The 72,089-nt window shown below is 38.3% G+C and overlaps 2 protein-coding genes across 3 annotated transcripts in view; one reads left to right on the top strand and one right to left on the bottom strand.

Moving 5' to 3' along the window:
* The window catches only part of DDX4 (DEAD-box helicase 4), a gene marked incomplete at its 5' end in the record, with an annotated part of 16,884 nt that extends 3,077 nt beyond the window's left edge, over window positions 1-13,807 (bottom strand). Inside the window, 12 exons of the mRNA XM_081316394.1 lie at window positions 627-772; window positions 2,375-2,541; window positions 3,375-3,504; window positions 4,172-4,326; window positions 4,907-5,059; window positions 6,496-6,677; window positions 6,871-6,915; window positions 7,697-7,777; window positions 8,042-8,134; window positions 10,465-10,551; window positions 12,793-12,856; window positions 13,712-13,807. Coding sequence (XP_081172520.1) covers window positions 627-772; window positions 2,375-2,541; window positions 3,375-3,504; window positions 4,172-4,326; window positions 4,907-5,059; window positions 6,496-6,677; window positions 6,871-6,915; window positions 7,697-7,777; window positions 8,042-8,134; window positions 10,465-10,551; window positions 12,793-12,856; window positions 13,712-13,807 — 1,399 coding nt within the window. The remainder of the gene's footprint in view (window positions 1-626; window positions 773-2,374; window positions 2,542-3,374; window positions 3,505-4,171; window positions 4,327-4,906; window positions 5,060-6,495; window positions 6,678-6,870; window positions 6,916-7,696; window positions 7,778-8,041; window positions 8,135-10,464; window positions 10,552-12,792; window positions 12,857-13,711) is intronic.
* Window positions 13,808-18,653: 4,846 nt separating this feature from the next.
* SLC38A9 (solute carrier family 38 member 9) lies at window positions 18,654-69,462 on the top strand. 2 transcript variants are annotated; one of them, XM_081321297.1, is made up of 15 exons: window positions 18,654-18,741; window positions 23,783-23,924; window positions 28,586-28,718; window positions 29,821-29,942; window positions 30,077-30,140; window positions 30,258-30,351; window positions 31,305-31,475; window positions 34,908-34,967; window positions 39,928-40,122; window positions 41,444-41,551; window positions 49,166-49,272; window positions 55,172-55,285; window positions 56,572-56,720; window positions 65,812-65,901; window positions 68,951-69,462. In XM_081321297.1, the coding sequence occupies exons 2-15, from the start codon at window positions 23,821-23,823 to the stop codon at window positions 69,114-69,116; spliced, it is 1,677 nt and encodes a 558-aa protein (XP_081177423.1). In that variant the 5' UTR covers window positions 18,654-18,741; window positions 23,783-23,820; the 3' UTR covers window positions 69,117-69,462. The 2 variants fall into 2 exon arrangements, with proteins under 2 accessions (XP_081177423.1, XP_081177424.1); XM_081321298.1 differs by having other exon boundaries at window positions 18,656-18,741; window positions 31,305-31,367.
* Window positions 69,463-72,089: the final 2,627 nt, after the last annotated feature.

The raw sequence follows: 72,089 nt of genomic DNA, 5'->3' as shown, positions 1-72,089 counted from the left end.
AAGAACTGTTAATGACTTTTTTGAAACAACCTTTGAAACAACACTGCAACTTTCTTTAATTCAGAAAATTTATTTCTTAAAAACTGATGCCCATCCCTAGAACTATACAATGAGCTCGTCAGGAGAAGAAGAACTCTGTGGAGAATCCCTAATGCACATACTTATATTAAAGGTAAAGGTAAAGGTTCCCCTGCACATGCGTGCTAGTCGTTTCCGACTCTAGGGGCCGGTGCTCATCTCCGTTTCAAAGCCGAAGAGCCAGCGCTTGTCCGAGGACGTCTCCGTGGTCATGTGGCCGGCATGACTAGACGCCAAAGGCGCACGGAACGCTGTTACCTTCCCACCGTAGTGGTCCCTATTTTTCTACTTGCATTTTTACGTGCTTTCGAACTGCTAGGTTGGCAGAAGCTGGGACGAGTAACAGGCGCTCACTCTGTTACGCGGCACTCGGGATTCGACCCGCCAAACTGCCGACCTTCTGATCGACAAGCTCAGCGTCCTAACCCACTGAGCCACTTATATTACTGAACAATAATTACGCTACACTACACATCTGGCAGCCTTACATCAATTTAACACTTAGTAACATTAAAGAAAGTACATTTCAATTACAAGGCCTCAATTACCTATTTCATTAAGAATTTCAACAAGTTTGTCTTTCTTGTCATACTGTTTCACTTGAAGTATGGTCTGCTGAACATCACTGCATGCTCCTCCCACTTGTCCAACAACAACAAATAAATAATCTGTCTTCAAAAATTCTCCAGCGAGCCTTTAAGTAAATTAAGTAAAATTAAGTTTTATTTTATTTTTTTATTTCATATGGCATGCATGTATCAGGGAGATCTATACTTTACAGAGTAGTCCTGACAGGCTAATTGTTGTTCGTTTGGTTTTGTGCCTGCACACTTATCCACAATGTGCCATGGGGTGATTCAGCATGTATTGTCTGGCTAGTGGCACTTGGGTTAATGACATCATTAGGCCTCTTCCGCCGATCTCACCTCATGTCCGGACAGGTCCAGCACCAGCTCCTGTTTTCCTTGCGCAGCTAGCCATTCCCACTGAAGTGGTACCCATTTATCTGCTTGCAATAATGCTTTCAAACTGCTGGGTGGGCCGGGCAAGAGCTATAGGCGAGTGATGGGAGCTCACCCCATCCTGTGATGCTACGAGAGAAACTGCCAGAATGTCGACTTTCTGGTTAGCAGATCCAGTGTCCTTCAGGCACTGTGCTACCGTGCCTCAATACAATTAAGTTATTTTGAAGTAGTGCATCCAGAGGAAGAAGGATCAACAGTTTGGGAAATAAAGTAGTAATGTTTTATGCAGGTAGTTGTAAAGTTAATCATCACAATTGGTAAGTTAGTAACAAGGCTGTTAAGTGAATCTGGCTTCCCTACTGACTTTGTCAGATCATAAAAGGTCATAAACATGACCCTGGGACACTACAACCCATTTATTCGAACAAGCTGGCCTGGCCTGATGGGGAGTCAGGGTTTTAATGTTTGTATATTTTGATTGTTTTAATTTGGGCAATAATTTAATCCTTTTTTTAACTTTTGTACTTTTGTATTTTTATTCATATGCCCTGTTCACCGCCCTGAGTCCTTCGGGAGAAGGGCGGTATAAAAATTTAATAAACTTAAACTTAAACTTAAAATATATGCCAGGTGCCAAGCATCCAAATTTTGATCATATGACCATGGGGATGCTGCAACAGTTGTAAGTATGCAAAATAGCAATAGCACTATAGCAATAGCGGGCTTATATACCATTCCATAGTACTTTTACAGCATTCTCTAGCAGTTTACTAAACATTTACAATGTATATCAGCATATTGGCCCCTCAACAATCTAGCCCCCAACCATTCATTTTACCAACCTTGAAAAAATGAAAGGCTGAGTCAACCTCTGGCTTTGGCCAGAGTTAACTTGTAATACTGCATTCTAATTAGTGCACTACCATGGCTCCTAAAATGGTCATAAGTCACTTTTTTCAGTGTCATTGTAACTTCGAAAAGTCACTAAATGAATGGTTGCTGAGGACTACTTGTAGTTAGTAAAATGATACTAAAAACCAATGTACCAGTAGCCACTTCTATAAATATATGCTATTTAAATTGCAAACAGTTATTGTCCAAATATGACTTGTAAAAACAGGCATTGTTCCAAACAATTACTTAACTCAGAAGGTACTCTTTCTATGATGAGTCAGTTCCTCCAAGATTAAATGAAGTAGACACAAGACCTTAGCAATTGAGATTCAAAATTTTAGCAAGGTAACATTTGTACTTAAGATTTCACTCTGAATGAATTACCTGAAATTTACATCTTGTAAACTGTATTTTTAAAATGAATTGCTAATACATACCTTTGGATTTCATCAGGAAAAGTGGCACTAAACATTAATGTTTGGCGTTTGTCTTTTGAGGGCATGCCTGGAGATGAAATTAATTTCCTTATCTCAGGGCCAAATCCCATATCCAGCATACGATCAGCTTCATCTAACACCAAATATTTTAACTTGCTGAGCCCAATCTTTTAGAAAAAATCAAATATGCAAGAAAAATTTGAAAAAAGCACACAAAATTCTATTTTTACAGGATAGCTGCACAAACTCAAATTAGCCCTCAAATTTATATGGTACACTTTACATATGTCCCCATATTCTGCTTTAAAGAACAATATAGTCTAATTTTACACAAATGATTAATTATACCTAGATGCTGCTAAATTAATATCTACAACTACCATAGCAAAGCAATACTGAAGAGATATTGGTCCACCATCTAACAACAGAAATGAAGCAACCAATGCAACATATTTTAGTTACAGTAGCAGTAGAGAAAACTTTGTTGACGTTTTTGAAAGTATTTAGTAATTAAAGTTTCATGTTATCAATAATTCAGATGCTGTTCTCTCCTTCCTTCATGTACCTATTACACTATGGTCCTTCATTCCCTTTAATTTTATATGTCCAACATTGCAGATTGATATCAAACCTCTTAAGTAAATTGAACTTGGATGATAGGATTGGCAAACGCAATAAAGATTCTGGCGAATCATTGTCTCTACAGATAATTCCATATGAATAGTTGTTACCTACTGTAGCTTGAAAAAAATCAAAGCACTATAATAGCCAGAATCTGTTTTCACCCTTTTAGCCTTAACAGCAGCATTTTATCACTGGCCTGATCAAATATGAAGTACCTTTTTTTGTGAATCAATTTAGAATGTGTTAACTCATCCCCATAAGCTTCTTTAAACACCTTGTTTTAAACTATATCAAATCCTTGCAATAAAAGAGTGTTAAGTTTGAATAGTCATAAAGTTTAATGTTCATTCTATTCATGGTGATCCAGAGATCTTACCTTTTGTCTGCCTATGATATCCAAAAGTCTTCCTGGGGTAGCACACAATATATTACACCCTTGCTTTATCTGATGAATTGTATGGCTCATTTGTATACCTCCATAAATCACAACAGGCCTTATGCAAGTTCTAGTTATGAAGAAAATATACAATTAAAATATACAGTTAAAAACAGTGAACACATCCCACTGTATTACTATTAATAACAAAGCCTTAAATATGTGATATGGTATAATAACAGATCTAATACTACATTACTTTTGGTTTGTTTGAAATATTTAAGCCACAGCTTTTGATGGTCCGCATTTAAAATTAAGTAGCTTACTTAATCCACCATTATCAACATTATTTTAAGATATAATATAGGAATACAATTATGTATGAATTATATAATTAATATTTTTATTATACACTTGTGTACCTTTCTCTAGCCCAATCTGCAGTATTAAAGCTTATGAACACTTATCATTTGTAAACAATAATTCCTAAGTAGCTACAATTATGGCTTCAGCTTTTTGTATTACATATAATAACTAGCAGGCTAAGAAAAGAAATGTAAATTATCAAATGCTATTTGCATATGAATCAGCAAAAACTCTGGTTACTCCAAAAAAGGTGGAAAATTATTTAACCAAAACATATCCCACTATATCAATCTGAGAATGTTTACAACCATTGTTAACAGGTTATAAATGAACTTTAGATACATACTAAGTAGACATGTATATACACTTCCATAATTTATTCTTTAGTGGGAGCACTCTGCCATTGTGATTTAATTTGCCCAAATACTTACCCATATGAAAATTTTCTTGATTCCAGAAAGATCTGATTTATCAGTTCTCTAGTTGGTGCTATTACTAAACATTGGGGTTCTTGTTCCCCTTTGAATTGACTGGCAGTCACTCCATCTCGCATCATATGAGCTAAAATTGGTATAAGAAAAGCTGCCTAAAGGGCAAATATATTACAATTTAGAAATGCTGCACTTCCAGTACATGAAAAAGTTAAATAAAAGTGCATCTTTCTGATCCAACCTTAGATGTTTATAAAAAAATTAAAAAGTACACTAAAATATAAAGGTCCAACATCTACTTCAAACATTGAGAATCTCCTAATTTTTTAATGTCAAACAATTATGATTGTTATAAATTCATAACCATGAAAAGGGATTCACAAACAGTACTCTGAAGAAAAATGTGCAAGAAGAAACATGGCTCAGTCATTTGAGACAGTACTAAAAGAACTTAAACATTAGGAATTTTGTATTAGAATACTAAAGAAGTATATCAAATCTGTCAAGAATATTATTTTTTAATTTAAAATGCTTCCATTTAATGTATTCAATCATAAGAAATTCAAATTGCTAATATATTTCAATTTAATAGTTTTTACTAATGAAAATATTTCACAAATGAAAACTGTAGCTGAGTTGAGAGTGAAATAATCTGAAAACTTTAAATGTTGAAATTAAAAAAAATGATAATAAATCCACCCCAAACCTCAACAGAATCTGGTATTGTGTCCTTACTGTTTTTCCAGATCCTGTTTGTGCACACGCCATTAAGTCACGTCCTGCCAGCACAATAGGAATACTATATTTTTGCACAGGAGTAAGTTTAAAATATCCAGCTCTAGCTATGTTTTTTATTAAGGTTTCACACAGACTAGCTTCTTCAAAAGTCTAAAAAAAGGATTGAACAGAAAACTACATTAACAAAATTTAATATTTTAAAACAATTACTAGCATATCACAACTTCAACATATTTTATGAATTACATCAACCCATGCCCCCAGGAATAGCCTCATAAAGCAAGCAAAAAATAAGCCTAAAATTCTTAACAAAATCAGAACAAACAACAATCCATTTTATCTGTTAATTTTAATGACAAGAGAAGCCTGGCCACTAATTATATCCTTATATTTTCATTTTTAATCAGAAGTCATTGATTGTAGGTGTTTTCTATTTTGCACTATACATTCTGTACTGCCTCCAAGGAAGAACTGTTGGCCACTGGAATATAGAATAGGAGCTGTGGTGGCACAATGGTTAGAATGCAGTATTTCAGGCTAACTCACTACTCACTGTCAGAAGTTTGATTCTGACGAGCTAAAGGTTGATTTAGCCTTCCATCCTTCCCAGGTTGGTAAAATGAAGACCCAGATTGTTGGGGACAATGTGCTGACTCTGTAAACTGCTTAGAGAAGACTGTAAAGCACTATGAAGCTGTATATAAGTCTATTTATATTTATAAGTATATTTATATAAATATAAATATATAAGTATCTAAGTCTAACGTATATGTCAAGGTATACTGTATATAAGTAGTACGGTAAGTCGAAAAGAAGGACTAGGGTTGACATGATAGCAATATTCCAGTATTTGAAAGACTGCCACAAAGAGGAAGGGGTCGACTTATTTACCAAAGAACCTATAGGCAGGACAAGAAACAATGGGTGAAAACTAATCAAGGAGAGAAGCAACCTGGAAGTAAGGAGAAACTTCCTAATAAGTGAGGACAAGTAACCAGTGGAACATCTTGCTGTCAGAAATTGTAAGTGCTTCATCACTGGAGGTTTTTAAGAAGAGACTGGACAGTCACTTGTCTGAAGTGGTCAAGAGTTTCCTGCTTGAGCAGGGGTTGGACTAGAAAACCTCCAAGGTCTCTCCCAGTTCTATTCCAATTGACTGAAGTGCTATTGCTGTTGCTATGCTGCACAATGAGATCATTTGGCATGGAGAAAGGGGGGGGAAGCACTGTGAAAATCAGTAAGGAAGATGATTAGGCTGCTGAGGAAAAGGAGGGATAACATTGGGAAGATTTGGGGTGGGCAGATGGGACCTACACCACTAGAACACTGAAAGTGGAGTCAATGGGATAAAAAAGATGGAGAATGCAAAAATTTGGTTCTGGTTTTAAAACAATTTTTTTCTTATCTCTTGCACAACCTTAAACTTTAATGCTCCCAAGTTACTGACATATAGTAAGTTATGTACCTTGTTCTGTTCCACAATTGAAACGTGAAACTCAGATGAGCAATGTCTCTATCACTTAAAATAACAGCTATCATTTTCTTCAGCTCTTTATTTTTCACAAGAATTTTAAACATTCACTAACCAATATTGCTGGTGGAGGATCAAGCCCTGAAACTTCCACAAGAATATTATCGTATTTATCAAAATTTATTCCTGTCTGGTAATGTGCAAAGATACTATTCTCATCATCCGGTGGAGGTGGTGGTACGTATGTCACCTTTGGACCTGCAAATACAAGAAAGATATTCTGATTCTCAAAAAGTTCTACATGTGAAGCCAAATACTTATTATCTGCTTTCATTGTTTCTGATATAACTTATCTGCATTATCATCTCTCCTGCATCACCATCTGATTTCCATTTCTCTTTATTGTTAAAATAAGAAAATGATTTGGAGGGGAAAATAGTCTGATCATAGAAGGAACTTTAAAACTTGTTCACATTCAAGACACACTTACCTCTTTCAGAAGCTACATTTTCTTCACTGCTTCCTTTGTAATCCCCTGTTAAAAGAATTGTTAAGTTATATACAGCAGAAATGAATTTTGTAGTTATATAAGAGCTACATGGATCATTCTCAAAAGAATTTTAAATGAAACCAAAAAAGGGGTGTTCAGGAATAATACACACATAAATACACACGCATGCATGCATACATACATACAGAGACACACTCAGAAATAGCATGAAAGTTGTAATGTTAATTCTATATTTCAGAAAATCAAGGAACAAATTAAATTCACAAATGTTCTTTATACAAGGAGTATCCTTATCATCCAAATTGTTGCTTTCCAGATAACAATGGTCATACCTGCTGAAAATGACAGAAAATAACAGAAGTACTATACATCCAGAGGGCAACAAGTAGTACATAAACTAAACAAATTATTTTTACCTCTGGCTTCAAAGCCTCTTCTACTTTCAAAATCACCTGAAAAAATGCATGGTTTAATAATATTGTGATTATGGATAACTGTGATAAACAAATTACAATCATCATTAATTTACAACATTCATCTACATTGTTCAGAGGTTTTTGTACTTTAATTTTTTTGGCAGAGCTTTTGAAAATGTATGATCAAGAATAAAGAAAAGTATAGTTGTGGAACATCTGCATGATACCAGTTTTCTCTTTCCAAATTCACAAAAAGTTGAACTTATCTATGATCTCCTCTTTTCCCCTATTTTGCATTTTTAAATATATCAACTGCCAATAATCTTATTCACAGAATTCAGATGAAGTCATAAAAAATGAACATAATAAAATTTCACATGAAGTTTTACCTGATGAAGTACCAAAGCCTCTTCTTTTAAAACCTAAGCTGACAGAATTTTGTATTCCATCTTGGTTCACATTTACATCATCTGTTATAATATAATCAAATATTTATTCACTCTTACATGTTAGATTTTCTATGAAAAAGATGTTTCACTATATTTAAACTAACATAACATGTTACAATTTTCAAGCAATCAAGCCTTGAAAATCCATTCCAATATTTTCTACTTTTTTAGCAGACATATTTGTATTCATTTGTAAATGTTTCTTAGGCACAATACTAATACCTTTCATTTCTAGAAATTTCTGTGTTAGCCAATGTTTGAATTATTCCAAACTATAATACTTACTTGTAAATTGCCCAAATCCTACTCTATCATTTCTGAATGATCCTCTCCCAGGTCTACGAAGAACACCAACGTCCTCATTCATTCTTTGAAAACCTAATTTGGGAAAAAACAAAAATGAACAGTGATAACTAAATCAGGTTTAATTTGTAAACTGGAATTTGTAAACTGCTTTGTGGGCTAGTTAATGATTAAAACCATTATTCAAAACTATGTAACTGGGTTACTCAGCAATACAGCAGTCATATGCTAATCTGCTAAATGAACTCCTATCCAATATAGTGGAAAAGGACCACCTGGAGAAGTTTCAAACATTTAATAAAGAACTACTTTTCTCCCCAACACGAAAAATAGGTATTAGAAGTCAAAACATGTGTGCTTCTTAAAAAGAAAAAGACAAAATTATAATAAAGTGCAGTGCTAGCCCAAGAAAATGGCATCCACTTCCAGGCATATGGTCTACGTGGATGCCAAGGTATGGAACAGCCTGCTCTCTTTCCCCAACATGAGCTCTGGAGCTCTAGGAAATCTATAGAAGGTAAATGAGCAATCAGTGACAGGGGTAGGAAAAGTATGCCCTAGGTCTGCAAGGAGCTCAAGAGGCAGGAAGTGGAACAGGGGGTATATTAGGGGCTGGGGAAGGTCCAGGGTAGATTGGCCTGGGCCTACACTAGGCCTTATGCTGCCTCCCTCACCTGAAGCACCCAATTCTCCACTTAACAACTACATAGGGGAGAGCAGGGATAATAGTCATTAAGTGAGGCAATCAAGTGACCACATCACTTAACAACCATCACAACTTGCGACCATAGTGAGCAGGCTTCATTATGGTTGAAATCGAAGACTACCTCTAATAAAGGGGAAAATATTTTTGTTAGTTAACGTTTTAAAAAAACAATGAAGAAAATTTCCTTAGGTTGCTAACGTAGTTTTATTTAACCCGACTATGCCTGCCTATAATTAACAGATTAATCATGAATTCAATTTTAATTACTGTTTTAGCTGTCATAAAGCCAACATTAGATGCAGATTATCTAGTAACATTCAAATTTAATTGTTTTACTCCACAGTACTGGGTTAGGGTTAGCTGTGTTCGAAATTATTACTTGATACAAATTTGCAATCTTACCTTTTTCGAAACTTGAAGATTTTCTTTCTTCAAATCTATTTCCTAATATATTACAGAAGATTAATATAGCTGACAATGATATTCATTCTTTTATTCAAACGTTATAAAAATTAAATAACCATGGGAAATAATATTTCCAAAGTAGTACCTATACTGATTATCCTTTTTCCTGAGTTCTCAACTTCTGTTAAATTATATTATTTAATTAGCTAACAATTATTTTCTGAGTAGAAAAATTATTTATTCGGACATATTTTCTAGAGTTGAAAACCAGAACGTTTTCTATAATCTACATTCTTTTCCACATACACGAAAACCACGTAAATTGAAACAGGGAACAAAGCCAGTTCTTTTAGATGGAACACAAAGAATTAATTACATTAACAAATTCTGAGCATAAAACATTCCATGCAGAAACATCTGGTTTTATGAGTTTAATGATTAAAATGAAATATGTGTTCACAAGCAGAATACTTTATATAGAGACCCCGATATGGTTCTTCCATGCAAGAGGGGGACAGAAGCAAAGAAAGGAAAGGCTGACGGGGTTCTCTGGTAATGGCCTGCAGGGGCATTGGCAACAGTGGGGAGGCAGGAGAGGGAGGACGAGTGAGCCAATGGGATACACTGTGCTATTAGTGCAGCTAAGGGGAAACAAGGAAGGGAAGATGCTGAGGAAAGAGATGGGTCAGCACATAGAAAAAGCAGAGGAGTGGCACACACCAGCCTAGCGCTGCTCACCCCATAAGATCTTCCAAGATCCCTGCAGATTTGTTTAGGTCGAACTGTGGACAATCTGAAACAGTTCACCAAACTCAATGGAATGGAATGTTTCACAATTGAAACAATATTTTCAGTTTCATATAACATGTAAGTACAAATGCAAAAATAAGTTCCATTTATGATTTACACTAAATATCCTATTTTATCAGAAGTAAATACTAAAACTTTAAGAAATCAGCCCCCTTTCCTCTTCTGTAAAGTATTTTTATGTACAGATTTTTAAAAAATATTTATAAAATGTATATGGCCACCTATCTTACAAAAAGTAACTCTGGGTGTTGAAGTACCAAGGGAAGGAAAGGGAAGGAAAGGGAAAGGAAGGGAAAGAAAAGGAAAGTAAAAGTAAAAAGTAAAAAAGAAAGGAAACACAGTCATATTAAAGTTGGTTTTGTTTTTTTTAAAAAAAGCACAAAAATGTAGATCAGCAAGGGAGAGGCCTTATTGAAAAAATTATTAAAACATATTAAACATTAAACACTATCAATAATCTTTTCCTTAAATGACAAATTTTTACATAATAGTATACCTCTGGTTCCAAAACTTCTTCCACTTCCAAATCTACCTGTTTGTTTCTCTTCACCATTACGATTTTCTCTGACATCTAATAAAAGGAATGAAAAGTAAATAATAAAAAAATCTTGTTAACTAGTTTAAATGCATTTCTAGTCAGTTTCTTCACACATGGAAATAATTTACAAGTTAGGTTCATTAGTATAATTGCTCAGCTTCAGTTTCATCTTCCAGTGTCCTATGGTTATTCAGCTGGTTTCTACTTATTTGCTAGTAAATTAAGGTTCAATGGTTGAAGTTTCAATGTTGGTAAGAGGATACAGGTATAGTTAGTTCCTGCACTGATTACATTGACTTTTCCTATCTGATACAGCTGTCAATAGACATCATAAGACCCACTTGGGACTCTAAAATTAAGATAGATTCTGCAATTACTTTCTGTATATATATCATTGCTTTTAAAGTATATTTACACAAACAAGCATCTTCTCTACTTATTTATTGCCAAGTGTCTATATGCTGAATAAGCTGATTATATCTATCTGGTGCCTAGGTTACAAAATGCAGTGGAGGGATTTACACTTGTACCAACATGAACTGAACATTAAGTTTTGGATAGTATGTGAGCAGAGTATAGAAAGCTCAATTCAAAAATACTCAAAACCATAATTTAGATACATTGTTGATTTTCACTATTAATTAAACTTTGGTTAATTACTAGCAAGCATCCTAAGTTCATGTATTCCTTCCTTCATATAATCAATCATTTTATTACTTGTTTCATGGCTTGCTTGCAAAGCTGAATTTGATGTACTTCAATGTTTTAATGCACCCTGGACTCACCCATTGTGCAATACTAGAACATGGTGTGCATGATTTTGATTAGTATATTCTGTAATCCTGTACAATTGTGATTTATGCAACCATACATGAAGGCAGTTTCTAAACTGGCAAGATACCTAAATTGGAAAGCCTTGTTTAGGAAAATACTGAGACAAACAAATGCAGACAAGATGCAGGTAGTAACTTAAATATTTTTGTTTTACTGTAAATGCATAGAATTACAATCTGCAGATCGCACCTCCATCCTAAAACTTTAAGACTACACTTTATCTTAATTTCCAGTATGGAAAGAAGTAGCACATAAGTTTTAGATTTGCCAGATTCTTTGGCTTATATTCAAACCCTTTCTCCACTTTCCTAATCTCTATCATGACCAGAGTAACCAAAGGTCCAACACAACCAAAGCAACTGCATTTACAGGAAAAAAATGAGGAAATTCTGTTTCTTAAACTGTAGCCCCTAAGAATTCCTTCAAAATTCTGTGTTCTTACTCATATCCTAAGAGTATGTTTAGAGCAGGGGTGTCAAACTGCCGGCCCATGGGCCGGATGCATTATAACAAAACTGTGCCCACCCCATTGCCGGCAATAGCAAAAAAGTTGCAATACGTCACAACACATCACATGATGTTCCAAGTTTGACACCCCTGCTTTAGAGAGGGTCTGTTCTGCAATTCCTTGGGAACAGGAGTGACTTTTCAGCAGTTACTTCTCAACTTTGAAATGCCTTTAGCAGAAAGGTGCACCTAGTGTCATTTTTATTCTCTTTCTGTTAGCAAGCAACGCCCTTTGATTCTTCTAAACATTTTAATAAGCTAATGTTGCTGTGATATTTTAGAACATCTTTTCTATTGATTTTGTTCTTTTATTTTGAATTTCAAACTATTTTGAGATTAATTTTAAGTAAAATATTATCAATTCAGTAAGTGATATGAACAAATCAGAAATTCTATATAGCAACACGTTTTCTTGCACAAGTTCTCTCATCTCGATTATAAATTACAGTATCAGGTCTGAAGGCTCCATATGTCCCCTAACAACCTTAGATGCAGCTCCAGGAAATCTCTAGAAGTTGCAATTATAAAAGAAAATTAAGTTCATTTTTGTAATTGTATTTTGATACTAATCAGAATTGCCACCCAGTGATTACATTTGGATATACAATCACCAACATACACTTGAAGACTAAATACATCTCAGAGTCAACAAAACATTATGCAACTTGGGCAAAGATATTACTTCCTAATTCATCAGATGAATTTTCTTTCAACCAAAATTATTTCATTTTAAAACTGAAACAGCACAATGCTTACTAACAATTTAAGTATCATACCCCTCCCAACAACAGCTGGAATTTTGAGACCACATATTGTCACAAAAGGACTATCATGGCCACATGAGAGATAAGGGCTTGAAATTATTAAAAGTTCATTATTTGCAACCATCTCTTTTTCAAAACATGCATGCTTACTATATTCTTTAACACATACCTGGCTGTTTTACACTCTGAGTGAAATTGCACAAGGTTTCATTTGTTCTCACGGGTGTGATACCCTACAACATGAAGTAAATAATCAGACCATACAGGAACTGTTGTGGAGAAATTCCTAAAAAATCAATTATCTTGTACATATAATAAAATACATCTGCTTAAACAGCCTTTAAACATTTTGAATAACTTTCCTTAAGTACTCCAGAGTTGGAGAACATATTACACTTTCTCTTTCACTGTCTATCTGCGATTGTTAACAAATGCAGTGGCTTAGAAATAGTAAATTATATAACTTTTTTAAAAATTTACTTGTAACAGTCCACTTAATCATGGCTCACTCCCAACCAAACTGAACAGAATCATAATCTAAACCTCTAATCAAAGCAACTTATTTTGAAACAGGAAGCAGAGAAAATACCTTTAATAGGTGTAAAATTACTCTTTATTCAACAAAGGAGTAGAATCTAGTGGCAAAGTGATTTGGAACACTTTAGACCACAAAAGGGTAATATACAATGTTTGTTTGCTAATATAACCACTTGCCACCTAAAGTCATTCAAAGTCCCAGAATTTGGAAGAGAAGTTTCCAGAACTCTTTAAAAGCATGTTTTGGAGTTCTGGGAGTTCCATACTGTAAAACCAATCTCTTGAAGTTGAAGAAGAGGGGATTATGCTGTTTATATTAGGCACCACCATCCCTTGACTAAGTCAATCCCTAATAGGAAACTTAGTAAGGAACCCGGCATTAAGAACTTATTCCTTCCAAGACTTGACGGATTGTTTCGTAATGCTTCTACCCGGGTCCAAATTCTAACCGACCTCCCCATTCGTTGTACACCTAGTCTCAGGAAGACTCTGACCTAAATGTTGGAAAAACAGAGCACGCCTCAAAACATGCAACTTCCATAGGCACCCACCAGCTTCTGGAAGCTAGGCTGGAAGACGGGCAAGGCCCGGCTTTCCTCTCCACTAACACCTTCTGTAAACTCTGCATCCCAGTTCTCGTCATCCATGGCAGCGTCGGCCAACTCCACGTCTTCCTGCCCAGAGAGAAAGACACGCGAAGCGACAAACTTGAGGAGAGACAAAACGCAGCCCTTAATATGGCCGAAGGGAGACCTCCCACCAACTCAAGAGACGCCGTCCTGCCTTCCAGAAGGCCCTTTCCATCCACTCCAGCTGCCTCTCCCGCCAAAAACCAGCCAACCTGCCTGCCGCCCGCGTGACTCTCCCCTCTGAGGCCCACCCGGCGATAGAGACCCGCCTAAGGGCAGCAGGGCTGTTATCTCCTTCGCTCTTCTGGGTTCTCGCTGGAGCGTAGAACCAGCAGCCGCGAACCCCACCTTAGCGGCGCGCGAGCCTTAAGGCGACGTAGCGCCTCGTCAACACGTGCTCCAGACGTTACTAACTAGCCGTCTCCCGCGCCGCGTTGTCTTGATTGTCTCTGCGGCGGAGGCCCGCGGGAATTGTTGACGGGTCAAAAGTAGGGCCTCGTGCCTCAAGCAGAGCCTTCGTGCTTTTCGCAACCCTGGGAGCAAATTTCCCCAAGGGCCGGGGGCGGGGTGGGGGAGGTGAACGGCATATTATAACAAATAAATAAATAAATAAATATTAGTTTTTGGTTTTGCTCTGAGCAACTTCGAGCATTTTTTTTCAAGAGCCTTGTCGGGATGTGGGAAGGCATGCCTGTCGAGTGACCTAGGGTTTCATTTGCGTAAGGGTTTTAATGCTGTTATGCTGCTTGGGGGGGGTTGGTTATTCACAATTATGTAATTGTTAATTATATAATCTATTAAAGAAATAATGATTAGAGAATCCTGTAACCCTTATTTTTTAACTAGTGCTCGATGTAACAATCCCTGCCACTAGTTTGCTTCATTGTGTCAATGAAACACAATGCCAAAAATTGGATTCGTGTGATTAAATTGATTATTTAAAGGTTAAGTAGATTAACAGGATTGAACAACCATGTTCGTTGGACAGACATACGTGGGCAGTGGTTTCTATGAAATCATAATCGTGGAAAATTCTTTTTAGTAGGAGTAGACATAAAATAGAGGAGGTGCTTTGCTATGAATCCAAAACAAGCTACTTGTTTGGAAGACCTGCCAAAATCTAAAATGTTATAAAGAGGTGACAAGAGCAAGGCTGGTATGCCTCATTCTCTGGAGCTGAGTGCCAGCTTGCCCACCAATCTTTTCACTGTGGTCTTCTCCCTACATCCCCATAGCCATGCCTGGAGTCCTGGCTTCAGCCCTAATATATCTAATGGCCTGCCCACATAACCCTTTTCCCATTTCTCTTTAGGGTAACTGGGGCACTCAGGAGGATGTATTGTATTGCACAACATTGTTAGCTGAGGGAAGAATTGTACGAGATACAAAGTGGGTAGACTATCTCAATGGCCTTAGTTTTTCCCCCTTGTTTTTACAGAACATTTTTGCTTAGAACATATGTGTTCCTTTCTTATACCTTTGGTCCCATGTCTGGAGACATGTGTTTTGGTTCCATATCTGAACTAAACACATATCTAGATATGGGTCACTGTTATGTGCAGAAGTGGAGAAGGAAATTTTGACGGGACTCCAGTTTTATCTGTGCAGCCTGATGTTTTATGTATGCAAAGGTAGATTGCTGCACATGCTTGCTCCCACTCTGCCTGGACAAGCCAGTATTTGTGCAGGCAAAGCCAGAGTCCGGTCAGAAGTTATTCTGTGACATTAGCTATTGTCTTCAAGAAGCAAAGCTACCAGGAAAGCTCACAGCACATTCTCTGGAAGTTTCTCAGCAATTTTGGAACCTATCAAAATTTGTTCCTGCTGCACCTGAGCAAGTTAGTATGTGATTTGACTGAGCAAGAGTGAGGAGGAAAACCTGAAGTGTTCTCTGCCTGGACAAACTAACTACAAATTCAGGATTTTCTATAGTTGCTCCTATAAAGAGCAAATATGGATCCAAAATTTCAGACATTAGGCAAAACTAAGCAACTTCATCCTCCTTATTAAAAAAGATTTACCGGTAAATATTATTTATGTTTTGTTAAGTTTTAAATTTAAGATAATTATAATTATATTTTAAGTAAATAAATGTCAATTTTTTTAAAAAATTACCTCTAATCCCAATATAATGTTTAATTCAGAGGTGCCATATAAAGGGATTTCTAATTTTAAGGAGTCATAGATTGTCTGCAGAGTTTAGTTTGACAATTCTGCAGAGTATTAGACTTAATTACCATTATTTGGGGTGGTAATTAAGTGACTTGAAAGAACAGCAAAATAAGGATCAGTGAGGAAGGCAGCATATTTCACATCAGTGTAATTGGGTCACCAGCTGACACAAGGATTGTACTTCAGATTATACATGTGAAAAACTAAAGGCTGACCTTGTAACTTTTTATGGCAAGAAAGATGATAAAGTGGGGCAAAACTCACTTAACAAATGTCTCTCTTAGCAACATACATTTTGGGCTCAGTTGTGGTTGTAAGTTGAAGACTACCTGTAGTCTGCAGATATACAAAGCACCATGCTGTGAGGAACCAAACAAATTCATTCCTGGGCAGCATCTTTCTAAACTGAATGTGTTGTCAATATTTACCTGGATATATATGGTTATGGTTCTCTCCAGCTGGGATTGAGTCAGGCCGAAGAAGGCTGACAAGTTTATAAAGACTGAGTTTAATTTCAAAAGGGATGGAAGTGGCACCAATCTCTAGAGGAGAATGGTGGTTCAGTTCTCACATTTACTTGTGAGAAAGAGGAAAATCCCACCTCACAAACAAGCAGATTAATGTTGAGGAAGGGACAGCTTTTTAGTAAATTTAATACTTCTTCCCCATGCCAGCCACTCTTTCCCCTTTCTATATATCCACTTCATTCTGTAACATCCTTTCTCCTTCCCCAGAATACATCCAGACTGCCACTTTAATGTACTTTCTATCAGTCTGCAAGGTAAATAAAATATATTCTAAGAGCCAATCTCTACTCTGCCTTGATAAGCCTCACTAGGCAAGTGACTAGTATCTGAACCTATGTTGACCCCCTCCCAGTGTTGCCACTCCCCAATGGCTGGTTAGGAAAAACAGGCATCATCTCTATTTTATGAATAACAATGGGATAGAATGATAATGATGGTCCCTTAGAAGTCTTACTGTAGGTTTGTTTAAAAAAAACTACTTTGCACTCATTCCTGTTCCTATCTACTGCATGGATTATTTGTAATGTGTGATCCATGGAGGTGGGGTGATGGCACCTGCAGAATAAAACATCCAAACATTCATGGATCAGCTGCTGCAGAGGATGGGGAGCAGATAGACATTTACAGGGGTAGTGTAATGGACCATAATCTTATATTATCCCCTCCCAGAATGACTTGCTTTCACATAGTCTGAAAGATTTGGGAGGGGAGAACATTACTCTGAAGCCTTCTGTAGTCTCCCTTCTAAATTCTAGCAGGCATGTAGAGACTCAGAACAACACTGGCAGAATAAAGGCCTTTTCAACTTTAGGCAGCATCGCCTTGGCAACAGTAAACCTACAACTGGGTTACTGTAGACATTATTTATTAAGAGATATCTTTTGATTTCTTGTATTACAATTTCATAAATCTAGTCAAGACATTAATTTTACTGGGTGTAATAGGATTTTCCCCAGTCTTTTGTGATGCAAACTAAATTAGATTTTTACTATCAGTTTTTTCTGGGGAAATTAATAATGTTCCTGAATAAAATAATTTGGAAAATGCATTTGTCTTATTTTGGAAACGGCAGATATAATAGTGCATTAATTGACATATTAGATCACCTAACTCTTGGTGTTTATTATAAACAATGATCAAATGTTCCACTGAAGGCTTGTATGCAGGACAAAGCCTGATTGCTTGTCTAGCATCTTGTCATGGGAAAAAAATAAATAGTATCGAGATACTATTATTATGAAACCAATTACACAAAGTTATATAGGTTGTATGCGTTATAAACTGAGTAACCTGTACTCTGATTAACGACAACAGAAGGAAATATTTATCTTCCCTTTTGTCAAAGAATAGAATTGGAATTATTAATCATTATAATAAAATGGAGAGGTGTTTGGTTGTTTTTTTGTCTGTGGTCCCAGCTGAACCAAACCCAGTATCAAGGTTGATCTTTCTTTTGCCAGCATTTCTCTTTACACAAAATCTAGTTTAATTCTGCTCTATCCTGATGGTCCTAACTTCCCTTGACATTAACATTTCATTGTGTTGGAAAGAGTAATAAAAGGAATGTAACTTATTTTTCATTGTTTGCTACGTTGACGAAAAGTATTTACGGCTGTTGAGAAAGGGCAATTAGGATTTGATTATATGCTGCCAGGTCGGTGTCTGGCATCTTCTTAAAACTCTCTTAAAAGTTAACTCTCAGCAGACGCCTTAATGCTCCATTAACTCTTGTGCAATACCTAAGAAACTCTTCTTTCGTTTAACTACAGAATGCAAAAGAGAAACTGGCATGGGTTGTCTAAATTTCTATCTCTACGGCTAGAGATAGAAATAGTATATCAGGGGTCTTCAAACTTGGCCCTTTTATGACTTGTGGACTTCAACTCCCAGAATTCCTCAGCCAGCAAAGCTGGCTGAGGAATTCTGGGAGTTGAAGTCCACAAGTCATAAAAGGGCCAAGTTTGAAGACCCCTGTAGTATATAGACGAGAGGCAGAGTGAGCAACTCTAGAGATAGAAACAGTGTATAGAATCAGAGTGAGCTACTCTATTTTTTTATCTCTAAGGTAAGGTCCCGTGTTTTCCCTCGGAATCTTGGAGGATTTGTTAATCTCCGTGCCGAAAGTGCTAATATAAGGACGGAGACTGAGCGTGCAACCCATTTTGCTTACAATAGCGATACTGTGTAGTTCTTCCTGTTTTTGTGTTTGACTGGGTGATGCCGTAACGAGGCTTCAATCAAGTTTCAGACTCGGTAAAAGAAATAAATGTATACACTTTCAGATAGAGAATCTGCATTGAAGTGAGTGAGTCAATGTTTTGGGTGTCAGTCACTCCGTCGTACCATCCGATAAAATTAATTTCGAACACATCATTACAAAAAATACTGACCAGCGTAGATAGGACATTGCTCAAAATTCTTTTAAATTCGCCGGTGGCTACAAGAATTGGTTCGCTTTGTGTTTAATTCTTCGATTGAGAATTAAATGAATCTTTAGGAATATTCTTATTGCATTGTGCTCAGTAGTAGTGTTAAAAGATAGCATAATTTGGTGATTGGAGGCTAGTTTTCATGAAGAAAATCTATATGGTCGCTAGAATTGAAAATGACTTGAGGAGACATAATTGGTTGCTGCTACTTTAGTTTACAGTGGTAGTCCCTATATAGTACATAAGTTCTGGAGGAGCGTGCCTGGCAGAGGAATTCTGGGATTTGAAGCCCAAAGTCATAAAAAGGCCAAATTTGAAGAGCCCTCTTTTACTAGATAATATGATAGTCCGAGTTCAAAGGAGACACGGTGTTGTCCATCTCTGGATACGGAGATGGCTGTGCAGTCCCACTCTAGAAGTACAGCCTCTAGCACAATGGGAGCACTAGAAGTTTATTGTTGTAGTAGCTGTCGGTGTTATTGTCTGTTGCTGCTCGCAGTTTTCAGGTTTTGGTAATGCCCATTTTCAAAACCATTGGAGGCTCCCCAGGTATTCTGTCTCCAAAACCATTGGAGGCTGCCCAGGGCTCCCCAAGTGTTCTGTCAGCTGTCAGTTTCTAGATGCTTCAGCTGATGTCACAGTGGGATAGGATTTCTTTCATAGCATTTTTGTAGCACTTGTGTGGTCAAACTCTAGATCTGTCCCCAGATTCTAGTACACTATAGAGCGACTGGAGAGGCATATGGTAGTCATCCAGTCCGATGACATGTTCGACATATCTCATTGAGCACTGTTAATCAGGGACTCAATGCTGGTGGACTTCACATGATCCAAAACCACCTGTTTGTTGCACGTTCTACAAATGAATGCCAAGGATGGAGCGGAGAGCATGCATGTAAAATTTCTACAATTGTTTTGATTATACCTTTCCTCTTCTATAGATATAGGAAGGAAAGGATAACCACAGCTTTGTAAATTTTTAGCTTTGTAGAGATACGGAAACGTTTGTTGAGCACTCTAGTATGCAGCTGCCCCAGTGCCTGGCTAGCCTGCCGTCAGTTGCTTTGTTCAAAGACCCATTGTTTGAGATGATGCTTCCCAAATATTTGAAGTTGTTTACATTTATCAGGTGGGCTATTAATAGTGACTTTTGATTCTACAAGTTGTTATTTGGCACTGGCTTGTAAAGTACTTCAATGTTATTTAGGCTGATATCTGGCCAAAGAGCATAACAGCATCTGCATATTTGTTCAGTAACAACTGTAGATTGCTCTCTGTGCACCAGGAGTACACAGTCATCAGCAAAGAAGGTTTCTTGAATGACTGTGGAAGCACTTGTTCATGCTTTCACCAGCAAAGGACAAAGAGAGCCATTCAATCAGGATTGAGGCTAGCACATAACCCTGTTCTGTAAAGAACATGTCCTATCATTCTGTTATGCAGTAATTGGATGAGCTTCACAAATTTACTTTGGCATCCAAAACATCTCAGGATAATCCAGGAAACCTCCCCATCTAGTGTCAGGTCAACAGAGACAGAGTAAAAAGGCTTGTTCTGCCTGATATACGTCTGCTGGACTTGCCTCACAATAGATAGCATGTCTGCTGTACTCCATTCTGGATGAAAGTCACACTCTGCCCCTAGGACATTCCTTTCTGAAAGTGCCAAGTCTGTTCAGGGGAATGCCAACAAAGATCTTGCCTCTAATGGATAGCAGAGTGGATATGATAGTGACATGCCTCTGAAGTTTCTGCAGTTTGCTTCTCTTATTTTATAGAGAGCCACTATGAGGGTGTCAGGGAAGTCATAAGGCATCTCCTTTGGGACCAAAAGTCTTCTAACATGTCTTGGAATGCCTGCAAGTATTTGGGTTTAGGGCTTGGTAGATTCTGCCTTGTTGCTTTATTTGAGCTCTTCTGCAAGATTGCTTTTCTGATCTTATGAGTAAAGAGAGGCAGGTCTAGGGTATCTGGCAGCTGAGGAATCAGCTGTGTGACATCAGGATAAACTGTGGACGGTCTTATGTTCAGGCCAGTAGTTTTTCAGTTCTTCCTGGTCATTGATTAGACTTGATCCTCCATCAGATGATAGCAAGAGGGAGCATTCTGATTTAGAAGTGATTTTATGGCACTGAAGAACTGTGGTGACGTGCATGTCTGCATAGATAAATGTAAAAATGTTCAAACTGGGCCAAATCCCAGGGCCCCTGGTGATGGGTCTCCTGACCCAACCTTCCCACCCATATTGAGAGGAATGGAATTATACTCACTAGTGCAGCGTTAACTAGGCATTGTTTTAAGAGAAAACAAACATCAGCTAAGTTTGTATGTATTGTATTGTAAGCCATAGCACCACTGCAGTGATCCCACACTACTGTATGAAGTGTCTGCATTCTGGGCAGAAGGAAACCTAGGCTTTCAGATGAGTTGAAGTAAACTGATTCAGAACAGTGTTTCCCAAACTTGCCAGCTTTAAGGTATGTGGACTTCAATTCTCATCTTCATGCCTGGCTGGTGAATTCTGGGGGGTTGAACTCCACATATCTTACAGTTGTCAAGTTTGAGAAATATGGATTTAGAAGCATTCCCCTGGAGGGAACATTATACAAAATGAAGTTTGAGGTGAGACAGCGTTACAGTACAGATTTTCCTAATGGCAAATATATAAAGCTTTCTTAGCTTTTCTTAGGATTTTAGAGTCTTCAGTTACTATTTATTGGAACTCTGGTCACAAAGGGCCAAGACAAAAAAAAATCTTTGGAGAATTGAAAGGAGAATGGCTTCAATCACTTGAAGTTGATTTAAATAACACAGAATTCTAGAATCATCATGCTTGAAGGTGCCCCAAGCAAAAGCTGAAACTTTATGCAAAAATAACCTCCAACCTGTATTAATATATGGAATAGAAAACCAGGTTTTCTTTGCTGTCCATCAGTATGTTCCCAAGTTTCAAGGAATCTTTTTTTCTGATCTCAGGACACACCTCTCCATGCATGTACATTGCTTTAGGGATGAAATTAAATATCTTGTGTGTTTAAAAGTTGTATATTCATCAGCCAGTCCCAGTCCCCAGCCAGCAAATTTGCAGTGGAATGTCCATCTGTCCATTTTAGGAAATGTGCAAGAAGCAATAGTATAAGATGCATGTTTCTTGAAACATCAATCTTAGCCTTGAATGGATAGATCAGTTCACATACTGTAATGGATGTGTGCTGTTCCTTACTCTGAAGGACCAACAGTTTAGCATGTCTGGTTTAGGAAGTTACAAGTGTAATTTTGTACAAAAAAAGAGATTCAAGCTGTGTGTAGACATTAGTGTTGAACCAAGCAGTAATTTTTCTTAGGGTTATTAGATTTTGATTGTGAACATTCAGAAGACCTATACAGTAGATGGCAGGATAAAGATAATAGAAAATTTCAACTCTAGTGGCTATCTAGATTTCTCTAGCCTGGATCTAGTAAATCCTATTTATCCTTTTTGTATAAACATGCATATAATTTCTCCAGTTTAAAAAAGTGCTTAATGAAGTCAGGGTAACTTTTCCCGTATTTGCATAGTTACTTTCTGATTTCTATGACTTGCTTTTTCTTCTTAACTCAATCAATTGATATATGTGTTGTTCTTTATTCCAGTTAAAATATGCTGTGTCCTTTCTGTTCTGGAGTGCAGATGTTCATTTATAGCCTGCTACTTCTTTTTAAAAATCTGGTTATATTTCAACTCTTTTAATAGTATCATAATGTTTTCTTATTAAAAAGCAACCGAGTTGCTTCCCAGTAGAGAGACACATTTGTTCCACTGAATGCTCAAAGTAAGGAGAACTCATGAAAGAATGCATTTCTATATTGTTTTAAATCATTTCTCTGCTAGTCTTAATGTTATTAGAGTGACTTGTACAATATCACTAGTAAATATGCATATACAGCCAACAGCACTAGAGGTTTTCAATGTTTCTCTATAATGTATCTCTGCAGCTTGTATACAAGATTCTTTGCCATTTTGGAACCAGCTGCAGATTCTGTACAATGGCATAATGTTGACTGGTTTGGAGAGTTAATTTCCCCCTCCCCCTCCCAATCTTCCACTGTGATTGAAAACAGAATAAAGCTGGTGTTGGTTTTTGGAAACACAGCAATTCAGCTGAACCTATATGTGGTCATTTTCTGATGTCTAGCCTCACTATATACCTTGCAATTTCTGAACTTCACTGGTGAAAAAAATGCTTTAACTGCTTTGCTAAGAAATCACTTAGCCCACTGAGGAACCACTTAGGTTTGCTATAAACCAGTGTTTTTTCAAACCTGGCTATTTTAAAATTCTTCAATTCCCAGTCAGTATGCTGGAAATTCTGGGAGTTGTGAAGTCTGACACATCGTAAAGTTGCCAGGTTGTAAACCAGGCTCTATCTTAACCTTGTAAGAAAAGTAATATTGCCTCTGTGCTCTATTCAAGTTGGCTGCAGATTTGCACATCGTGTTAAATTATAACATGGTAAGTTTGATTTCATTTTAATATGTGCTGCAAATCCAGCCATTATGGCTTGTTGGGTTGTACAAACTCACCCAATGTTTTATTAAATGCACATTTGTGAATCCAACTAGCTTAGCCTTTTTTTTTAAAGTTGCTCTTAAAATCAAGTCATCTCTGAGCTAGAATTCATTTATATATTAAAAAAAACTTACAAAAAAAAGAAAGACCAGTCATTTCCGAGTATACAGTTGGGGAAACAGCTCCTTTTTTACTAAAGTCCCACATACTGTAAATGTGTGTTTTCAGGGAAAATTTAATTTTATAATTTTATTTTCATCATATGAGGAAACTTTATAGAAATGGAAAGATAACAATATATTCCTTTCATTTCTAAGGTTAGAACAACATAGTAAGTTCAAAACATTATTCTCTAATGGAGGAAGATGCTACTTCTCTTCTAATTCCTGTGGGAGGTGATGAAAATGATCTTGGAGTCCTTAATATTCAGTTTAATCCAGAAGATCTGAAAAGCAAAAGGTAAAAAGATATGTTTAATGATAGATTTCAATAATATGGATAGTTGGTGTTAGCAGTATTCATATTTTTTTTAAAAAAATCTAGTTATATAATATCTTCATCTTAATGTTATTTATTTCATAATAGTAAAGTTGGAAGGGACCTTGGAGGTCATCTAGTCCAACCCCCTGCTCAGGCAGGAAACCCTATACCATTTCAGGCAAATGGCTGCCCAATCTCTTCTTAAAAACTTCCAGTGTTGGAGCATTCACAGCTTCTGGAGGCAGGTTGTTCCACTGGTTAATTGTTCTAACTGTCAGGAAATTTCTCCTTAGTTCTAGGTTGCTTCTCTCCTTGATTAGTTTTCCATCTGTTGCTTCTTGTCCTGCCTTCGGGTGCTTTGGAGAATAGCCTGACTCCCTCTTCTTTTCATTTTATGCTCCATTATATCTTAATTTAAGTGTATATGTTATACAGAATAGGGTAGCAACTATCTGGGTATCTGCTGAATGTAAAATACAACACAACCTTTATTTGTTGTTTCCAAGTTTCAAGCAATGTGATGAGTTTACTAAATTATCCCTAATTGCCTGATGTCACACCAACAAACCACACTTAGGTTTGCATTGTCTTCTAATGGCTAATTTTCCAGGATTACATTGCCAAGCATGTTTTAGCAGCCTATTAGCATACTCGGTGAGTGATTGGGTTCTCTGTTCAACCTGAGACAAGATTTTAATAACAATTTGTTAAATACATCCTATTTACTATGTAAGGCAAACTGTGATCTCTAATTGAAGTTAAATGCAATCCGAGCTTTCTGTCTCATTGATACAGCAAATAGCTATCTTTAACTCATTTAACTTAAATACTGCACCCCACAGTCCTAAGATATAATGTGTATTAAAGGGAATCCAAGAAATAGAAAGAGCCTTGGTGGAGCAGTGGGCTAATGCCTCCTTAAGTAACACCAGCTGCCTGCAATGATTGCAGGTTCGCATCCCACCAGGCTCAAGGTTGACTCAGCCTTCCATCCTTCCGAGGTAGGTAAAATGAGGACCCAGATTGTTGGGGGCAATTAAGCTGACTTTGTAATAATGCCGCTTGGGGTGTGTGTGAAAGCCCTAATAAGCAGGCATATACATAGAATGAAGGCTACTGCTAAGCTTGTAAGCCGCCCTGAGTCTTCGGAGAAGGGCGGGATATAAATGGAATTAAAATAAAAAATAAAAAATAAAATAAATAGCTTTACAGAGAGATTTATTACCTAGTATATTGTGCAGTCTCAGCCAATAGCTGAGTTTATATGTAAGGTTTACCTGTAAAGTTTACTAACCACAATAGCTGACTTCATATAACAGCTAAGTCATAAACCAAGCAAACCACATTGTAGCTTAATGACACCTGCACACTGAGCGCAACATGTGTTGCACTGAGCGCAATGTGTGTTGCACTTCCAACATTCTTCAGAAGAGCAACCTAGCTTGAGAAAAAGGATTCTGCTTTAAATAGCTATATTCAAATATACTTGGTTCTGTGGAACTGTTCTAGAATAAGAATGACTGCCTGGAACATGGCTTATTGCTAAGATGTGTGTCACCTTAAATTGTAAATAGTCATCTCCTGGCTATGTTTATTGTTAGATGATGTCCAGCTGCTATGTGTGTTTTTTTTTACTATGTATTTTATCTCTAACTCCTAGAGTCACGTATGTGAGATGAGAAGCTATACAGTATAAATTGAATAAATAAAAAGAATGCTCCAGTTCTTAGTTAAACGAACACAAATAGTGTGACTATTGAATGAAAAAAATCAGAAAAAGTAAAACCTTGATTTTTTAAAAAAATCTTGTTTAATGCCTACACTTAAATATCTGAGATATCTAGAGTTGAACTATATTTTACAACTTCATCATTGTAATATCTGATCACATGATTTTTATACCATTGTTAAAAATCTGTGGAAACCCTAATTATATTTTGAAAAATTATTAGGACTGCCAGCTTTCTTCTTCCTTATGATTATGTGTCATCAAGCCATTTTTGACTTCTAGCAATAACCTAGATTGTTGTTCTACTTGGCGATTTATCCTTAGCTTGGCCTTTTGGATCTTGTAATGGTGCACCCATTATCACTGTAACTAAGTTTATCCACTTTGCTGCTGATCATTGTCTTCTGTTTCCTTCCATCCCTCCCAGCTTTGAACTTTCTCCAGAGATCTGGGCCATCAGATAATGTGTCCGAAGTAGGATAATTTGAGCCTGATCCTTTGTGCCTTGAGTGACAATGCTGGGTTGATTTGTTCAATAATAGTGATTTAAGGTTTTATAGTAATCTGTAAAGCCCTAATCATTTAAATACACAAAAACTCATTATGTGACAAATGACACTGCAGGGGCTAAAACTTTTACATTTGTATGTCATGACTTAAGTTTATACAGCACAGTAAATCATGATGTGATTTGCTTGCTTGTGGATTCAAACAATATGTGAACCCAGCCAATTTATTTACATTAGTAAACATGGCTTTATAGTTTAACATAAGGTGTGAACTTAGTCCATTGTCATTAATATATATCGGAAGATCAGCTTTTGATGTAGGAGTTAAAGGTCTTGGTGGCCAAATTGGAGAACGTGCCTATATTTTTGTAATCATTGTAGAAAGGAGAACTTTTTAAGAATAGAAGAGAATTGTTATGTTTCTAAATTTGCACTTTTGACATTTTTCCATAGTGCACTATACTAATTTGTTATACTTTCATAAGGGCAGAGCAAGTAGAGAGTAGGTAAACACTGCACAGAAATATATCCATTAATATGGCTTATTCTAGAATGAATATGAAGGTTAGTCTGCATATATAAAGATTGCTCAGGATCAAACAAAAACAGATCACTGGAATTTTGGGTCTGATCCTAAATTTGGTGATGTCCTATTTTGCAGCTAACTAAACTTTCATAGAATATGCTTAACCACAATGTGATAGGTTTAGTTTGGGCTGAATGAAGCCAGCCACTGTAGTCTCCAAACCATGATTTATGGGTTTTTCATGATACAGTAGTTGTGACAGGAGCACTAGAGAATTGCTACCTTCCTCAAAATGGTGCCTGCCTAAAAACCTGAGACTGTAGTTCCCAGAGACATTCTATATGAAAATATTGTTTAAGGAAATCAGCATTATAGTTGTTCTCTTAGAAACTGCTTACATATATTTTTGTTTCAAAGTCATCTTATTTTCTGCATACACAAGGAAGATACTTCCTACTCAGCCTTTAGCAGTAGGAAGTAACAGAAATCCAAGGCATATGAAGCCCTGAAGCTTATTGTATAGTCAGACTAAGTGCAAGTTTGCACATGTATATTTCCTGAATTATTGCTACAGCATCAGAAGATGATTTGCAAATGCTCAGAACAATTTTTGTAAGCCAAACACCATAGGAGGGCTTTCACATCACTCTATGCTTCAGCTGTGATTAATAAGTTAGACATTCACAGGTGTGAATCAACTAAAACATTACAGAAGAGAAATACAGGAATCTTGAGAGTAGGGTGGCAAACTTCTAGGAAATCTGTGTCCCAGTTGACATCATTTTGGACATGATTGTTCTTGCATTTGTAAAGTTAGCCCTACTTGGATAGAATGTGGCAAACCATATCAGGCTGCTCAGATAAACAATTTGCATTATCTTATATATTAAGAATTTTAAGAAAATATTTCTGGAATGACGTTTAATCCATCCTGATCAAAATGCTAACATAGATTCTTCCATTTCCTCACACACAGAGCATTTATATATATAATTTGTGGTTCCAGGGATAAATTTATTGGTATTTTGGTCAGCCAGAGAGACGTTGAACTATATGTTCTGTGGCCAACATAAGTGTGTCATTTTTATTTTGCTCTTGTTCTGTCATAATAGATTACACTGTTCATAGTGATGGTGTGTAGATTCAGGCAAATAAATAATCCAGAGCAATTGAGGCTGCTCTTCTTTTTTAATTAGACTCCCAAAAATATAACGGTACACGAGAGTCTAACTGTACTAACTTTACTCTTCAACTTGGCTTGAAGACTCTTTGCTCATAGTTATCTGACCTGAATAGTTTCTGAATTCACATTCATATTCTAACCATGTGGAATCCATTTATAAATACGATTGCCTGATTCAGTGTTTCTAAACCTTGGCAGCTTGAACATATGTGATCACCTCTCAGAATTCTGGGAGTTTAACTCTTCAAATTGCCACAGTTGAGAAACATTGGCCTAGTAGTTTGTAATTCAGTGCATTGTGTCCAAACTACTACAGTGGTAAATCCTGACAGTGTAACGCATTTCTTTGCAGAAATCCTCATTCAGTTTTGGAATGGGGCTGTTGGGTTTTAAGATCATGAAGAAAAGACAGTGTATTTTGCCTGACAACTGGACATGAGAAAGCTTGCACAAATAGCATCTGAATCTTCTAAAATAATTCTCTATGAACGTTTATGTGATTAAAGTGTTTGGGAATATGTTTGTTTTAAAAAATGTAATGAACTTTAGTTAAGTTTATATGCTTGACATTGTAAAGTTATAAACACATAAAAATCCTCTTCAGAAATAGCTATTTGTTGCCATTGTCAATGACAGACTGGCCCTTTATTAATCCTGACTTAAACAGTAATCAGCTTTTTGTTTTTCTTTTAGACCATTCCATGTAGAACCAACAAACATTGTTAGGGTGAATGATGATACACAGAGAGTAACAGATGAAGCTTCAGCAATGAACAAGCGGATTCACTACTACAACAGGCTCACTTCGCCTTCTGACAGAGCATTGGTGAAGAAAGTTGAATTATTGCATAAGATCAATTAGAAAAGTCATGACAGCCTTGGGTGTTTTCTCCATTACCGTACTTAATCTCTATTTAGGAATATTCTGTTAGACAAAAATCTGATTGATTGAACTGCATGACCTGAGAGCTCTCAGCTTGTTGTTTTTTAAAAAAATCAGTTTGTATATCTGGAAAAAAGATGTAATATGTCTGGTTGCATTTGTCAAAAAATTGAATTATACATAAATCAGATGTATGAGGAACTGTGTATTTCTCAAATATCATAAAATTACTAGAGATGACCTTATAAATAAATTCATATTTCATTAGTAGCAATGTCTGAGAAGCAGATTTCAAGGCAGAGCAGATCCTTTTAATGTAAAGTTAGTTAATATTAATAGACCAAGGACTGAATAATTTTTATATTTAGTATTAAAATTATTTATTAAATATATATGCTGCCCATCTCACCATCAATTGACTCTAGGCAGCCTACAAGGTAAAACAACAATATAAAACATTAAAATATTTAAATGATAAATATTAACAAAAATAAGAATGATGGCTGAGGAAGAAAGCAAAAATACAGATGGGATGGTGGTAGAATCTCCAGTATAGAGTGCCCCCATCAGGATACCAGGCCAATTGGCAGAGCCAGGTTTTAAAATCCTTTTGGAAGGACAAGAGGGTGGGGGCAGATCTCCCCTTGAGGGGGACGATGTTCCAGAGGTTGGAAGCCATAATAGAAAAGGCTCTTCTCCTGAAACCTGCCAGGCAGAATTCCTTGGTCAACAGGGTTTGCAGCATGCCTCTTCTGCCTGCACAAGTAGGGCAGACCAATCCCATTGGAGTGAGATGGTTCCTCAGGTTAATATTAACAGAGCAATTTCTGTGGCAAACAAAAGAAAAAAGAAAGCAGAATTTAATTTGAACCTGGACAGAATACTTTTTATGAGTCAAAAGAAGTAGCACTAGGTCTGAAAATTGTCAGAATAACGGCAACCACACTTTCCACATCTAGACTTGTGAAGCCAAACAATGCAAACGATATTGAAATGTTAAAAGATTTAGTCTGAACTAATGCTATGGGCTCCCCTCTTTTCTTAGGTGGCCCCTGATCATGTTCTTCCTGCTCCAGAAGAAATCTATGTGTATAGTCCTTTGGGAACCGCTTGCAAAATTGATGGCTCTACTGATGGTTCTGGCAAAAATTCCAGTATAGTAACAATGTATGTGAAGTGTTTTGCTTGCATTTATTTATCTAAAGTATTCTATTTTGAAATACATTCTAAATATTTGAATTAGCCTCAAATATAATGCAAGTTTTCTTATGGTTGTTCTTTGTGTTTTCCCTCTGACTTAGATTCATGATCTGGAATACAATGATGGGCACATCTATATTAAGTATTCCCTGGGGAATAAAACAGGTAGCACAATTTTGTGTCTCTGTTAGGACAAATCTTGCCTGCTAAATCTTGCATAACAGTTTGCATTAATGCCATAATTTGCATAACCATTTAGTTAAATGTTTACTTTTCAAACAGGCTGGATTTACTACTGGAATCTGTATTATTCCGCTGATGGGCATATTGACTCTTTATTGTTGCTACAGAGTTGTGAAGTCTAGGTCAATGATACGTAAGTATATTGTTTTAGTAAATATATATGTTTCATTAAAGTATGTGTGGGCCTGCTGTAGAGATTGGTGCACTTAAGAACATGACTCAAAAATGTGCAGTTTTAATGATCCCAGGATTACCTTTTTGTCTACATATTCTAGAATACACAGGACTTTCCTAAGGTAATATATTAAAATGGAAGTAGCAATGAAATGAACAAAGTAGTCTCCCAATAAGTGAAATGTTCCTGGACTTCTTAATGGGTAACTCCTAAATCTTTCTGATTTTATCAGATTATATAATTTGACTATTTCAAACTTGGATGTACAAGTCCAAATGTTAACGTTGGTCTTTTTTGTACATTTGTAGATTTGATAGCCATCAAATAGTTGACTTCTTTCCCTATATATAAATTATATGATTTATTTAACATTTAGAGAAACTGAAGTTTTGGTGGTCTAGCCTTTTATTTTCATTGGTGTCATTGGGTGCTAATGATTAATTTCCTTTTCAATACTGGAAAGTGTATTTATAGTAAATATACATGTTTCTTTTAGTTGCTTTCCTATGGGACACAGTATTTCTAGTTAATAAATAGATACAAGGGGGCCCTTGGGATTGCATTAGTTCAAAAAGACTTCAGCTTTTCTAAATGTTAAATAAATCATATACCGGTAATATAAATATAGGGATACAAGTCAGCTATTTGATGGCTCTCAAATCTACAAATGTACAAAAAAGACCAACGTTAACGTTTGGACTTGTACATCCTGCCAAGTTTGTATCTGTATGTGTGTGTGTGTGTGTGTGTGAGAAATATCAATTTCAGTTTGTGTTTTACTTTATGTTGTACAAATAATTATAATAGCAGTGTCCCTTTTGTTTTAACCCTGCTAACAGCCTGCTATAAAGACCTTAAAATAATTAGTACAGAATTAAATCAGTATCTTCTTTTTCTTTTCTTTTTTCCAGCTTCAGTAGATACCTCAACGTGGGAATTCCCAGATGTTTGTAAATATTACTTTGGATCTTTCGGTCAGTGGTCTAGCCTTTTATTTTCATTGGTGTCACTTATCGGAGCCATGGTGGTTTACTGGGTGCTAATGACTAATTTCCTTTTCAACACGGGAAAGTGTATTTATAGTAAGTATACATTTTTCTTTTAATTGCTTTCCTGTGGGACAGAATATTTCTACTTAATAAATAGATACAAGGGGGCCCTTGGGATTGCATTAGTTAAAAAAAACCCCTCAGCTTCTCTAAATGTTAAATAAATCATCTAATTTAATAAATGCACACATGTGGATAAGGATTTTAGAAAAGATAAAAATCTTTTCTAATATATGAATATATATTTGCCAGGTATCTTTCCTTGGGCATAAAAATGAAATCATCAAGATAATAGATTTTTAAATTATAGATAGAGCTTCAGATACCAGGGTGAAAGATGATGAAGGGAAGAAAGCCATTATAGAAGAGATTCTGAAGCAACTCATTCTTTTATGGACACTGTTTTTTCACCATTTTCTTCCCATTAGTTCCAATGTGACAGAAAATATATGTATGCAGACTCCAGAGTAAGAATTTTTTCCCATCATCACATTCCAATGCCAGGTTGAGAGAACGATAGGTCTGATAGATTCTAAGAAACTGCTGCCCTCCATTTGTCATACTTCTAAAATTTGTTCTTTAACATTGAGAAATGTGGTTGTTGAATCTAAAACTAGATCTATGATTTTTTCCCCAAATTGTCCTAAGTACATACAGGTAGTCCTCAACTTACGACCACAATTGATCCCAGAATTTGTGTTGCTAAGTGAACAATTTGTTAAGTGAGTTTTGCCCCCTTATACAACTTTTGCTTGCCACATCTGTTAAGAAAATCACTGCAGTTGTTAAATTAGCAACCTTGTTGTTAAGTGAATCTTGATTTCCCCATTGATTTCGCTTGTCAGAAGGTCGCAAGAGATGGTCACATGATCCCAGGACACTACAACCATCATAAATATGAACCAGTTGTCAAGCATCTGAATGTAAATCATGTGACCATGGGGATGTTTCAAGTGTGAAAAATGGTCATAAGTCACTTTTTTCATTGCTGTTGTAATGTTGAACGGTTACTAAATGAACTTTTGTAAGTTGAGGAGTACCTGTACTGAAGGCCCAATGTATGTATACATTTCTTCAGGAATTTTTTTTTTATAAACCAGGGTTGATACCAAGTAATTTCTTAACAGAAGTAACAGTATTTTTGTGTGTACGTGTGGTGGCATGAATTAACAGCAATTCCCAGAAAAGCCCCTTGCATCTTGATATCCTAGTACTGATTTTGCAAACAAGCACATTCTTTATTTTACAGCTACTTTTTGAGTTTTGTAAATATTTAATTATGGTTTGAGTGGTTAGATACCTTACTTTTCTATCATATCACATATCATACTATGGTTTTCTGACCTTAAACACATTTACTTGGAAGTAAGTACTAGTTGGTTGCCATAAGCCTATTACAGTTAGAAAGAAATGCTGTCAAGTAGATTATTTTATTAATGCAGTGCTTCCCAAACCTGTATAATTACCCAGAATTGGATAAAAGTTGGGGGAGGGTGGGTTTGGGTAATGACCCAATGACATTATCCATCACAACAGGAACATTTAACTTGACTTAAATATTGTCACACGTACCAACATATATTTGAAAATCTCCCAAGTATTCCTATTAAGACAAAAATGGTGAAATTACCAATGGAAATTTGTAGAAATCACATAAAAATCATTCATTGATGTTATTTCGGTAATGCATATATTCCTTGAGTTATGACTTTTCATTCAGCGACCACTCAAAGTTGTGATGGTGCTGAATGAAGGGACGTTGGACTGATTCTCAAAATATGATAAGAGTTTCTGATTAGCAGTTTGGGGTAATAAAGGAAAACGTTTGGGAACCATTGCTTTAATAAGACATATTTACTTGTTTAAACCATTTAGCCACTAGATGGCAATATATGCACTGCAGTGTGAAAAGTAGACTAGACCAGGCTATTTTTTTCCTAATGTAGCTGGATTTGCTCCCCATTTTATTTATGTGCATTAACAATGCCATGGAGTATATGTCTTTAATTAAATTGTCTAGAAGTCTGGAATTGGCTAATAGGCAATCATTATGCCTTTATTACACATATGTTGAAATCAGTGAAGTAAAAATCATATTCTGTTTTATTGGTTAACTTTTCCATTTAACCAGTTTTCCAGTATATTTTCCACCATATGGAAATACTCAGATTCTTTCCTGCTCTCCAGAATCTTGCTACTACCTGTCTGACTGCAAACAATGAGAGTATATCAACTTTCTATGTTTCTATGTGTGATTTCTATTATTTTTTAAAAAATAGGCCAATGTAGAATCTGATATAACGTGGAATAACTTTACAAGGCTATACATATGATGCAATGAACCTTTTTCTTATACATTCTTTTCTCCAAACTCATAAAGTTTATACTAGATTTTATCATGTTAAGCTTTTTAGGCAAGATGTTTGTGTTCTCTTCTAATAGAATATCGTAATTTAGATTTTAGGATTCATAGAGACAGATAAGATTACAGGTTGTCCTCAACTTACAACCACATTTGAGCCCAACATTTCTATTGTTAAGCAAGACAGTTGTTAAGTGAGTTTTGTTCTATTTTACAACTTTTTTGCCACATTTGTTAAGTGAATCACTGTAGCTATTAAGTGACTAGCAGGATTGTTAAGTGACTCTGGCTTTCCCATTGACTTTGCTTGTCAGAAAGTCACAAAAGGTGATCACTTGAGCCCGGGGATACTGCAACCATCATAAATACATGCTAGTTACCAGTGGTGGGATTCAGATATGTGAACAACCGGTTGTCTGTGTGGATGCTTCTTCCGGAAGTCCATTCTGGGCCTGGGCAACAAAAAATTAGCTACCAGTTTTGCCAAAGTGGTGCAAACCAGCTGAATCCCACTATTGCCAGTTACCAGTCTGAATTTTGATTACATGACCATGGGGATACTATAACAGTCATAAATGTGAAAAACTCTCATAAGTCTTTTTTTCAATGCTGTTGTACCTTTGAATGGTTAATAAACAAATGGTTGTAAGTCAAGGACTACTGTTCCTCTCCACATCATTATTATTCTAGTGCCTTTGAGGTTTCATGAGAAAATATTTAAATTAACCATATTTCAAAAGTCTTCTTTTCGGTGGAAGTTGAGATATATCATAGACTGAACTGATTAATTATATGCCATCAATTTTTGACTCCATTATCCACATAGACAGATTTTCTCCAAGGTGATCAATCCCTAGCCTGATATTTCAACTCTGTCTTGGACATGTTGATTCAACATACTCTTTGTACATATATCTTGTTTTTCTCCTGATGCTAGTTTAAAAAAATGGACATTTCATGAAAAAGAGATCCAGTTTTCCTCAGAAGTTGCATTAATCTCTATATTATTTTTAGTACATATTATGAATGTTCTAAAACATATTTCTTTCGGAATACTGTTGGAATATTGTTCTGTGCCTTTAAGTGTCCTTATTTTTTTTTAGATTATATTCATGATATTAATGTAACAGACATTGTTCCTGGTACAAATGGAAGCAATAGAGGTAAGCAAAGTGGAAAAACAATTTGTTGCTATTGCAGTGTTCCCGTACCTTGGAATCTGGTTTACCTTAAGGACAAAATTCTCAATAAATATATCTCTTTTCAACATTGTGAGGCAGTTGGGATGGCGAATCATTTCTAAATGTTGTTTGCATTCCTCATAGATTCAAAGATTCAAAGTAGGCAGAGAAGAATAATCTTGGTAAATAATCCCTAAACAATAAATCCATAAAATGATAATTGTCTTGCTTTCAGATAGATAATAACTGAAGACCACACAGTGTTTCACTGACTCAAATTCTCAAGCATGGAAATAGATGCTGGTAATAGTGCATATGGAAAGAGTTTTAGAACTTCTGCCTTTCCAGGTGAAAAGTTCTAAATAATAATAATAATAATTTAATTTTTATACCGCCCTTCTCCCTTCTAAATACAGCCTTTCCTCAAACAATGAACCCTTCTTTTGCTTGGGTGAACAATTGAGAATTACAATAGTGCCATAAGGTTGTGCAAATCTTAAGGCATGAAATTTACCACCTAGCACAGAGCCCTTTCAGATTACAGGATGAATGAGAACAAAAAAAGAAGGTTCAGAAATGTTAGTCTTGTCCATCCTGGTAATAGCACAGTCTCACTATTTAGCTTGTTTAAAGGTCTTAGGGCAGAAGGAGGTAATACTGTATGTCCTTGTTTTCAAAAGTTGCCTATTCTGGAATAGTACCACATGTGATCTCAGCCAATATGCTTCCATGAAACTTAAAATTGACTAAATATGAAAAGTGTTTATCAAGGCAAAAGGCTAAGTAATATTTAAAAGTGTTGCAACTAATTAAAGAAACCAAAAGAATGTATAGAATAGAATAGAACTGGAAGGGACCTTTTAGGTCTTCTAGTCCAGCCCCTTACTCAAGCAGGAGAACCTATACCATCTCAGACAGGTCTAGTCTCTTCTTAAAAATCTCCAGTGATGGAGCGCCCACGATTTCTGGAGGCAAGCTGTTCCACTGGTTGATTGTCCTCACTCTCAGGAAGTTTCTCCTTAATACCAGGTTGCTTCTCTCTTTGATCAGTTTCCAACCATTGTTTCTCGTCCTTCCCTCTGGTGCTCTGGTGAACAAAGTGACCCCCTCTTCCTTGTGGCAGCCCCTCAGATACTGTCTCCACTATTTCTTCTTTTCTGTAGACTAGCCAAACCCAAGTCCCACAGCCGTTCTTCGTATGTTTTAGTCTCCAGGCCTTTGATCATCTTAGTTGCTCTTCTCTGAATTTTTCCAAACTCTCAACATCTTTTTTCTGATATGGTGACCAAAACTGGCTGCAGTATTCTAGGTGTGGTGTTACTAAGGTTTTATAAAGCAGTACTAATACTTCGCATGATCTTGATTCTATGCCTCTGTTTATACAACCCAGGATTGTATTAGCTTTTTTGGTTGCTGCTGCACACTGCTGGCTCATAGTCAAATGATCGTCCACTAGGACTCCGAGGTCCCTCTCACAGTTACTGTTTTTAAGCCAGGTCTCACCCAATCTGTACTTGTACCTTTGATTTTTCTTACCTAAATGTAAGACTTCGCTTTTCTCCACATTAAAACTTATTTTGTTGGATAGGGCCCATTGTTCAAGTTTGTCTAGATCTTTTTGGATCCTGAGTTTGTCTTCTGGGGTGTTGGCTACTCCTGACAGTTAGGTGTCATCTGCAAATTTGATGAGTTCCCTTTCAATTCCATCATCTAAGTCATTTATATTGAAGAGTACTGGGCCTAAGATGGAACCTTGTGGTACCCCACTGCTTACTTCACTCCATGTAGTGCCATTGAGGACTACTCATTGAGTATGGTTTGTCAGCCAGCTACAGATTCATCTGGTGGTGATGTTGTCTATTCCACCTTTTTTTAGTTTACCAAGGAGTAGGTTGTGGTCTACTTTATCAAATGCCTTACTGAAATCTAAGTATACCACATCCACAGCATTTCGCTGGTCTACTAGTTTAGTCACTTGAATAGTTTAGTATCTTGAAGAAAAAATGACTTTTTCAGATATTTGCAGAACAGAGGGATCATAGTTTCACAACAGAAACATCTTAGTTTTAAAAGCTTGTTTCAAAATCCACCCTGATGTTATTTCATTATTTATTACATGGTACCATTCTTAACTGTGCTAGCTAAATGTTGCATCAAACCAATAGGAAGAATTCAACCTTCACTGTAACTTCATGTAAATTTCAGAAATGCTGTTAATTTTTTCTCAAATACTACAATTATACAGATAACAAGGAAAAAACAAACTGGAAAAATAATGCTAATTTTTCTTTTACATCCATCTATTTTCTACAAAGGTTTGTGCTTCAGTGAGTTGTAGCCAACTAGGCAAAAGGCCGGCATGGGATGAAAAAAACTACATTGGGAAATTAGTTCATACTTTCTGTATAAATCATGGCTAATGACATCTTATACTAGATTCTCAGAAAGATAGCCTTCTGCCATATGATTTTGGTCTTCCACCTAGATCTAACGTAGTAATTTTCAACATGATATCTTTTGAATATTGGGGAGTTGTAAGAGTCAAATCAAATCAAGTCAGATCTTTATTATGGTCATATACTTCATAAATAAAAGTCAAAATTCCCATTTGGAAAATACTGCATAACTATGAGGAAGTTGTATAAAATGAATGGTGACAAATTTAATGAGTAAAAGGAATAGACAGTATTCTGGAACTCTTTTTATGTGTATTAATATCTTAAAAATATAAGAAAGCACCTTGTAGAGTTCCACTTGTCTGGATCTGTTGCTTAATTGTGTTATCTTCCCTTTTGTGCAAAGTATTATGTACCACTCAGAAATCTGTAGTTAAAGGAAAGAATGCTGGATGTATTGTCTTCCCCTTTGTGCAAAGTATTATCTGCAATGCAGAAATCTGCTGTCAAAGGAAAAGAATGCAGTATACTATTCTAAATCTACCATTGCATTTATAATTTGAACTTCTTGTAATCCACATAAATCTTTCAAGTTGTTGGGGCTATGAAAAATCAAAAATAAGTAAACAGATATTGGAATCTGCTGACATCCAGGAGAACCATCCTTTAACTAAGATGCAGAGCTATATCCAACCATACATGACTACATGCTGCTGAAATTCCATGCTGCTTATGTACTGCTTAGAAGCTTGCAGTTAGGTAGACTAATAATGATCCAAAAGATTATTTTGCAGCTTACGTGGCATCTTTGCAGTATTTGGACTTGTTTCACTAGGCTAAAACTGAAGCAGTGCTCTAGAAGGAAACCAATTTGAGAGTAAGGGGAAGAGAAAACATGTTCAGGGACATCAAGAGTCTTATAAAACAAAAAAATATAAAGGAATTATATATATGATAGAGTGTTAGCCATTTCTTTCCTGTTGAGTACACTTGTGGATTGTGTTAATTATAGCCCAGATGCCTTCCTGATGTGCATATGTTTTATAATTTGTATTCACCCAAGGATGTGTTGAGTGGTACATTATAGCTCTGGCTGGTAACATACTGTGCTGTGTGGCTAATTTTGAGAAAGTACCAATTCCCTATGTAGGGTTTTAAGACTTATAACAAAAGGAAAAGAGGATCCACCTCGTAAGCAACCCCAGTAATTCTGGGGAGACTCGGGAAGCAGCAAATTGCCAAAATGAGTTTCTGTGCAAGGAGTTATAAGTTAGACTTAGCCAATTAAAAAAATACCAGTATTCAAATGATTTGAGCTACAAAAGTTGTGGTGATTTCATTGGGAATTACAGCACTGCCCAACTGTCGAAATGTTTTGAGTGAAATAAAACCAACATTTTAATGTATCTAGAGACAACCTGACTTATTAATACACTGGAAAATTATAACCATCTGATAGTTGCCTTGATCCTTCTTCTCTTTTCATTGCAACAAATGGCGAATAGGGGAAGAATGTATTAATTTACACAGCTGCAACAAATGAAATGTTAAATGCAGCACTCTTTTATTGCACATCCCATCTTTCCCTAATGACCATATGGCAGCATGAAAAGGGCAGTTTGCATGATGAAGGATAGGGATTATTGTCCAGAGGTACTTCAGAGTTACTGGAGTCCAGCTCCCATCATTCTGGGCAGCATAGCCCAAGGCCTTTGGTCATGTTGTCTGGAAATGGCAGTAGCTATAATAATGTTATGTGAAGCATACCAAGCAAAGGAAGGCTCACTCCCAATATTCATTTCTTACCTGCAAGAATTATGTGTGCATATAAACAATATGGAGATCATGCTTAAATAAAAGTAAGCCTGCCATAAACAGAGCTTCTATGTTTTTCGTTTTGGTGCCTTTACACCAGTGTTGACTCCTGGCAATACCTGGACTAATCCCTGTGGTTTTCTTGTCATGATTTTGGAAGTAGTTTGCCATTGCCTTCTTACTAGGGCAAAGAAAGTCAATGACTGGCCCAAGGTCACTCAGCTGCCTTTGTGTCTAAGGTAGAACTAGAACACTGTCTTCTGGTTTCTAGCTGATGCCTTAACCACTACATGAAACTGACTCTTTTCTGTGGATTAGAGTTCACATATTTATTCTCAGGTTATTGCTTTGCTGTAGACATAAATTATTCTTTGCCATAAGGATGAATGGCTATTAGTCTTAGTGGCAGTGAGACTGCTCTGAAGGGAATCTAGTGGACTTTCTTGTACAGTTGACTGGCCATTGTAAGAACAGACAGTTTAGACTATATTGGCCAGCAGGGCACTGCTTATGCTTATTTGAAGAGGTTAATCTAATGCAGTGTTTCTTAACCTTGACAATTTTAAGATGGGTGGACTTCAATTCCCAGAATTTCCAGCCAACCAAGATTAAGAAACATTGAACTAAAGTTCAAGCTTTTATTTCCAATACATGATTCCTCACCATCACCACCAAGTGCAAATGATTTCCTTAAACTAAAAAATCATTTTCTTTCCTTTCTAATTTTACAGTAATATGTCCTAACGATGGTAGCCATGAAGTACCAGGAAATGAAACTTTTGAATTTACTTCTACCAGTGCTGCTGAATTTGAGGAATTTGAAAAGTGGTGGGACAAATCCAAAACAGTTCCATTTTATTTAACCATCATTCTTCTACTGTTGAATTTTAAGTCTCCGTCTTTCTTTGCCAAGTTTAACATATTAGGTATGTAGTAGTCTTTTAAAATTTTTAAAAAGTATGCACAATAGATTGTTTTTAGATACCTTGACTCAATAAATTTCTTATTAGTTGTGGACCTCTACACAAAAGTATTTGCTTTGATTTTTCAGCATCTCATGAAATTTAAAACTTGCCCGGGGGGGGGGGGGGTTAACAGGCCTTGAATTAACTTGGAGCAAGCAGCGAATGTTGGGGAAGATTTCATATGTTGTTTTAGTTCTTCAATCTCTCTTTCCACTGGAAAATGCTTCCTTCTTATAAAGACAGTGCTTCCACTGTGGGAAAAGATAAAATTTTGCTCCACTCTTTTTTTTCTCCAGTAACTGGAAAGCAATTTCATCCAGATTTCGTCATGTTTAATGATCCCTCAAAATGCTTAACTTTTGCTATTTGACATCTCTAATTGTGTTTTTTTAAACTTTAAAAAGAGACAGCAGTAATCCTTTTCTGAATCTTATCACATTGTATAGTTCAGCCAAGGAAGAAAGAACAATTGTCTACCTTAACCATAACAGAAACGTTTCAAACTTTTTGCATTGCCCTGTTCTTTTTATTAAGTTGGAGATATTCCTTGAAATAGTAAAAGGTTAAAAGAAGACTATGAACGCTTAGAAATCCATCTTTTGCTCATTTTGTTCCCAGTTTTCCAAATGCTGTTTTATTTTCTCTGTATGCAAGTATATTCACACGCATATAAGAAAGTAATAGGTAAAGTAATATGAAAGTAATAGATAAGGTGAAATTATATGTTGTAAACCAATATTGTTCTGCAATATTATTGTAAAGCAAGGCAGCAATGCAAACTGTTTATCCTTGAGTATCAGATCATGTTTATGAAAATGGATGTGCAAAACACGCTCACTTTATGTTGCAGAGGGACTACAGTACTATAAAGGAAGTTTTTGCACTGCAAATTCATTATTTTTTATGAAAATATCCACATTTAAAACACATCTGTATTTTGTTACTTTGTCTAGAATTTCTAGTCTCCAAAACCTTGATTAATTTTTCTTTCAGATAGTTATTATGGGAGTAGTAGTAGTAGTAGTAGTAATGTAGTAGTAATAATTTTAAAATTATTTTGTCCTCTCACTAACTTATGTTCCAGTTTGGTATTGCTGAATTTGATGCCAAGTAACTTCATCTCAGTCAGTTACTGTTAAAACTATTTACAAGAAGAATATAAAAGAGAGAAGCTGGACTGTAATGTTCTAAGTCTCATAGAGGTTAAAGAACTTTTTTCCCCTCTGTCCATTGTTTAAATATGTCCAGATATCATTGGGTTTTTTTCTTTTCCCCACTGCAGGTACTATCTCTGTCATTTATTTAGTTATTCTTGTTACTATGAAAGCTGCTCTTCTAGGATTCCATTTAGAATTTGATTGGACGGCAACAAGTATATATTTTGTGCCAGGTAAACTTTTTTAAAAATTTCTGGGCTATTCCCTTTAAATAATTTAACATACTGAATAGGGCCTGCAGGACAGAATATGCTTTCTGCTGTAGTCTTATCTATACCTATCTTGCTATAATTCAAGCCCTAATTCACTAAAACACATCAGGCCTGTAGCTTCTTTACCTATAATGAAGGCTGGAACCGTCCCTATAGGCAAAACTGGGTCACCCATGCTAAGCCATATTTCACTAAATAAGATATGATGACTGGGTACACACATAAACATAATCCTTAAATTGGATAGTCACCACAGTGGTGATTCTACTTCAGATCTGAAGCCAAGACAGTGGTTTTGTTGTTCTTCCTATAAAAAGACTTGTAAGTAAGTGTCACAGGTAATTTCTTCTACTTTTGCTGGGAATACAATATGTTGTCAAAATAAGCTCTGAAGAATATTGTTTTCCTCTGCTACTCTTTGATTAGATTATTCTTTATTTTCTTGGGGAATCCTGCCTGGGGAATCATTATCCAGGTGCTAAATTTAATTATTCCTAGACAATAGCATACAGCTAAGGGAATTACAAACATTGTTTCCTCCTAGGGATTTCTCCTCAATTTGCTCATACTTTATGGGCAGTCTTCCAGTTTTCCTTAGCCCATATGGATTGGTACAGTAGCTACCAGCTATTACAACAAAAACAAAGCAAAATACTTAAAGATAGATTCCAACGCCATTCTTTTCTTCAGAAAAAAAAACATTGAAAATACCCTGTAACAAGAAGTTCTTGATATTCTGTGAACATTGCCTTCCACATGTAGGTTTTTGATGTGAGAGGCCTTATAGAAATGTTCTCTTTAAAGAAAAGTTTTGGAAAAGGCCTCTTAAGGAACTGGATTGTGGTGATAACATGGCAGTGCTAATAAATCAGGATAGGTACTGGTGAAACAGAGCCATTTCACTATGGCCACTTGGCTGTCAGTATTCTTCATTAATTAATCAGAACACATAATACTAGGTTTTTCTGGTTAGTATGTAATATTTTTTCAAGATTATATCAAGAATGATATAAGCAAGGAAATCCATTCCACTAAGATCTCCCAAATTTCTGCTTTGTTTTTTCTTCTCTGCTTGTTGAACAGAAAGATTTTCCTTTCCTTCCTTCCTTTTCTCATTTCTACTTCCTTCCCTTTCCTTGCCTGAAAGAGTCTTCCTTTGTCTAGCTGCAGAAAGGTCTTCTTTCTTGTTCTTTTGTTCACTTTACGCCTAGCAGAGGCTTCCTCATGGCAGGATGATCGGACCCCTCTCTCTGGCCAAGCCTCACCTCCCTGCTGTCGCCCTCTGGACAGCTCAGGAGCAGCACAAGTGGGTGGGGATTCCCTGAGGAAACCACTGCTTAGCATGCAAGGCTTTAGGGCAGGGGTAGGCAACCTCAGCTCTTTTGTGACTCGTGGACTTCAACCCCACGAAGGGAGTTCAAGGGGGGCCGTCCAACAACCGTTGCTCAGGCCAGGCCTGGGATCGATCGCGAAGGGGAGGAGCGGGGTTCGGTCACCGCTGAGACTCGGAAGCGAGTCGTGGGACTACCAATTCCCAGGACGTTGGGGAACGGCAGAAGGTGTACGAACAGAGGGCCGTATCGACACCGGGAGGGTCATCTCCGCTATCTACAAGCGGTGAGGCGCTCCGACCCTCTGTCTCCTCCCCGAGGACCCGGGAGCGAGGATGTGCAGCCTCCTGAGCTCCGGCTGGTCTACCTGAATGCCAGGTCCGTTGCTAATAAGGCTCCCCTTGTTTGGGATCTAGTTGAGGGTGAGCAAGCGGACCTGGCTTGCATCACGGAGACTTGGTTGGGCCCAGACGGCGGTGTTCCTTTGGTTGACCTTTGCCTACCAGGTTTCCGGGTGCTACACCAGCCCCGGCCTCATGGTAGGGGCGGAGGAGTGGCAGTAATTATTAGGGAGACCCTAAGTCCGCGGGAGACCACCGTTCCTCAGATAGTCGGGTGTGAGTCTCTCTTTTTGAGATGTGGTCCTGGGGCGCAGTTGGGCCTGCTGCTGGTATACCTTTCTCCTAGTCGCGCTGCGGCAGCCCTGCCTGAGCTGCTCGATGTCCTCTCGGGGTTGGTGGTTGAGTTCCCCAAACTTATAGTTTTGGGCGACTTCAATCTACCATCCCTAGGAGGATCATCTGAGCTAGCTCTGGAGTTCATGGCTTCCATGACGGCCATGGACCTGACGCAAATAATTCTTGGACCGACTCATGAGGGAGGCCACACCCTCGACTTGGTTTTCTTATCTGGACGGTGGTTTGATGATCTTGGTGGGGGCTCTCCAACCGTTATGCCCGTCATGGACCGATCATCACCTCCTGCGGCTGGACTTCCGTTTTGCCACCCCCCGCCGTGGGTGTACGGAGCCAACCAGATGGTACCGCCCCAGGCGCCTAATGGATCTTGACAGGTTCCAGGCAGCGCTTGGGACCCCACCTGCACCCCCTGCTCACAACTCGGCGGATGCCTTAGTGGAAGCCTGGGAAAGGGCAGCCATGGAGGCACTTGACCGAGTTGTACCCTTGCGGCCCTTGACCCGGCGCAGATCCCATGGTTCTCTGCGGAGCTTCGGGAGATGAAGCGTCGGAGACGGGGCCTAGAGAGCCGTTGGAGGTCCAGTCAATCCGAATCCGACCGGTTGCGACTAAGAACCCATATTAGGTCTTATCTTGCAGCGATAAGAGCGGCGAGATCCAATTACTTCTCCGCCCTCATCGCGTCCGCAGATAATCGCCCGGCTGCCCTGTTTAGAGTGACCCGCTCCCTTCTCAATCAGGAGGTGAGGGAGGAGCCCTTGCAGGGTCGAGCTGAGGAATTTGGTCAATATCTGTTGGATAAAATCGCTCGGATTCGAACCGGCCTGGACTCCAACTGGGCAGAGTCTGACGAACAGGACACGGGCGATCTTTTCGACATTATCTGGGAGGAGTTTGATCCTGTGACTCTGAAGGAAGTGGACAGGATTATGAGAAGATTGAGCTCCACCACATGCTTATTGGACCCGTGCCCTTCCTGGCTGGTTTATGCAGCTCAGGAGGGGACACGAGGCTGGTTCCAGGCGGTCATATCTGCTTCTTTGAGTGAGGGTAACTTCCCTGCCGCCTTGAAGGAGGCGGTGGTGAGACCTCTCCTCAAGAAGCCTGCCTTGGACCCAGCTACATTAAATAACTTTCGTCCAGTCTCCAACCTTCGCTTTCTTGCAAAGGTTGTTGAGAGTGTGGTGGTGCATCAGTTCCCTCTGGTCCTGGAGGAAGCGGATTATCTAGACCCGTGCCAATCGGGTTTCAGGCCCGGCTACAGCACGGAGACGGCATTGGTCGCTCTGGTGAATGATCTCTGGAGGGCCCGGGACAGGGGATATTCCTCTGTCCTAGTCTTATTAGACCTCTCGGCGGCTTTCGATACCATCGACCATAGTATCCTACTGCGGCGCCTCAGGGGACTGGGAGTGGGAGGCACAGTTCTTCGGTGGTTCTCCTCCTATCTCCTGGGACGCTCGCAGTCGGTGTTGGCAGGGGGACAAAGGTCGTCCCCAAGGCCTCTCGTTTGTGGAGTTCCTCAGGGGTCGGTCCTCTCGCCTCTCCTGTTCAACATCTACATGAAACCGCTGGGTGAGATCATTCGTGGTTTTGGAGTGGGTTACCATCAGTATGCTGATGACACCCAGCTTTTCATCTCGACCCCAAACCACATCAGTGATGCCCTCGACGTGATGTCCCGTTGCCTGGAAGCGGTCCGGGAATGGATGGGGAGGAACAGGCTTCAACTCAACCCGGACAAGACTGAATGGCTGTACATACCGGCATGTCAGGATATTCAGAGTATTCCATCCCTTAATATTGGGGGCAAGTTATTGCCCCCCGTAGATAGGGCTCGCAACCTAGGTGTCCTCCTAGATTCACAGCTCTCCTTAGAAGATCACATAGGAGCTGTGACTAGGGGGGCTTTCACTCAGGTTCGCCTGGTGCGCCAGCTACGACCCTATCTGGACCTGGATGCCTTGCGTACAGTCACCCATGCACTTGTGACCTCTCGTCTTGACTACTGCAACGCTCTTTACATGGGGCTGTCCTTGAGAACCACTCGGAAGCTTCAGCTGGTACAGAGTGCAGCTGCACGAACACTTTTGGGAGCTTCCCGATACTCCCATATTACACCTCTGCTCCGTGAGCTGCACTGGCTTCCAGTCGCCTTCCGGGTGAAATTCAAGGTGCTAGTGATGACATACAAAGCCCTACATGGCATGGGTCCGGATTACCTACTGGAGCACCTACTGCCAGCGTCAACACCCCTCCGTCCTGTGCGCTCCCACAGAGAGGGCCTTCTCAGGGTGCCACCGGTCAGAGAATGCCGGCTGGTGACCCCCAGGGGGAGAGCATTCTCGGTGGGTGCGCCAATCCTTTGGAACTGCTTGCCAGCCGAAATCCGGATGGCCCCCGACCTACGCACCTTCCGGCGTGATTTAAAAACCTATGTATTCCAGCAGTCCGGCCTGGCCTGATAGATTTGGGGTTTTATTTGTTTTATTATTGTTTTACTGTATACTTGCTTTGCTCTGTACACCGCCCTGAGTCCTCCGGGAGAAGGGCGGTATATAAAACAAATAAATAAAATAAATAAATAAACTCCCAGAATTCCTGAGTCAGCGTCGGCTCTTTTGTGACTCGTGGACTTCAACTCCCAGAATTCCTGAGTCTGCTATGCTGACTCAGGAATTCTGGGAGTTGAAGTCCACGAGTCACAAAAGAGCCGAGGTTGCCTACCCCTGCTTTAGGGCATTAATGACACAATCTGGCTGCCTGCTGTCAGGCTGCTCCTTGTCCTTGAATATTCCTGCCAACAGTCTCCATGATCTACCATTCCTCTTGCAGACCATGGAAAATGAACTGGAAATTGTTAGTAAATTATCCGCTGTGGGTATGAGGCAATCTTTCCCAATCTACTTCCTTTCAAATAAGTTGACCCCACATTACATAGAGTTCACAAGTGGTATGTGTCAAGGACAGTGTGTTCACTCTCATGTAGAGAATCAAAATGTATTTGTTTCTTGTCAAGCATGAACATTTCAAACCAGTTTAGACAGCAGAGTTTACTGTAGTTCTAAATTAGTTTGAATAGATGATTAATACAATATATGGTGGATAACATTCATAAACTAAGGCCATTTTGATTAAAAGAAAAGGAACTGTTGTTCTCTATAATGGGAAGCATCAGAGGAGGAGTTTGTTAGAATCCATACCAAGATTTAGGATCTGTGGTTTGGATAATTTTCTCCTTTTCCCCAGACATTATAATAGAGTAAATAATAGTTCTTAAAAGGGTTTTCTTAGTCAGTGGCTGATGTTATGGTAAACACAAGTTCCTATACACATGATGAAACAGAGTGATTTTAACTGTAGCTTGACAGCAGAGTAGGAGAAAAATAATATTTGTGCTTGAGAGCTTACTTTGAGTGCTTGAGTGAAATATAATTCTCTTAGATCTCCTAGGTAAAAGCCCAAGTAGGAAGAATGGGGAGTAGGGAGTAAATATGATAGTAATCCTACTCAAATCATTTGCCCAGGTTAGAATCTCCTGACATGCTAACTCATAGTTTTGTCATGTGACAATCTCATTGGTGTGTGATAGAAGACATGCGGGATATGTATATGGACCAACGCTTTACCCTTGGCTATCATTATTGCATCTACTTGGCTGTCCGATAGTTTTGTCTAACATGCAATGAGGCTTTCCCATAATAGTCTTCCAGATGGCTTTTGTCAGAAATCATTGCTCAGATGTTACTGTTTACTGGCACACTTCATCTGTGAATGTTTGCATGATTATCTAAACAAGGCAGGAAAAAGAGCAAAAGAGGAGGGAGAGAATTATGCAATTCTTTTGGGTTGTTTGTGAATTTGAACAGATGTTAAGTTAGTGAACTTGGTAAATCCAGCTTTAACTTTAATCAGGAAAGTCTTACAAACATTAGAATTTCAGCCTTGTATTTTGATAAATCATGGGTGGGAAACAAACTCATCATTGAAAAGCAATCTATGAATTAAGTCAGCAAGGAAGCATCATGTTTCTACTTATTTTTGTGAAATGGAAACAGTGCATTTTGTACATGCAATATGATCAGTGTTGATGTCAGTAAAACAAAACAAAACTCTTAAATAGTTATTCTAGAGCAGACATCAAAATAATTCCACCTCATTTTCTTTGGTACTAATATTTCTACTGGCCTCAATCTGGCACCATATCTTAACTGAGAATATGTTGCATGCTAAATCATAATAGTTTGTTGCTTTCTGCTATTGTGATTCTAGCCGTAGGCTTATACAGTGTATGAACCCAGCCAAATGTGGTTTCATCAGTAAATTATCATTATGCCAACCATGGCTTAGTCTCTCATACAAATGGAACTAATTTCTATTATAGAGATGTGTAAGTAACCTAGTAGGAAAGCAGCGTCCTGCTTAAACTTCCATTTGTTTTAAAATATAGCCAGAAAAGCCATTGTAGTGGCAGAGAAGGGAAAGCAAAACTTTTTCTTGAGCTTAGCTGGTCAGTCAGAGAACAGCTTGGCTTCAAAGATAAGATTTTACTACTGAATGGTATCTAAAACAGATGACAACAAAAAGAAATATGTTTTATTGATTGTTAAATTAAGATGTTACCCACCAGAAATACAAAATAAGCTGGAAAACAATTACGTATTAGGTATAAACATACAAGTTTAACTTAAACCTTTTTTAAAAAATGATATTTAAACACAAAGGAAATGAATGTTTTTTACCTTTTTAAAATCTGCAGTCCTATACATACTTGAGATGAGTGAGGCCCATTTTCAATGCATCTGCAAATCCTAGTGTAGAAAATGCTGCAAAGCTGTTATTATCACATTCATGAATGCTTCCTTTTAGCTTTTATTTTACTTGTATTAGTTAGGACAAGATTAACCCTGATCCCATAAGTCCTCAGTATAGCTGAATTCTGCATCATAGTAGAACATTCTTACTTTCCTAATATGCAGACTGTGACTTTTTTGGGGGGAAAATGCTTCTTGTGGAAAATGTGTTCCCCCCTAAATGTGTTCGGTATTATTATTTAGTCTTCTATGGTTTTCAAATTTAAAAAATGTGATTAAAATGATATAACCTCATTGTAAATAATACAAGGCAATATAAATGGGCGGATAGTAATAACTACTATTTGGATAGTTCTTAGGAAAGAGGAGCAAAATGAGCAGAATTAGGCATTTGTTTTGTTTTGCTAAGATGTTTATGTGTGTGCAAGAGAAAGATTTATCCAATGTCAACTATGAATACAATGTCCAGGCACCAAGCAATATATTAAGAGCTGTCTTATTTTTAATTTCATACAGCTATTTCTATAATTGCTAGTTTTCCTTTTACATCTGATTTGCTTGCTGCTTCTCCTGTATGTTTTTCCAAGCTTAAATATATCTTACCTGAATGTATAACAGCTGCCACTACAAATATGATGAGCTTGGCTTAGAAATCAATAGATTGGGCACCTGGGATATTCATTGTAACAGTCACCACTCCAAAAATTCTGATTTATATTTTTCTTTCTCCAGAGTTCAGGATCTTTTTTCCTCAGCTTACAGGTGTGCTGACCCTGGCTTTCTTTATCCATAATTGTGTAATTACGCTACTTAAGAATAACAGGAACCAAGAAAAAAATGTAAGTGACTACAGGAGAAAACATGCTTATGTGCAAAAAATGACTCTTCCTGAAAATGCTTTTTGTAATGGTTATTATGTGCTCAGATATTGCCTGTGCTGGGGTCATGTAAATTTCAGTACCTTAAGTCAATGTTTGCTCGCCTTAGCTTGCAGCTAGTTTTCTCTGAATGCTTCATTAAACCAGTGTTTTTCAACCACTGTTCCGCGGCACACTAGTGTGCCACGAGATGTTGCCTGGTGTGCCGTGGGAAAAATTGAAAAGTAATTATAAAATACTTTCTTTGTGTTTATTTGATTCCTATTCAAGAGAATTACTTTATATATAGTCAATATAGGCACAGAGTTAAATTTTTTAACATTTTCTAATGGTGGAGTGCCTCGTGATTTTTTTCATGAAACAAGTGTGCCTTTGCCCAAAAAAGGTTGAAAAACACTGCATTAAACAATCAAATATTATCAGGGCCAGCTCTTTTCATGTCAGAATGAAGTTCTTACTGTACAGACTTTTTGAAGCACATCATGTCATGCCCTGCTCAAAATAAGATTCTAAATAAATCAAGTAAGGAAGACATTGATGGCTTTCAGTTTGAGAAAGTTTAAAGAACAAATTTCTAAACTTCCGAGGCTGTTCCATTCCCTGTTCATACACATAATTTTCAACTGGCAAAGATGTAGGATAATAATGAATCTTCCCTACAGCGGATGTTCTGCCAAAATGATTCCATTAGCTCTGCATAAAATCATTTAGGCTTTGTCACTTCAGCCAGTGTCAATCTTCACGACTGACTTTTGGAAAAGCATTGAGCAGCAAGGCAGAACATTGATACTTATCTCAAGTTTGCCATTCAGCATCTGGATGACCTTCCAAATATTTGGAGAAATGTTTTACAGCTGGTTCTCAAACTTAAATGGTCATGAATGACGCATGAAGTCTGGTTCATTAACATGAGGACCAGAGCACTGATTTTTGTATATTTATACTAAAGGCTCTAATGAGTCAAGAAAGAAGAAAATGAAAGGTAACATGATAAAAAATTATTACTTTGTTAAAGAATGTTGGAAAAAGGTAAAGTGCATTTTTGCCCTTTTGACCATTTATTTGGCTGCGTTTTTTATTCATCAGAACACAAATACTTGGTTTGGTTTGGGGGTATTGTTGAATAGCAACATAAAACCTTTGAATCTAATAATGTGAAACTTGGCACTTCAGATGAGGCAATTATTCCTGAAAATAATTTTAAATTCTGCCAAGAAATCAAAAGGATATTTACAATTCTCTTTAAAGAGCAGGAGGATTGAAATGGGAAATGCATGTTTTTGTTTTTATGAAATTACCACAAGTACAGCTCACTTCCAAAGTATTTTTAATTGAAAGTAGGCTGAGTTTATTATTTTCTATCTCAAAAAAAAAGCAGTTGCAATTACATGATTTCTAGTTATAACTTCCAGTTATATTCTTCCTTATCTTGACCTGGCACTATGGATTAAAGCTGTGTGATGGAAGTAGCTTAAAAAGAAACAAAGTAAGAAATACAGGTAGTCCTTGACTTCAACCCATTCCGTGTTTGAAGTTACAACAGCCATGGAAAAAAGTGACTTATGACTGTTTTTCATACTTACAACCATTGCAGCATCCTCGTAGTTACATGATCACAATTTGGGTGCTTGGCAACTGGCCTTAAAGGGGTTGCTCCATTCCACAGGAACTTATACCAACTTCAAGCATGGAGATGGTAGTGTCATGATTTCAGTGTGCTTTGCTGCCTTGAGATCTTGATAGTTGCCATCTTTGGAGGTAATATGAATTCTGCTTTGTATCAGAGAACTCTACAGGTGAAATGCAAATGCATTATGTGGCAAGACTGATCCCACCCATACAAATTTACTAGGGTATGGATGAAGTAGAAACTTAATATTTTTGAATGACCAAATAGTAGTTCCTAGAAATTTCAGGAAGTGTTGGTGATATGTCCAATTACTCAGTTTAAAAGGACAAATCCTTTTTCGCGTAGACACACCGTGTATTAGCTGCCTTTGTTCCTGCAATAGATAAAACAAGCATCAAAGTTTGTTCACTCCATCTCTCTTCATATAACAGAAGGATCACATGAAGCTCTGCCTGATTCCGTCACAAAGATATGCAACATTTAAACAATCTGAAAGAAGGTGCTTTCCAAATTGAGCCACTCGGGAGACCTACCTACTTTAACCTTCTGCTTTTGGAGCAAAACAAAACAAAAACTATCACTGTAAATGATGACTGGAAAGCCCCCAGGAGTCCTAACCTTTTGCAAAATGATCACAAAAACTTTATTCTCCCAGATTTTCAGTCTTATTTTAATTGTTCATAGTAACCACATTGAGAAGCGGTTATTTGATGTTTCTACTCTGTGGCACTATGCTTTCCATATTTAACATAAGAGCTGATCGTGATGGTTTTTGTAGCATAAAACTGAAGCTAAACTCTTTCAGTATAGCAACACAAAAATAGCATACTCTAACTCTTTTGTATTGAAGAGATGCTTATTTTAGAAGGTTCTTATCTTTCTGTTCTTATAAGTAGAGGAAGAGAAAAAACACTGTTACTTTCAGGGTAAATATGGAATCCAAACCCAACCTTTTTACACTGCGGCACAGCCTAATGCTTTAGACCAGGGGTGTCATACTCAATTTCATTGAGGGCCACATCAGCATTGCAGTTGCCCTCAGGGGGCCGGGTGGATATGGCCAGGGTGGGCGTGGCATACTGCGTGGGCGTGGCTAGAGTGCAAATGGCCTACTGGGTGGGCGTGGCCAGCTCTACATCGTTCGCATCAAGGGTGCCTATGGGGGCCTGGGCAGAAGTGGGAGAGATCTGAGGGTCTCTGGCAGAAGGAGGGTCTCTGGGCCAGGGCCAAGGCAGTGGGGGCCATTCCCTCACTGTTTTCAGGATCACTTCGCAGGCCGGATCTGGCCCCCAGGCCTTGTGTTTGACATGTCTGCTTTAGACTATAGCCTAGCCCACAGGTCTGCAACCCGCGGCTCTGGAGCCGCATGTGGCTCTTTCAGACGTCTCCTGTGGCTCCCAGTTCTGTGCCATGTGCAGTCCAAAAAAAAAAGTGGGACTAAAAAAGTTCAACCAATCAATTCAAATATGCAGGGTAGGTTCATATCTTGCCTTGGCTCCACTCTTCAGTCAAACCCTGTTCTGCACATGCATGCATGTATGCACATGCGCACACATTTTTTGCGGCTCCCGGTTTTTCCTTTCGTGAGGGAACTGGTTCCGAGTGGCTGTTTCACTGTTTCAGGTTGCTGACCCCTGGCCTAGCCTAATGTTTGCAGATCTCACTAGCATTGTAGTGTTTCCAGAACTAGTATATTAATACTCAAATGTCTGCAGTAAAACAAGTTAAAAGTTCAGAGATTGAGATCATTGTTTGTGCTGTGAGCAAGCATTGACTAGATATAAAATCTGTTATATTCTCCATTTTAAAATTCATATCATCTCCATCCCGCTTGAGTAAAACAGCTGCTGAACAGACAGCAACAGACTGGGGAGGGGAAGCTGTTCTGCCAAAGAAGAAGAGAGTTCCATAAACTGTTGGTTTTCATTTGGGTTTGAAGATCCCATTGCAAAGAGTTAAACGAATTATATCTATCTGAAGATAAATTAAGGTCAAAATTACTCACTGAAATTGTGTTTGTTGTATAATTGTTCATTTTCTGTTGCTTCAGGGGCTTGGACAAAATCTGGGTTGCAGAGGGTATATATTGTCTCTTCTTTTTTCTCTCTCATTCTTGAGTCCTGATTTCTGGTTGTAGTCCTGCAGATAGATAACCTCTCAGGCGATATAGTTATGAGAGTACTTCAATAAATATTAAATAAAAATTTAATATTAAAAAACAAGAAAATAAAAACAATGTTGCAGAATAGAAAATGTGAGTTAATGTTTTTCTGCATATTACAGGTGTCTATGGTTCTATTGTATAGAACGTTATATAGTTCTATGATTCTGTGAAAACGTGGGAATCTAGATAAATGTTCAGACAGTGCTGGGGTATCCAAGTGAAGATCCCCACGTGAGAAGAATGAGGTCACCCAGAAGTATTCATGCCAGAGTCAAAAAGGTCAAGATGATGTTAATAGGAACATGGATTTGATCCCATGATGTGGCTGTCATTTTGACTTTTTAAAATATCACCCCAGAATCTTAAATATACTGAACCATATTTTGTTAACCACGGTTCACTGAATAAAATGCACCCTCGGTTGCATTTGCATAACTTATTGATCTAAAAACAAACACGGCCTCCGTTATCATCTAGTCTAGACAAGGAGATCTCTTGCCAAGGGTTTAATTTTTTTCAGCTCAGGTTCATGCCCCCATTAAATAAAAATTAAATATTTGAAAAGGTAGACAGTTCAGCTATGCCACATTTTTCCACTTAAGTCATTGTGACACAAGACTTTCAAAGGTATTTCCAGGTGAGCATCTTTCTCTCCCCCAGCTTGTCATGTGCCTTCTGTCTCCTTTCCTCCCCCAATGTGCTGTTTCTTGGGTTTCTGCTTAGGCAAAGACTCAATGCTCAGCTGCTAGTGGAAGCAAAAGCATCTGGTGCCTGCTTTTATTCAGCACAGGCAAACGGCAACCCTAAGGAGCAGGAGTCAACTTGCTAAGTAAATCTCAACTACTGTTACTGAAATGGGCCAGGTCACTACTGAGAACACAAGGCACAAATCAGTAACCCACTAGTAAAGAACTGAATAGGCTACAGTCTGGTCCAAGATGTTGTATAAGTGCCTGTTAGAAGAGAGAATCCAAAAAGAGAAAAAGGAGTAGAAAGGGAAAGAGGATGCAATGAGCTGTCAGGGAAGACATAATCTTGCAAAGATTTGGAGGGATTGTTGCTTACAATCCCTATAATAAAGCAGCCCAATGAAAAGGAAATGGGTGAACCACAACTTTTTCTTTGAAATGGAGGAAGTCATAACATTTGCTTCAAATGATGAGCAACAGTCCTGAAATAAAACTCAAAAGACTGATTTAGAAAGTGATCCAATTTCTGAAAAGGAGATTTTGCTGGCAAAAAAGGATAAATAAAAATGAACTTGCTTATTATTCAGTTTCAAGGAATTTACAAAAAAAACATGGTTTCCTCACTGTTCCTTTTATTTGTACAATAAAATTGTAAGGATAGGCTAGCTAGTTGAAAATTAGTGACAGAAACATCTACAACAGGGTGAAAAAAACAAAATGACAGCTGCAACTGGGTGGCTACAGCTCTGGCCCCTTTTACCCTGTCGCCATCTTGATTTTTTTTTTTACAAACCCTACTCATCCTTCCATCACTTGCCCCTGATTCACCCTCTTGTAAGCCATGAAATCTGGAAAATTTTTCTTTCATTCATCAAGGCAACAGAGCCTTTATCCAGTGCTGTAATTTACCCACATTGTACATTAATGTAGAGAAAAGTAAGAGGCTCTGCTAGACTTGAAGCATTTTCTCCCCAACTAAATACTATAAAAAGCATTCCATAAAAGAAGACACTTGTACAATTTCCATATGTCATTTGATATCCATATTTTTTGAAGAGGAAAAGTTTACTTTTTAACATGGGGCCTGGCCGAAATTGATTCATTTTGAGAACGTCATGGCTTAATAAGCTTTGATTTCCAAATTTATAACTTTTCTTCATGCCCCTAAATGTATGCTAAATTGTTTTGTTTTGTTAACTGCTTTAACCCACAGCTCCAAAATCACTATTGTATCTACTTAATAATTAAAAATAATAATTTAAGAATCATTGTTCCATGATTTAACTGTTCCAGGATTTGTCCTGTAACTAATTTTCCATACAATAATTGAAACAAGCTGATTTTATTTGTTTGCTTTTTCTTGTGTTTTAACTGCAGGTCAGAGATCTTTCAATTGCCTACTTTTTAGTCGGTTTAACATATCTCTATGTTGGGGTGCTAATCTTTGCCTCTTTTCCATCTCCACCATTGAGCAAGGAGTGTATAGAACAGGTACAACAATCTTTAATATGGGGATTTTTTTTTAATTTGCTAAGAATTGATTATATGTAACTATTGCTCTCTTTTCTTCCATCTTCATCTGCATTTAATGTAATGTTATTATCAGGCCAGAATTTTGAACAATGTCATACTTAAATAATACCAGATTTTTGTAATTAAAGCTATATTGGTACCATTAAATATTAGCTACCAGTTGCATCAATCATTTCAGTGCTGATATTAATAGTTGATTACTTTTTCAAATTAAGCAATTTGGTTCAGATAAATGTGTCTTGGTTTAATTAGCTGGCTTAGTGAGCTTTTAATTCATCTCCTTTGAGCTAAAGAAGCTAAAACTAAATGAAGACGTTTCTAATTAAGCATAGTTTCCTTTTTTGTCTGAACTGGAAAAATATGTTTATCAGTTCTGCTACAGCTACAATCCTTAGGCTATTATATGAAGTTCCAAACTGATAGTTTCCTGATTCAAATGAAATGTGAAATAAGGGCTAATTAGGGATTTCCTGGATTATTCTCACCTTGAACAAACAGTTCATATGCCAACCAAATATTTATTTGTCATATTGTTTACACAGCTGAGATGACGTCCAGATTGGCTCAGTGTCTAATTAAAGTATGGTACAATTTTCCAAATGTAAACAGTGGTTATATGGAAGTATGCTGGTATACACTGGATTGGTGCATAAATGAAAATTAACTGTACAGCTGGAAAAGAAAACAGATCATTAAGCAAAAATTGTTTTTCTATTAATGTTAGAATCCCTTCTCCAATGTAGCTGAGCATCTCAAAATATTTTTTATACATCTGAAGAAATGCATTTGTCTAGGAAACTATGTCAAAATAAATTTGTTTAAGGAAAAACAGAACACATAAATTTAGAACTGCATCTGTGTGCATGTGTTTGTATTGAGAATATAAAATACTTAAAACTTTGTCCCACTTAAGATACAAAATTTAATTTGCAATAAAACTGCAGTTTTTAAAATTCTGGAACCAAGCCATTGGTTTCATTTGTGCTTCAGGAACAAAATTCTGTAACTTCATACATAATTGTTTCCATGATTAAAAAAACAAATTCATAGAGGAAGCAGTTGTAGAATTCTCCAAATCTTATATATTCCGATTATGATCATGACAATGTTGATGTGTTGTATATTCTTTATATAGAAACATCTTTATGTTTATTGCTTTAGAATCCTTGATATACATAGACTATAGAGGCAGAAGGAAATAATAGCCCCTTTTCACTTACATCACGAACTTTTCTTTTGGTTAGAATTTTTTAGATAATTTCCCCAGTAATGACGTCATGTCATTTCTTGCAAGAATATTCCTGCTGTTCCAGATGGTGACTGTGTACCCACTGCTTGGCTATTTGGCACGAGTTCAGTTTTTAGGACATGTCTTTGGAAATGTTTATCCAAGGTAAATCACTCCTTTTTGACATACCTTAATTCTATTCCTTGTTTTCACATCCATGTCGTAGAAATATTCTGTCACTACTCATTTGCCAGTGTTAGAGCAAACTTTTTATTATGATTAGTGATGGCTTTTCATTCATGCCTCATGTCAATTTCAAAGTGGGGGAGTGTTTTCAGTTTGATTTTTTTTTTTGGCTTAAAATGATATGTAAACAGGGCCATTGATATTCCATATGTAATTTTAGAGCAATTAACCAAAATTTGGCATCTTCATTTTGTGTGATACATTGATTGTAGCTTGGTGTAATGTGCAAGTGGGATTCATGATTACTTAATGGTTTCTTGGCTTTTTGTGTGTTTGTGTGTTGTCTACAAAGTACATATTCTAGTAAGAACAGCTAAAAAATAAGACAAAACCAACAAAAATTGGCCAAATTAACAGTGAGTCCTTTTTCTTTTAATTCGAAGGAGAATTCTTGCTTACTAATTCAGAATTCATCTTTGTCATAAGTGTCTGAGGTGAATTTTATGTGCCTTTTTTCAGAGAGCTTTCTGACAGATAAGGAAGGTTACATGAACAATTGAAGAACCCTAGTAAGATCCACATTTTATGTACTTTTTATTACTTACTACATTTTTTAGATTGCCAGACACCCAACAATTCTAGTCTTTTCACACTTAAAAACACAGAAAACAATAAAATAATAATAAAAACAAAAAACCAAAAATGGTGCAAACCAGACAAACTCAGAGCAAAGTCCATTACCCAGAACAGAGCCTCACTCACCCTCAACCAAAGGTCTTCAGTGCTCTGGTGGGGCCATCCAGATTTCGGGGGCAGGCCCTATGGCAGAGAAGGTGAGTTTTAAGGATCCCAATAGGTGACTTTGTTTAATACACTGTACAAGGAACCCAAACAGTATAGCCTGTAGGGCTTTTTAGGTAACAACCAGCATCAAACCCGGAAGCAAATGGTCAACCAGTGCAGCTTATGAAGCAGAAGCATTACATAAGCAAAGTGAGGCACACCCATCACTCACATTAGTGGACCAAATGGTTCTGGATGGAAATGGTTCATTTGGTTCTGCATATCCTTAAAGGGCAGGCCCAGGTAGAAGGCATTGCAGTAGACAAGCTGCAAGGTGTGAGGGATTACCTGAATATTTTCTTTTAAGATTCCAAATATACAGATATGGTTACTTGCTATTTTTATGGTGGCTGCCATTGTACACTAAAAAAGGGACTTTAGACCCAGATTTTATCTCTCAGAGTTGAGATAAAAATGCAGACTTGCTCCCACTATTTGGTAATCACTTTAATACCCCTAATAGTTCAATCCAAATAGTTGACAATGGAAATAATTTATTTGCTGGTTGGTAACAATTTCCTGGAAACTTAGTGTGTTTAGAAACACATTAATCCCAAGTTATTATGCTAAGTGGAGATCTGTCAGTTTTCCAGAAGTTTCAGCTACATCTAACGCCAGCTGTAAGAATCTACTTCCTGATCTGGAGGCTAAAGAAGTGTATTTATAGTCATGTTCTGGCACCCATGCTGGCTTTGTGTGCTCTTCAGCAGCATCTCAATTTTAGAGATATGTTTTTTCAAAGAGCTGATTGGGTATTGTGATAAAGCACCAAGCTAAAAACCAAGAGACCATTGTTTCAGTTCTGCCTTCGCTACAGATCCAACTAGGTAACTTTGAGCTAGTCACACTCTCTAAACTATAGGTAGAAGGCCATGGCAATTGGCTTCTGAAGTCTTGTGAAGAACACTGCACAGACTTCTTAACAGTAACTCAAAAAAAGAAAAAGTGTTTCTGAAGTGTTTCAATAAATTTAGGGTATCCAAAAGAGCCTTGGTGGAGCAGTGGGCTAATGCCTCCTTAAGTAACACCAGCTGCCTGCAATTAGTGCAGGTTCGCGTCCCACCAGGCTCAAGGTTGACTCAGCCTTCCATCCTTCCGAGGTAGGTAAAATGAGGACCCAGATTGTTGGGGGCAATAAGCTGACTTTGTAATAATGCCGCTTGGGGGGGAGGGCGAAAGCCCTAACAAGCAGGCATATACATAGAATGAAGGCTACTGCTAAGCTTGTAAGCCGCCCTGAGTCTTCGGAGAAGGGCGGGATATAAATGGAATTAAAATAAAATAAAAATAAAAAAAATACATACACACTCCATAAAAAATAGTGGCAATAATTTTTTTTATAAATTTATGTAGCACCCCAAATCTTTTTCTTGAGGTAATTTTACTGCTTTTGTCTTGTGGTAGGACTGGCTTTGTTCAGTATCAAACAATAAATGTGTGAAGTAAACCACTGTGATGATGGTTTTGCTTTGGCAGGAGATTTACCATTTTGAATTAAAGATGTCAGAAATAAAATAGTATAATCTTGCAAGTCTGAAAACACTTTCCTCCTCTCTTGCCTTTAATTTCCAGAGAATTAGGGACGGTCCCGTCTGAGATGCTTTCTCCACCCTCATCGAGTATCTTTTATCAGACTGCTATCTAGGCTGCAGCTCTTCCTTCTTTCTCCCAACGTTATTCTCATAGCCTTGCAGACATGCAGCAACACTGCTTGGTGATCGGCATTTTTTCAAACAACATGCCCCACTCTATGGACCACAGGTGGCGATTGAAATCCAATATATCAGGGTGGGAAAGGCTTTTAAAAATAGCTGTAAAAGTTGGTAGTGATTTCTCTAGAACAGAAAGTCTATTTTTTGCCTTGATTTTCAGGATCATTTTTAAATATATTAAATAACAATATGCAGATTTTTTAAAAAAAACTTGTTTAAAATGTCTTTTGTGCAATAGTGAACACAATTTCAGAGGAAGTCTCTGTGCTACTCTAAAGAACAAGGGCACTGACTTCTCCTATTAAATATTAGCATCGTTTCTCTTTAATGTATTAATGTGAATTGCTTGAGCAAATCACCATTGGGACTGCTAAATACTATTTAGAAGCCATAGTATATAGTTGTTGGTTAACAACCACTCATTCAGCAACCAGTCAAAGTTATGACAGTGATGGACAAGTGGCACTTACAACCAGTCCTCAAAGTTCTTGCCATCCCAGAATCCTGAGGGTCACATGATTGCAGTTTGAGCACTTGGCAACTGGCTTCTATTGCCATGGTTACAGTGCCCTGTAGTCATGTGATTGCTATTATCAATCTTCCCTTGCAACACTGACAAGCAAAATCAATTGGGAAGCCAACAGAGGAGGTTGTAAATTACTTGGGTACGTTTTCACCCCTGGCCACAGCCATCCCAAGCCTCACTATCCTTGTGCTGTGCTGCAGTGGACCTTTGAGCACCTTCACCTGCCCCATAGCAACCACTTACCTGCCTAACAGCCTGCTTGCAAGACACATATGTCTTGTAATTTCCTGCTGGCATCCCCCCTAACTGGTTGTTGGAAGCCATCAGGTAGCCTCACTTAACAATGACAAATGGGAACTACAGAGATTGCTGTCACTAAGCAATGTGTGTGATGTCATGCTTTATGACCACAATGCTTAACAATGATACTTCTGGTTCCAGTTACCATCATTAATCAAGGATGATCTATATGCATTGGGCTCAGAGTCAGATTAGCATAAGAGATTTTTATTTGTATCCAAGGAGAGCCCATGTACTTCTCCCGTAGTCTAGTCTAGTCTAGACCTGGGGTCCCCAACTCCCGGTCCTTGGACCAGTACTGGGCATGCCAGCAACTGGATCCCACAAAGAAGCAGAGCCCCATCCGCAGGATGCAGGCAGCACACAAAACTATGCACTCTCTGGTCCACAGAAAAACCTCTCTCCAAGGAACCGGTCCCTGGTGCCCAAAAGGTTGGGGACCTCTGGTCTAGACTGAATTAGACTTGAATCAAGAAAAATGTAGCTTAGTCAATACATCATGTTTAAACAAACCATTAATGGAGAACAGGGCAGGGTTGGGGAATTCAGTTTCTTATAGATTACAACTGTTTAATAAATTATTAAATTCTTGAAAAAAGATTAGAGAGAACATCATGGAAGGAAAGACTGTTCAGGTGTTTTATTTTTATAGAATGATTCATACATCATACTAAACCGTATTTAATAATTACATTATAGTGAATAAACACATTTATGTTTGTACAAATTACTAAGCAAAAGCCAAACCACATTTATGCTACAGTATATTTCTTATAACATCAAGAAGTGACTAATATAACAAAATATCATTTTTCATATTTATTGGACATCTTAGTGGATGTTTTTATACTGGTCATTTAATATATTTGACCAACTCTTTTATATGTCTTGGGCTTGCCCTATGCATGTCCTATTTTGGTTCCATATTCATATTACTATTAACAAAAATGCAGTGATTAATGAGGTATTAAAAAACTTGGAATATTCTGTTTTATGATGAACTCTGGACTCACCAAACTGATAAGATAATTTTGCACTGTTGGGAAGAAATCACCAGCCCAGGTTTAAAAAATCCTGAATTGAAGAAATAAGGTAATTATGAGATTTTAAATTGAATTTATTGATGTAATGGATGGAATCACTGTTATGATTCCATATGGTCAAGCTTAATTTGTTTAAAGGCCAAGTACCCTTATATATTTTATTGTAATATTTATGTGGTGTGTGTGTGTGTGTTTGTGTGTATGAATGTGTGTGTGTGTGTGTTAATATGTGTGTGTATCTGTGTGTGTGTGTGTGTGTATGCTACTTTTAGCAGGGGTGAATGGTGATGGTGCCTTTTTTCACTTTAATTTTTAATATAGGTTGTTTTCTATTTTTAGTTTTTCTTTTTTATGATTTTTGTATAATAGCAATATGGATAAATATATTTTAAAATAGTAAGTCATAATGTTCAAGTTGTTTTTTGTGTCTGGTTTGTTTCTTTGTTTAAAATAGCAAGATGTTCTAAGTGTAAGAAGTTTCTGAATCAGTATTTAAATGGGCTGGTATATTTGTATTAACAGACAGGCCTTGTTCAGAATGTGAAAAATCCTACAAGTTTAATTTTCTATTTAGAAAATTTAAGAAGGTGGGGTAGGATACAAAACCCTTTCTGTTTACACTATCGCTAAAGAATTAGTTTGATGGAAACTGTTCCTAGCTATGAGTCCCTGCAAACCTAAATATTTATTTAATCTATCAAAATGCTTTAAAATTTGCTTGTGCATACATTTATAATGACATGATTTCTACTCCTCTAAAGATTCTTCTTCTTATATTCATTAGTTTGGTTGAGAGGTTCCGATCATTCCTGGATCCAAAATTTTGTTTTTCACGTGGGGAGTGTCTTTTAGAGTATTTTATTATACTTAATAGAGTACACGGATTGTATTTTAGACTATTCATGTGCATCTGTGTGAAAAAGAGTGTGTGTGAGAGAGAGATTACACTTTTATGCAGTGCTTTTTTTGTAAGAAAAAAGGTGCCAGAACTCACATCTTGTTAATCTTTTATTTACCTTTTGTACGTAGTCAGTCACTGTACACACATCCACACACGTCAGTTGTGTAACAAAGCATAACGGTCGTCGCCCGCAGTGACCACTCAGCGCGCGACCAAATGACCAATCACAAGCCGAGCAGTGCCCCAAGCCGATCAGCTGGATGAAGTATGCATGCATTGGACTTGACACACAAGCAGCCTGTGTGCACTATTTTAATGATTTTGCCGTCGACTTGCTACACTCAACAGGGTGATTCAAGTCCATGTGGACCAAACGTCAAATTTTCAAAAGTTTCTTTTAAAACTTGGAAAATCTGCCTTAAAAAAGGTGCCGGAACTCTGTTCCAGTGAGTTCTACGACAAAAAAAGCACTGCTTTTATGAACTGTGATATGACCAATAGAAAATAAAGGTCCATTCTAGCTCTATTCTAAAACTGAATTTTAAATAGCTGTATTCTATTTATTTATTTATTTATTTATTTATTTATTTAGTTATATTTATATACCGCCCTATTCCCTGAGGACTCAGGGCGGTTTACAGGGAATTAAAAATCCAAAATACAAAAATTAAGAACCAAATTAAAAAATATTAAATTAACCCTGTAGTCAGTTAAAAAGAACCCCAAATTAAAAATTCCTCCTCAGTCTGGGCCCGAGAGCTCGAAGAGCCAGGTTTTCAGGCCCCGGCGGAATGATCGAAGGTCGGGGGCAGTTCTCAGCTCCACCGGCAGCTGGTTCCAGAGGGCAGGCGCTCCCACCGAGAAGGCCCTATCCCTGGGTGTCACCCGCCGGCAGTCTCTTACCGGCGGGACCCTGAGCAGACCCTCCCTGTGGGAGCGCACTGGGCGAAGGGCATTTGATGCCGGCAGCAGGTGTTCCCTCAGATATCCCGGACCCAGGCCATGTAGGGCTTTATAGGTGATAACCAGCACCTTGAATTTCACCCGGAGGGCAACCGGAAGCCAATGCAGCTCACGGAGTAGAGGTGTTACATGGGAGTATCGGGAAACCCCCATTACAACTCGCGCGGCCGCATTCTGCACCAGTTGAAGCCTCCGAGTGGTCTTCAAGGGCAGCCCCATGTAGAGAGCGTTACAGTAGTCCAAACGGGAGGTCACTAGCGCATGAGTAACTGTGCGTAGGGCGTCTCGGTCCAGATAGGGACGCAACTGGCGCACCAGGCGAACCTGGGCAAAAGCCCCCCTGGTCACGGCTCCTATATGGTCTTCGAAATTGAGCCGTGAATCCAGGAGGACGCCCAACTTGCGAGCCCTATCGACGGGGGGTAACACCTCACCCCCCCATCATTAAGATGGAATAACTTGGTTAACCCGAGATGCCGATATGCACAGCCACTCAGTCTTGGCGGGATTGAGACGAAGCCTGTTTCTCCCCATCCAGACCTGAACCGCCTCCAGGCACCGGGACATCACGGAGAGGGCATCACTGGGTTGGTTCGGGGTGGAAAGAAAAAGTTGGGTATCATCAGCGTACTGATGATACCCCACCCCAAAACCACGAATGATCTCGCCCAGCGGCTTCATATAGATGTTGAACAGGAGAGGCGAGAGAACCGACCCCTGAGGGACTCCACAAATGAGAGACCTCGGGGCGGATCTCTGCCCTCCTGTCAACACCGACTGCGAGCGGCCCTGGAGGTAGGAGGAGAACCACCGTAAAACGGTGCCTCCCACTCCCAGCCCCCTGAGACGCCGCAGTAAGATACCATGGTCGATGGTATCGAACGCCGCTGAGAGATCTAATAGGACCAGGACAGAGGAGCAACCCCTGTCCCTAGCCCTCCAGAGATCATTCACCAGCGCGACCAATGCCGTCTCCGTGCTGTGTCCAGGCCTGAAACCCGATTGGTATGGGTCCAGATAATCAGTTTCCTCCAGGAACAGAGGGAGCTGATGCGCCACCACACTCTCAACAACCTTCGCCAGAAAGCGAAGGTTGGAGACTGGACGGTAGTTGTTTAAAACAGCCGGGTCCAAAGCAGGCTTCTTGAGAAGGGGTCTCACCACCGCCTCCTTCAAGGCGGCAGGAAAGACACCCTCCTTCAAGGAAGCAGTTATTACTGCATGGAACCAGCCTCGTGTTCCTTCCCGAGCCGCATAAGCTAGCCAGGAGGGGCACGGATCCAACAAACAGGTGGTGGTGCTCAGTCTCCCCATGATCCTGTCCACATCATCAGGGGAAACAGGGTCGAACTCATTCCAGATAACGTGCTCAAGACCGCCTGATTCCTCCACATTAGACTCTGCCCAGTCAGAGTCCAAGCCGGTCCGGATCCGAGCGATTTTGTCCGCCAGATGATGACTAAACTCCTCGGCTCGTCCCTGCAAGGGATCCTCTCTCACCTCCTGATTAAGGAGGGAGCGAGTCACCCTAAACAGGGCGGCCGGGCGATTATCTGCGGACGCGATAAGGGCGGCAAAGTAGTTAGACTTCGCCGTCCTTATCGCCGCAAGATAAGACCTTATAAAGGTTCTTAACTGCAATCGGTCGGATTCGGATCGGCTGGATCTCCAACCGCTCTCTAGACCTCGTCTCCGCCGCTTCATCTCCCGGAGCTCCACAGAGAACCATGGGGCCCAACGGGATCTGCGTCGGGTCAGAGGTCGCATGGGTACAACGCAGTCGAGTGCCCTGGTGGCTGCCGTTTCCCAGGCCTCCACCAGGGCATCGACTGGGCTGTGGGTAAGGGTGATAGGTATAGGCCCAAGCACCCTCTGGAACCGATCTGGGTCCATTAGGCGCCTGGGGCGGAACCACCTGGTCGGGGGATGGCATGACGGAAAACTAGCCTCAGGAGGTAATGGTCTGACCATGACAGAGGGGTGATGGACGGAGAACCCCCTCCCAGATCATCCAACCACTGTCCAGACAGAAACACCAGGTCAAGAGTGTGACCCCCCTCATGAGTCGGGCCCTCAATAACCTGGGTCAGGCCCATGGCTGTCATGGAAGCCATGAACTCCCAAGCTAACTCCGACGACCCTCCCAGTGATGGCAGGTTGAAGTCACCCAGGACTACGAGCCTGGGGAACTCCACCGCCAACCCTGAGAGGGTGTCGAGCAGCTCGGGCAGGGCTGTTGCCACACAGCTGGGCGCCAGGTATGTAAGCAACAAGCCCAACTGAACCCGAGGACCACACCTCAAGAGGAGGGTCTCATTCCCGGCCATCTGGACAATGGTGGCCTCCCGGGGACACAATGTCTCCCGAATAACCACTGCCACCCCACCACCCCTGCCCTGAGCCCGTGGCTGGTGCAGCACCCGGAAACCCGGCGGGCATAACTCGGTGAGAGGCACCCCTCCCTCCGAGCCCAGCCAAGTTTCCGTGATGCACGCTAGATCCGCACATTCCTCCTCAATCCGATCACGGATGAGGGGAGCTTTATTAACTACGGATCTAGCGTTAAAATAGACCAGCCTGAGCTCAGGGGCCTGATCAAAATACCACCTTAGGATTTGGCTGTTGGAAGAATCACTATATGTCAAGCTCGTTTCCTCTAAAAGTAATTGGCTTTAGTGGATGAGCCACAGAAATGGAAAGATTTTAATTAGCTTATTGAAACTAATAAAGGGAGTTCGTCTTACGTAGAGTTACACAGCTTGGTTTTTCTTCTTTCTTACAGTTTTTTCCATGTGCTGGTTTCGAACATTATCATTGTAGGAATTGGAGTTGCGGTGGCCAGGTTCTATCCAAATATAGGGGGAATCATAAGGTACTCTTGAAATATGAATTGATTGTTATGCTGAAATTGATGCAGGACTATGCTAAACGTTCATATAAAATTTAAACAATATAGTGGGTGATTCTCATATCTGGTATATGCATGCAGTAAACTAAGTGGTAAAATTGTGAAATAAGCCTCAGAATTTCACTTTTTTACACATTTTCCCTGTCACGGAACAATTAACATTCCGACCAGAGGAGGATGGACCGTGATTCGTTTGCATGGTGAATATCAAAGCAAGGAAATCCAAGGCATATTCTATGTAAAACTTTTAATGAGAAAACAAAAGACCTAAACTGACTACATTCTCTCATCAGGCAGAAGAGAAAAGTAAAAAGTAACTGTGAGAAACTTTTTTAAGGCATGCGCACAAAACAGTCTGAAACCATAACATAGCTGGACATAGCTGGATTCACTATGGTTACATGATAAGATAATAACACAGGTGCAGAGCAGAAAGAGATGTACAATTAGAAATGAGCGAAGCTGGCAAAACTAAAAAAACACGCAGTGACATTCCCTACATGGAACAATTCAGCATAGTGTACATTCTGGCCTTTTCGTAGTCACTAGTATTTGTTTTTTTGCACCAAAAACTATCCAGATTCAATTTTTGCCACATTCAACTATCACTAGGATTTTCTTAGAAAAATCTGAGTTACCCAAATGAATCCACAGATGGGACAATTGACCTCTATCCTCTCCAAACAACATTTTATAATTCTTATATAATGCTGATGTATATATAGATCAGGGTAGACATCTGGATAGCTCCAGGCTATGGGCGGAGAATCAGAAGTCAAAGCTAGTGACTCCCATAATCAAACAAGCAAAAGGGAAAAATAAACTTTACTAAAAATAAACGGGAAAGAAAGAAAATCTTGGTGACGTCACATACCTCTGACTCATTGACAGGTATGACAGACTTGTGAGTGCTTAAAAAAAATATCAAATGTTGCCCAATTCCGTTCTGTAAGGCATCAAGAGTGAGCTGGCAATTTATTTCAAACCTCTCTGAAAGAGTTTCCACTACTGCAAGACAGGAATCCTAAATTAGCAGCTGTATCCTAGCTGGAGTACTCCTAGCACTCCAGAATCCTAAATTAGAAGCTGTATCAGTAGCCGTGTTTCTAGGGAAGCGGAAAATTGTAATTCAGCAAGATCTGGAGTGCCACAGCTTACCTGTCCCTATCTGACCTCATTCACTTCTTGTCACTCACAAAATATTTGTATTTAGTATTGTTCCTACTTTTTTTCTGGAAGCAAAAAATCCCCAAACCTGCAAATAAAATAAATGAAGCCCCAGCTCCCAGTCAAGTAGCTATGAATATTAAAAATGACTGTATGACCCTTTCTTCAAATCAGCTTTTTTGCCATGATTTTCTTTTCCCTTGTAATAATAACAAGCACTATTACCAAAATTCCACATTTTAAAACTGCCTTTTAGATCTGTGCCACATGTGAATGTTTAACATTTTTGTTCTAACAAAGGTCTTACTGATATTTTAAAAAACAGAACTTAGAAGCCTTTGTCATAAATACCTTCCCCGTTCCCTTTTGTTCTCTTAAGTTCCTCATTCTTTTCCCTTTAGATTTTATTTATTTGTTTTTATCCCACCTTCATTATTGTTATAAATGACTTAAAATGGCAAACATACCCAATACTCCTTCCTCATCATATTTTTCTCCCAATTTCAATTTCACCTGAACTTTCTCCACATGAAAAATCTTGGATCCTGTTTCTTTTTAAGTACCTTTTGGACATCCAACCACATACTCCCACCCATTTGTTCTATTGCAAGCAACAGAAACAAAGGACAAATGAATTTAAACAAGCAAGCCTTGGCTAAGCAATTTTGTGCAGTCATCCGAATGCACAAAGGAACGTTTGTGATTGGTTCCTTTTCTCTCTTCAAAAGGAGTACTCTGCCATAAACCCATCTGGTGTTCTTTATAAAAATATGAAGGACCATTTTAAAAAAAAAATAGGAAGAGATTTTCTCTAGCGCTTCATATCAGATGCAAGCTGCAGTCTCACAGCCTCTGATATCCAACTTTTGTGATCGCTCCCCTTACCCACTCAAGAAGTATTACCGTAAAAGAATGATTGTGAAGTGGTTTGAACACTACATAAATGCTGTTGATTAATGCAGCACACGATGGTGTTGGAGAAAACGACTGCAGTGGGAGTCCTAGTGAGCAGCATTTAATTGTTATTGAATTAAATGATGAATCATTTTCTACAATTAAATGTGATAATTGTTGCATCAGATGTCCTCTGTGTGCCTAAAACTTGCATATATCTAGCAGCCTTGTAGAATTTCTTCCCTTCCCTTGGCCATGTCATAACAGCTTTTTGTAAAACACAAGAACAGTGCTCCCGTTTTGTCTTATAGTAGCACAATTTTCCTGACCCTGAATATAATCTTTACTAGTATATGTAGAAACTCTACTGACTCAAGCAAAATTTGTATAGCTCTATTAACAATTTATGTTTAATAACTTTTATTAAATAATCAAATGTAGGAATGTGAGGGATGGGAAAAGGAATCTGGCCAAAAGGAACAGAAGTAAATATAAAGTGTTATAGTAATATCATTTGTAGTCTTTTTCTTGTGTGGTGATTGTGCTTTCCATCACGCAGTAAAAATTTTAACATAATAAAGCACATTAAAATAATTGCTCCAGTCTGGCCATGTACTAAGGCTTAGTTTGCTTAACATTGGGAAAGATTTGTCTCAATGGCTAGTGTGTCATTTTTTAAAATAGTAAATATAAATCAATTAACAATCCAACCAACCAACCTCATTATGGCTGTCTTCAATGCTTATTCATAGTTAGTTTAACTATGGACACTGAGTTAACCCAATTTTCTGGGCTTGCTCAGCATACTAAATCACACTACCTGGGACTGCGGTTTCTGGGTAAAATGTTGTTGGCTAGATTGTTTGTTATACATGGGGCCTGTCACTGAATAGACATGTAGAGATTGTGGTCTGAAAAAATAAATGTATAACCATTTGTTGTTTTCTTCCAGATATTCTGGAGCAACCTGTGGCCTCGCCTTTGTTTTTGTATACCCATCCATCATCTATATTATCTCCTTGCATCGGGAGAATCAGTTGACATGGTTTGCACTACTCAGCCATTTTTTTATAATTCTTCTAGGAATGGCAAATCTGATGGCACAATTTTTAATTTGAAAATCAATCTTAAGTCAGAGTTCTTTCTTTGCAAGAGGTGCAAGAGTACCAAAAAGTTATTTTGAACAGTATTATAAAAATTGTATCCTGCAATATTATAGAAGTTATACAGCAGTAGATCTGTAGACTGCCATCTTTCAATCTTAGCTTGTTCCAGAGAAAACTTGTTATTTAAAAAAATAACGAGCAAACTTTTAAAAAATGGAGGCTGCATCTTGGAACATGAAGCACCAAAGCAAATGAAAGGAACTGAATGAATTTATGCTCAACTTCAAGTAGAAATGGAAATTATTTGGGAATTATTAAGTTCTTTTTATAAATTAAAATTTCTTTTTTCTATGTGAAATTTTTTTGCCTTATTTGACAAATAAACAAGGGATTTTATTGACCTGGAAAACTATATATTGCTACTATTAAGAAAAGTGTTTTGAATTGTTTTACTGTTAAAATGCAGTGCATGTTAAATCATGAAATACTGTTAACATTAAACTATATGTTTTGTGATATCCCTGATTGTCTACAATATCTGGACTGAAAGGCAGGTTTTTCTTCTATGTCTTGGCACAAAGAGAAATAATATTTTTTCCACTTTCTTTGGACTTGGCATGGAAGGTCTAGAATTAATATGAAATATATCTATTTGCCACAGCAGTTTAAAATGTCCCATTTTAAATCTCAAAAGTCATGAATAATTGTACAGTGAGCTCAAAATGTTTTCTTGCATTACTGTACTAACCCTTCCCTCAAAGTGCAAAGTGTGGTTATGAAACCTTTTATATATTTTCTGGTTTGATTCAAATTACTGTTTTGACTCTCATCTGGGCTGAAGAAACCTATGCTTACCTTATGCTGATTCTGGAAGTGTGTTACCTCTCTCTCAGCATCATGGCTATTAAATCCCATACTTTGAGAATGGGTAGCTTTTTACATTCGAAAGACCCCCATCTGCACTGAATCAATACCTTGTGTATATACATGCACTCAGTGCATCCCCTGCCTTCCAGACTTCTGAGGGTTGCAACTTCTCCAAAGCTATGAAGAGAATCTTTGGGGAAAGTCTTGTTGTTTTCCCCTTCAACTTGACTATTCTGCTTCATATTACTTGTACTTTCTGGCTAATGGCAGAGAAAAGCCAATATAGTAACCCTAAACAGATTTGCTTAAAATTGAAGAAGTCCCATTCTCCCCCTAGTGTTTTTGCTAAAGATCCCTGCTTTTCTACCTCCTTAGTAATTGGACTGTCTCTTAGGAATGGTGTACCAATTGTGTGTCTCCAGCACGTATTTAACAACAGGTCAACCATGAAGGAAATAAAACTTGACAGCCATTTGTCTGAAATGGTATAGGGTTTCCTGCCTGGGCAGCGGGTTGAACTAGATGATCTCCAAGGTCCCTTCCAACTTTGATGATGATGATGATGATGATGATGACTCCACCTACTACAGGTTGACCTGCACCACGTGTGATCAGGGAGAGAAGTGATAAATATGGAAACATATAAAAATAGCAGGACTGCTTTGGATGTACACTTGGAAATACCATTGCAATTCATTGACTGGGAGATTGTGCTTACATTATTATAAGCAAGCTTTTCATGTGCATCAGCAGGATGTAGCCAGCACAATATCCAGGACTTTCATCATACTGTATATAGATCCTTTCTTTTTATTTCCTCCAGGCACACCTTTTCTGTGCTTATTTTTTGGCATGCATACTACCACATCTATGGTACAAAACATCTGTGATGACCCAGGGCACAGCACAGAGGCAATGCAGTCATCTGGCAATTCAAACCACCCTTTAATTGCTCCACATTTTCCCCAAATGTTCCCACATTTCAGGCAAGCCTCAAAACAAAGGAAGACACCTTCAGCTACTTCTGGCTGCAAGTAGTTCCACATACAGTCTGATTAGAAGAGTAATTTACTCAAGGCCACAGAGATAACAAGAAATGACACATACATCCAAAATCTAATGAGTCTGTGGAAATACAAGTTTTCCTGAGCAGTTTCAGAAGAGAAGCCAAAATACAATCCGAGGTCTTTGAAAATCCAAGCAACATTGTCAGTCAGTCTAGTGGTCAGAGTTTCCGGGTTTCCAAGCAGAAATCACAACACAGAACACGAGATCAGCAACAACACAAAACTTCAAGGAATCAGCGTTTGTTCCTGACAAATGCCTCTCCTCACAGTGTCTCCTTAAGTCTCATTCTCAAGGTGTGCCTTGTGGAGAGGGGCGGGATGCTCTCCTCCCAAGTAGTTGAGCCTGCCTGCCTTGTTCCCTCCTTCTCTCTAGGATCAGGAGAGGGTGACCCTTGCTCATTGCCTGAACTCTGTCTCTCTTGTTCATCCTGTCCCAATCCTGAAAGGCCCTGGCCTGCCTTGGCCTGCTCTTCCCCACATTCCTCTGAAGCCACAGACACCTTTCCCTCGACCTCCATAGGGTCCAGGTCATTTTCCTCAGCAGATTCAGGCTCCGACAGAGGCATGACAACATATCTCTGAGGACTTCTTCAGAGCTATTCTTGCAGAGTAGTCATCTGAGAAGGCAGACCATGCTCAGATGTCATGCATATAGCCCAATGCTTGAGAGAGCGATTGGCCTCAATTCACCACCACTCATCCTGGATCTGCCACCAAGACCTGGATCTGCTTCATTGTAGGACCTATCCTATGCATGTCGGGGAAGAATCAAAGGAGAAAAAGTACTTTTCTCCCATGTAGTCCTTTAAAAAAAACATCTGCTGGAAGAAACTTTGTCTATTTCCATAAATTGCGCCCTGGTGTAATGTTTTGTCCTCCAGAACAGGGGTCTTCAAACTTGGTCCTTTTATGAGTTGTGGACTTCAATTCCCAGAATTCCTCAGCCAGGCACACTGGCTGAGGAATTCTGGGTGTTGAAGTCCACAACTCATAAAAGGACCAAGTTTGAAGACCAAGTTTAAAGGCTCTAGAATGATGAGATATTTTATAA

Source organism: Vipera berus (assembly GCF_964194415.1).
Source record: "Vipera berus genome assembly, chromosome: 2".
Taxonomy (NCBI): Eukaryota; Metazoa; Chordata; class Lepidosauria; order Squamata; family Viperidae; genus Vipera; species Vipera berus.
Note: the sequence above shows the minus strand (reverse complement) of the source record. Positions and strands in the feature narration are given on the sequence as shown.

Excerpts from the sequence above, each read along its gene's own strand:
- SLC38A9 (XM_081321297.1), top strand. The coding sequence starts at position 23,821 with ATGGAGGAAGATGCTACTTCTCTTCTAATTCCTGTGGGAGGTGATGAA. Across the intron at positions 30,352-31,304 it reads GAAGTCTAGGTCAATGATAC|CTTCAGTAGATACCTCAACG; the intron begins GTAAGTATATTG and ends TCTTTTTTCCAG. Across the intron at positions 34,968-39,927 it reads TACAAATGGAAGCAATAGAG|TAATATGTCCTAACGATGGT; the intron begins GTAAGCAAAGTG and ends CTAATTTTACAG.